The 72089-nt window shown below is 43.3% G+C and overlaps 2 protein-coding genes across 2 annotated transcripts; both read left to right on the top strand.

Moving 5' to 3' along the window:
• The first annotated feature begins 47386 nt into the window (after positions 1 to 47386).
• LOC146267631 (E3 SUMO-protein ligase ZBED1-like) lies at positions 47387 to 49384 on the top strand. The gene is made up of 3 exons (XM_084709335.1): positions 47387 to 47858; positions 48662 to 48874; positions 49023 to 49384. The coding sequence occupies exons 1-3, from the start codon at positions 47387 to 47389 to the stop codon at positions 49382 to 49384; spliced, it is 1047 nt and encodes a 348-aa protein (XP_084565461.1).
• LOC146267630 (uncharacterized) lies at positions 48097 to 51109 on the top strand. Its single transcript, XM_084710054.1, has 3 exons — positions 48097 to 48494; positions 49744 to 50148; positions 50804 to 51109. Exons 2-3 carry the CDS (start codon positions 49839 to 49841, stop codon positions 50872 to 50874), a joined length of 381 nt encoding a protein of 126 aa, XP_084566180.1. The 5' UTR covers positions 48097 to 48494; positions 49744 to 49838; the 3' UTR covers positions 50875 to 51109.
• The last annotated feature ends 20980 nt before the right edge of the window (positions 51110 to 72089 follow it).

The raw sequence follows: 72089 nt of genomic DNA, 5'->3' as shown, positions 1-72089 counted from the left end.
GTGAGGAGGGAGACCTGATATTGGATTCTGAATGGGACAGGGAGCCAGTGAAGATATTTCAGGATGGGGGTGATATGATCGTATTTGCGCACCCTCATCAGGATCCTGGCAGCACTGTTCTGGATGTATTAGAGTTTCTGGATGCTCTTGCCAGAGATCCCGATGAGGAAAGCATTACAACAGTCCAGCCTGGAGGAGACACAGGCGTGGACAAGCTTCTCTGCATCTGCCAGGGTGAGTGTAGGACAGAGTTTGGCGATGTTCTTGAGGTGGTAGAATGATGTCTTACAGAGGTGTTTGATGTGGGTGTCAAAGGTGAGCTGAGGGTCCATTTTAACACCCAGATTGGTGACAGAAGCAGAAAGGGGGATGTTTTGGCCGGAGAAGGTGATACTGGTGGTAATGGTGGAAAGGCGGAGCTGATGTGGAGTGCCAACTAAGATAGTTTCAGTTTTGGAACTATTTAACTGAAGGAAGTTGAGCTTCATCAACGCCTCCATCTCCTCCAAGCAGGTGGTCAGTGTGGATGTGAGAGCCGAACAAGTGGGGGATGTCCTGCGGTAAAGCTGTGTGTCATCAGCGGAACAATGGAATGAATTACCATGTCTGCTAATGACTTTGCCAAGGGGGAGCATGTAGATGGAGAAGAGGCTGGGGCCCAGCACAGAGCCCTGAGGGACACCGCAGGTGACGTTGTGGGTGGGTGATTTGGCGTTGCCCAGGGCAATGTCCAATGGTGTATTGCAGGCGGTGGAGGAGGATGTTGTGATCCACTGTATCAAAAGCAGTAGATCATAGCTAGTTATAGCTGTGCATCATAGCTAGTTATAGCTGTGCATCATAGCTAGTCATAGCCGTGCATCATAGCTAGTCATAGCCGTGCATCATAGCTAGTCATAGCTGTGCATCATAGCTAGTTATAGCTGTGCATCATAGCTAGTCATAGCCGTGCATCATAGCTAGTCATAGCTGTGCATCATAGCTAGTTATAGCTGTGCATCATAGCTAGTTATAGCAATTTATTGTGGAGGCAGGAATAATTATCTGAATTTAAGTGGGATTTAATCACACATGCATGTACACACAAAGACACACACACACACACTCATTCCCACATGCACAGACATGCATGCACACACACCAACCTTACATACCTATTATACCAGGACTGTTTGTACCTAAATAGTTTTCTTACTTGAATGTTGACCTTGAGGAATAACAAACAGTTATACATGTGCCGTGTCCTATGGTCTTTCAAAGCTGTGTTTAGGGTACGTGTGTATGTGTGAGAGTGTGTGTGAGAGAGAGAGAGCATGTCATCGTCATTGCCACAGAGCAGTGATCCGTTGCTCATGTTATGAGACGTATCAGAAGAGCAATCAGCCGTAGAAACCAGCCAGCAGGAAACCAAGCTTTATTAATGCCAATAGAAATCAGATAGACAGATTGTAATCTATTGTAACACTCACTGTGGGTAAACAAGACAGGCAGGGCAGGAGAGAGGAGAAGGGGAGGGGCGAGATGGGGACAGGCAGGGCAAAAGAGGGGAGAGAGGAGAAGGGGAGAGAGGAGAGTTTCCAGACACTGGCTGTTTTAATTACAGTGCGTGAACCTTGGGTTCAGTTGACAGGCTAAAGGAGCATGGCAGAGTCTGGATGGATGTCTGGATGGAGTCTGGTGTGTCTCGGTCTGGGGAAAGAGAAGGAACGGTCAATATGAGGTCATACTAAAAGTCTTTCACATCAAGGAGTTGGTTTGAGCATGGTGTGTCTAACAGTGGATGATTATTAGGTTGCACAGGTAGCAGTCTGAAAGCATCTACAAGCTGTCTTGGCTCCTGTGGTGAATCTCTTTGCTAGCTCTCATCCTCTGCTCTCTATGATAGGGAAGTTACTATTCCAGCCTTCATGGTGAGGATGGTGATGATGATGTTGTGATGTGTGTGTGACCATGTGAGTGTGTGACCATGTGTTTTTGAGCACGTGTTTGTGAGCATGTGTGTGTGTGTGTACACACTCCTGTATTCCTCTCCACTGAGCCAACCCTATCCCTGTTTACATCAGTCAGCTATGATGAAAATGATGATCAAAACACGGAGCTGTGTGACTTCATAATGATCACAGATCAATACTGCGTTCCACTCCACGGACATCTTCTGATCAATATTCCTCGGGCTTGTTACCATGGGCAACCAGCCAGGCTGAGACAGACAGTAAGGATGATCTGTAGGGGGTGGAGTCTCCAGGTCCATCCAATCTGTCAATCAAAGGTTTCTCCTTTGCCATTTCCTGTTGTCATTCAAACAGACAACTCTCCTGCCTCCTTTTCTCTCTCTCCTTTCCTTCTCACCTCTCACTATTTTCTCCTCTCCCTCCTCTCTGTTCTCATCTCCACTCCTCTCTCTCCTCTCCTCCCTCCCTCCCTCCCTCCCTCCCTCCCTCCCTCCCTCCCTCCCTCCCTCCCTCCCTCCCTCCCTCCCTCCCTCCCTCCCTCCCTCCCTCCCTCCCACTGTTTTCAGAGTGGAGATCAAAGCAACAGCGACAAACATTTAGAGGAAGAAGATAATGATGTCTTGTTTATTACCCTCCATCACATGGAATGATCCATGTTTGTGTGTGTATGTACAGTGAGTGTTTGTATGTACAGTGAGTGTGTGTATGTACAGTGAGTGTTTGTATGTACAGTGAGTGTGTGTATGTACAGTGAGTGTGTGTATGTACAGTGAGTGTTTGTATGTACAGTGAGTGTTTGTATGTACAGTGAGTGTATGTGTATAGATCTGTGTGTGTATCGATGTGTGTGTATATGTGTGTATAGATGTGTGTGTATACATTAAATGTGTGTATCCCACCCACCACTCCCTTAACTTGGTCCTCCTACTCTGCAAGAATCAGCTCATGAATAATGCAGGATTGTGTCTTATTTTTTCATTACCATGGCATCTTTCTAGATATAGACATTTTATTTATCTGTTTCTGTGTATGTTACCCTCAGACTTCCTATCTGCTCACCCCCCTCTCCTCTCCCATCCTCTCTCTCTGTATCCTTTCCCAGCTTTTCCTCTCCCTCTCTCTCCCCTTTCCTATCTCCCCTCCCCCTCTGGTCTCGGCCCCCTCTTTCCCCCTACCCTCTCCCCCTCTCCCCCTCCTCTCCTCCCCCGCTGTATTTCGTGTGGCTGCTGAGATCACAAACAGAACAAATAAGCTTTTTTTAAATCACTTTACTAACCCTAACCCTCCACATAACCTCTCTATACTCACCCTAACCCTCCACATAACCTCTCTATACTCACCCTAACCCTCCACATAACCTCTCTATACTCACCCTAACCCTCCACATAACCTCTCTATACTCACCCTAACCCTCCACATAACCTCTCTATACTAACACTAACCCTCCACATAACCTCTCTATACTCACCCTAACCCTCCACATAACCTCTCTATACTCACCCTAACCCTCCACATAACCTCTCTATACTCACCCTAACCCTCCACATAACCTCTCTATACTCACCCTAACCCTCCACATAACCTCTCTATACTAACACTAACCCTCCACATAACCTCTCTATACTCACCCTAACCCTCCACATAACCTCTCTATACTAACACTAACCCTCCACATAACCTCTCTATACTCACCCTAACCCTCCACATAACCTCTCTATACTCACCCTAACCCTCCACATAACCTCTCTATACTCACCCTAACCCTCCACATCACCTCTCTATACTAACACTAACCCTCCACATAACCTCTCTATACTAACCCTCCACATAACCTCTCTATACTCACCCTAACCCTCCACATAACCTCTCTATACTCACCCTAACCCTCCACATAACCTCTCTATACTAACCCTCCACATAACCTCTCTATACTCACCCTCCACATAACCTCTCTATACTCACCCTAACCCTCCACATAACCTCTCTATACTAACCCTCCACATAACCTCTCTATACTCACCCTAACCCTCCACACAACCTCTCTATACTCACCCTAACCCTCCACACAACCTCTCTATACTAACACTAACCCTCCACATAACCTCTCTATACTAACACTAACCCTCCACATAACCTCTCTATACTAACCCTCCACATAACCTCTCTATACTCACCTTAACCCTCCACACAACCTCTCTATACTAACCCTCCACATATCCTCTCTATACTCACCCTAACCCTCCACATAACCTCTCTATACTAACCCTCCACATATCCTCTCTATACAAACACTAACCCGCCACCTATCCTCACTATACTAACCCTCCAGCTATCCTGTCTATACTAAGCCTAACCCTCCACCTATCCTTTATATATGAGAGTAAGACATGGGAGAAAATGGAGAAAGAGATGCAGAGACAGAGAGAGTGAGGGAAAAGAGTGGGAAACTGAGCTGAAGAAAGAGAGCGAAAAATGGAACGTAGAGAAAGATAGGGAGGCGCTGAGCAGGGTTACCCTGCTAGCTGCTGGACAGAGTAAATTAGTTTGTATTTTAGACAGGAGTTATAATTCTCCTCCTCACAATAGGCAGCTGTGTGTGCCGCCCCAGTTCTGCAGCAACAAGCAATTACTGCTGAAAGGCTGGGCCAGCCTTCGGCTTAGCAGTCTATTGTTAGAAGCATGAATTCCTTCTGCAATATGCGATTTAATGCATGAGAGGTAAGGTCCTGCGTTCCAGTCTGCAGGCGGCAGGGTCGGGGAGCCCGATATGTGGTGGCAGGGTCGGGGCCCCGGTGGTAACATGCTGAGAGCAGAGCAAGGTGCTGTGTGTTTGTTCCATAGACGTGACCAGAGGGACGTGAAGGTGTCAGAGTAGAAGTTTTGCATAGTTGAGGGAGGTATGAGGGAGGGATGAGGAGGGAGGGAATAGGAGGGATGAGGAGGGAGGGAAGAAGGTGGAGGGAAGGATGAGGGTGGAGGGATGAGGAGGGAGGTATGAGGGTGGAGAGATGAGGAGGGAGGTATGAGGGTGGAGGGATGAGGAGGGAGGGATGGTTGAGGAGGGAGGGATGGTTGAGGAGGGAGGGATGTGGAGGGTGGGAAGAGGAAGGATGAGGGAGGGAGGGGTGAGAGGGTATAGGGGGGGTGAGGGTGGAGGGAGGAATGAGGAAGGAGGGAGGTATGAGGGTGGAGGGAAGGATGAGGAAGGAGGGAAGTGGAAGGAGAGATGAGGAGGGAGGGATGAGGAGGGAGAGAAGAATGAAGAGGGAGGGAGGGATGAGGAGGGAGGGGTGGGGAGGGATGAGGGTGGAGGGAGGGAAGAGGAAGGAGAGATGAGAAGGGAGGATAGAGGATGGATGAGGGAGGGATGAAGAGGGATGGATGAGGAGGGAGGGTTGAGGAGGGAGGTATGAGGGTGGAGGGATGGATGAGGAGGGAGGGTTGAGGAGAGAGGGATGAGGAGGGAGGTGTGAGGGTGGAAGGAGAGACTACTCAACTATTCAAGCATTTATGTGTGTGTGTGTGCGCCACCAACCAGTACAGGGAATAATCTGTTCTTATGTCAGTGTTATTACCAGGGCTATGTCAGTGTATCAGATTCAAGACCCTGGTACTGACCTTCCGAGCAGTGAACGGGACTGCACCCGACTACATCAAGTCTCTCCTGCAGCCTTACACCCCCACCCGCCACCTACGGTCTTCTTCAGACAACCGCCTGGAGGTCCCACCGCTCAAGACTGCCCGGTCCCAACACAAGCTCTTCTCTTGCCTGGCCCCCCAATGGTGGAACCAGCTTCCCACCTCCATCAGGGACACTGACTGTCTCCCCACCTTCAAGAAAAGGCTCAAGACGCACTTGTTCCGGGAGTACGACGGCACTTAGGAATGCTTGGCTGGACCTGATGTTAGTTTCCTCCAGGATCACAATGACTCTTATTGAGTGACTTGTTGCTCTTGTAGGTTAGTTATAACGAAGTTAACTCTTGAACTCTTGTACTCGCTGTGAAATATTTTCATGTTTTGGCTATTTGCAAAGTTTGGGACTACCTTGTTGTTATGATCAGTGACCTCTGCTCTCTCTTGGAAGTCGCTTTGGATAAAAGCGTCTGCTGAATGCATAAATGTCAATGTAATGTAAATGTATTACCAGGGCTACGTCAGTGTTATTACCGGGGCTATGTCAGTGTTATTACCAGGGCTATGTCAGTGTTATTACAAGGGCTATTATTATTTTTCCCCAAAAAATCGAGCATGAACAAAGTATGAACACTTCAGTCAGACTGAGAATAAATCCTCAGGTTAAATGAAAGAGAGACACACAGAGAGATAGAGGGACTCATTTACTAACAATGGCGCAGTTTACGCTGCATGTTTTTGCAAGTTCGATAATAGCGCCCGTTTTGTTTCCTCATTTTGCGTAGTATTTATCAAACCTGACACTCATCAAACAGCGCATATATTCCGTCCATTAGCGTAATCAGTAGAGCTGTCCCCGACTACGATTTTCTTTGGTCGACCAAGACTCTTCTAAAACGACTGAAAATCGACTAATCGAACTTAAAAAGTACAAACATTTTCGCAATCTGACTCAATGGGTGCTGGACATTGCAGATTCAGCCGCTAATGGCCTACTAATAATAAGACTCATATCACCAGTCCTGTTGTAACCGAATGCCGATGGTATTTTGCATCTCTTACAAATAAAAAATATTGTTTGTTTAACATGCAAATCATCTGAGCGCACTTATCACTGCCCGAAAACTTGCAGCATGCAAATTATTTTATATTATAAGTATTTTTTTCTCCTTCAGCCCTGTCAATCTCCTGCTTCTCTCTCTCATCTGACTGGGCGGAGCTGCCACCTCTCCTAAAGAATGTTCTTATATCCATCTGGTCAATGAATTGGATGATATACCGGCACAATAGCGTTATGAGGACACTATGACATTTAGTTTTCACTAGCATTAACTGATTATAAATAACAACATTCTATAGGGACTGATAATATTGTTTTGAAATACTAGAGAGATATATCAATGCAAAGAATAGAGAGATGTCGGTAGTTATTTCTTGTATTTCGAATTCGCTAGTTCACACTCTTGCTAACTGTGGACAGTTTCTAACAAAGTAGTAAGCTAGCTTAGTTTTAACATAGCCCACTACAATATTCGCTTTCATTTGCCTCATATCAAGTAAACCTAAAGCAGGTAACACTCGCTAACAACTACCGATAGCCACATTCTGTAACTCCTTGTACTTACAATTTCACTCTGTGCATCATTTACTTTGAACTCCTTGGCTATAATACTGGCTGTCGTTGACGTCGAGACGGTACTAGTGCCCGGGGTTTGTATCGTAAAGTATGATGACAGGCTATTGGATTATAATTTGTTAGAGTTATAAATAACTTGTCCGTGTGAGAAACAATAGTTTAATTTTTTATTTTATTTTTTAAGCCAATAATGCCAAATGATTTGGGGGGGCTGAAGAACATTTTAGGGGGGCTTCCAATAAATATACTTTGTCACCCATAAAACAATGACCCAAAAACCTCTAACAACAGGTAGCATTATGCAAAGTTTTCTTATGTAAAACAAGGACACCTCTCTACTGTTTAGAATTCACTGCAATATATGTTACTGGAATGAATCAGACATGATGCAGTATGCTTCAATATGTTGTATATCTTTCTTTTTTTTCTCACTCATTCCAGAATACAAGAACTTGTATACACACTGATACAGATACAATAGGAATGGTACTGTAATCTTCTGCATTTAGCCATAGGTTCACATCCACATCACATCTTATGTCATCTAGGGCAATACACCTAGGAAAGAATCTTCTGGCATGCCTGATCCATCCCTGGTAATGTCCAGGCATTCAGCATTCATTGCGTCCAGGAGGGACATTTGATCATGTGGATGGTGGTCATATAGTAAACCTTCCACCTCCATGGGGAGAATAATGATTCTATGGGGTTGAGGAATGGAGAGTAAGGTGGGAGGAAAAGTGACACCATTCTGGGATGGGCTGCAAACCACTTGGTGACTGCACAGGAGTGGTGACATGCCACATTGTCCCATACAAATGTTGGCTTTCCTCTCTCTGCATCCTTTTCCTCACCTAGCACAATCCTTCTGTAGAGATTATTTTATAGCATTACATTTTTTGATTAAAAATATATTTCATTACAATATTACTGTAGAAATGTTGCACATTTCTGTCTTATTCAGTTTTGTATTATGTTATTGTTTTGAACTGAAGTTTAACAGTTTTGAAAACAGTATGTAAGCATGTGCAAATTGGCCTGTAGGTACATAAAGTTTTGGCAGTTGTTGTGTCGAAGTGAGAAAAGAATGAATGTTATTTGAAAGATGTAGTCATTGAATACATTTTGTGCCAAAACAATAATAAATGGTCCACAGTTTAGCCCACATGTACTTCTGTTGTGCTCGCTGTGTGAAGAGTTATGAAAATGTGACTTAGTATTGAGAAATGTGTCCTAGCGACTGTAAAAAACTGTAAGCGGCCCTCTGTAAATTCATAGCTGGACCACCAATCACAGAGCTGCTGCATAGCATTTTCCTCCTAACAACGGAGGCAGCAATATTCTGATAGGGTGACCAAACTGAATTTTTTCATTTAACTGAATAGGCAGGATTGAACGGTTTATTTCAGAAACATTGGGCCTCATTCTCGAACGCAGTTAAGAAGAATTTAAGAAGGAATTTCTTCTGAATTGGATTTAGGAAAATATTTCTCATGCATGAAAGTTTTCTCATCTGGGATTTGTTCTGAACTTCAGAAGACTTTCCGAACTCAAAATAGCAGTCGTAAATCGGCCAGAGTTGTCTCAAATGCGATTCCTTAAAAAACCACAAGGATCATAGGAATCACATTTTAGAAAACTCTGTTTGAAGTGTTAATAAAGTTATGAGAAATCATTGGTGTTTGCGTTCAACTCTATAAACTATGGCAAGCCGTTTTATCATTTAACCAATGAATTCTTGATATCAAGAATTGCATTTTGGATATCAAGAATTCGAATTTTGGATATCAAGAATTCATTGGTTAAATGATACAACGGCTTGCCATAACAGACATCCTCGGATTTAAATAATTATAATAATTAACCTTGCATAGTGTGCACACTGTTAGATCCAGTGAAGAATAATTCCACTGCTCATCTTACTGGTATGATGTTGCACACCTGTGCATCGGTTACTTTTAGCTTGGACATAACTTGCGTTCCAGTTGCTTTCCTGTGTCGATTCTGACTGCTGCACACGTCACTGCTGTTGGGTGCCCTTATAAGGAGCTGTTGGGGCGAGTATGTATGCAAATACAGGAGCACGAGGACGCACTTTCAACTTAACCCTTGTGCTGCCTTTGGGTCACATGACCAAAAGGTTCATAACGAACCATCGTTGTGTTTACCCAATTTTAACCAATACAAAAGCAAATGAAAATTATTTTCTTTTAACCTTTGCAAGGTGGGGGGGTCTGAGACAGCCCAACGGTTAAAAGAAAATGCTTCACTTTGTTTTTGTATGCGGTAAAGTTGTTGCAAACAACGGTGGGTCACAATGACTGATGGGTCAGAATGACCCAAAGAGAACACAAGGGAAAACTTTTCAAGGGGAGCACAGCTCAGAAAACTTCTGCTACGTAGGAACACATTTTCAAGCATTCATGAATTTGGCGGATGTGTTTTTCTTACGTTGTTTTTCCGAAGCCCGTAAGAAACATTTCAGAAGAAACTTAAGAAAATGTTCGAGAATGAGGCCCATTGTCTTTAGATTGTCAAATTATGAATTGATCAAATACAATTATAACAGATTACTTTTAAAGTATATATTTTTAGAATATATTAGGCCTAGAGGGCCATGACAGTTCCCCACTGAGCAGAACAGCCACTTCCAAGAGAGAGCTTTACAAAAGTGCATAGGTCAATGATCATAACAACGAGATAGCCACAAATACATTGCGGGTAACCAAAACATGAAGCATACGAACATGAAGAACATCCACACCCTCAAAAAAAGTGCTCGGATCACTGCTGCCATTGAATAAGGTACATTTGTACACACAGGTAAACGCGCTCCTGGTTTACACCTGCTCTTAAGAGGCAGAGAATTTCCCCCGCAGAATAGAGGCACGCTCTTACTGGCAGTCTTTGTAAATACCGCGGAATATATAATTAGGCACTTAACACGTATTTTCCCACCTTTTTGGGTGGAACTCCCACTTTGCCCATGACCCTCCCACTTTCCCCCTGACCCTAAACAGTTACATCTTTAACTTTTCTAACACCCACAAACGTATATTGAAAGCGCAACTTGCCTGTTCTCGCTCATGTGTCAGGTAGTCTGCAATTTTACCCAAGTGCGCCCTGTTTGTTTATAGCCCGCATCGGTTAAGTCAGTCTTTGCGAACAATTAACGCCTGGAAACAGGCGCAAAGGCCTTGATAAATGAGGCCCAGAGAGAGAAGGAGAGAGAGACAGAGAGAGGGAGGAAGGGAGAGAGGAGAGCAGGAGACAGAGAGAGAGAGATAGATAGGAGAGAGAGAGAGAGAGAAAGGGAGTGAGAGAGGGAGAGAGAAAGAGAGTGGGAGACAGAGAAAAAAAGAGAGGGAAATTTCAAGCTGCCAGTTTTTTACACCTGAAACTGTTGATCAAAGATGTTTCTGATAGCTTAGACTAGTCTTCTCAGACAGCAGTCAACCTGTCAAGCCCTTACCTCCATCCCCTCACCTCCTCCCCCGTACCTTCACCCTCCTCCTCACCTCCAGCCCCTCACCTCAGGTTCCTCCAAATTCATCTACAGACTTGGGGCAGGACTATAAACAAATTCATGCTAATTCTATTGATCAATAGTTTATGTAAACATTACATTTACATTTATGCATTTAGCTGACGCTTATATCCAAAGCGACTTCCAAGAGAGCTTTACAAAAGAGCAGAGGTCACTGATCATAACAACGAGGTAGTCCCAAACACTGCAAGCAGCCAAAACATGAAGCATACTTTGTGAAAAACTAAATAAGTGCTGAAGGGAAGACCCATAAGAGCATGCAGTTATACAAGTTACAAATTAAAACAACATGAACCACAAAAAGTGCATGACTGCACCTGTAGAAGAACAATCAACAGTAAAATATTTCACAGCGAGTACAAGAGTTCAAGAGTTAACTTTGTTATAACTAACCTACAAGCGCAACAAGTCTCTCAATAAGAGTCATTGTGATCCTGGAGGAAACGAACATCAGGTCCAATCAAGCAAGCATTCCTAAGTGCCGTTGTACTCCCGGAAGAAGTGCGTCTTGAGCCTTTTCTTGAAGGTGGGGAGACAGTCAGTGTCCCTGATGGAGGTGGGGAGCTGGTTCCACCACTGGGGGGCCAGGCAGGAGAAGAGCTTGTGTTGGGACCGGGCAGTCTTGAGCGGTGGGACCACCAGGCTGTTGTCTGAAGAAGGCGGGTGGGGGTGTAAGGCTGCAGGAGGGACTTGATGTAGTCGGGTGCAGTCCCGTTCACTGCTCGGAAGGTCAGTACCAGGGTCTTGAATCTGATACGAGCGTTGATGGGTAGCCAGTGGAGAGAGATGAGGAGCGGGGTAACATGGGAGCGTCTGGGTAGATTGTAAACCAGACGGGCCGCTGCGTTTTGAATCCTTTGAAGAGGGTGGGTTGCACATGCTGGGAGACCAGCGAGCAGCGAGTTGCAGTAGTCCAACTTGGAGAGGACCAGTGCTTGGACCAGCAGCTGGGTGGAGTGCTCAGACAGGTATCTCCTGATCTTCCGGATGTTGTAGAGGGTGAATCTACACGACCGGGAGACTGCAGCAATGTGGGCCGTGAGGGAGAGCTCGTCATCCATGGTAACCCCAAGGTTCCTCGCAGAGGATGAAGGGATCACTGTCGCAGATCCCAGGGTGATTGACAGATCCTGGGAGATGGAGGGTTTGGCCGGGATGATGAGGAGTTCTGTTTTGGCGAGGTTCAGCTGGAGGTGGTGCTCGGTCATCCAGGCGGAGATGTCTGTGAGGCAGGCCTCAATCCTAGCTGAGATCCCCGGATCAGTCAGGGGGAACGACAGGTACAGCTGCGTGTCGTCAGCGTAGCAGTGGTAGAGAAGCCATGGGAGGTGATGATTGGTCCAAGTGAGGTGGTGTACAGAGAGAAGAGGAGGGTTCCAAGAACGGAGCCCTGTGGGACACCAGTGGAGAGCTGGCGAGGGTCTGACAGTTTGCCTCCCCCAGGAGACCTAGTAGGATCTTCCCGACATTTAGGATGAGATCCACTGGAGTGCAGTGCCAGTGATGCCCATATCAGAAAGTCTGGAGAGCAGGATTTGGTGGTTAATGGTACCAAATGCTGCAGAAAGGTCCAGCAGAATGATGACGGATGACCTGGAAGCCGCTCTGGCAGACTGGAGGGCAGTGGTGACTGAAAGGAGGGCAGTCTCTGTGGAGTGGCCAGTCTTGAAGCCCGATTGGTTGGGGTCAAGCAGGTTGTTCCAGACCATCTTTGGACTTGCGCCATCTCCTCTCAGCTGCCTGAAGGGTGGACTGTTCTTCACGAATAACATCCATAAGCCACGGGCAGGAGGGAGAAGATCGTGCAGGCCTGGTTGACAGGGGACAGAGAGAGTCAAGTGATGCAGTTAAAGTGGTTAACAGGGTGTCAGTGGCAGTGTTAGTGGGGTGGGACGAGAACTCGTCAATGGGAGGGAGGGAGGATGTTACAATAGAGGAGAACGTAGTGGAAACAGGCAGCTACATGAAACTATGTTCTATCTGTATGTGTCTCAGTGTTCTATCTTTCTGTGTCTCAGTGTTCTATTCAATTCTGCTTTATTAGCATGACAGTCACTACAACCGTATTGCCAAAGCAAGAGGCACAATCAACAAATAATAATTTGTAAGACAGTGACAATAAAATCTAAACAAAATCTAAACAAAAATAACTACATATGAACTGTGTACTAAGTGAATAGTACACAGTGAAATGGACAATACGTATAATAAAAAGAAGGCAAAATGTTAAGGCTGGTTAGCTAGGCTGTGTCCCCCTCCCCCAAGAGTACTTTCATCTTTTCATCATCAGACAGTGTGGTGAACGATGGTATGACGGTTTTAAATGTATTAAAGGAAAGCTGTCTGGTATTTCTGTTATGTTGGCAGTGCAGTGGAAAGTGCATCTCTGTCTCACCTCACCTGTCGTACAGTGACCACATACTCTGGATTCTTTTGGTAACCAGTTTTTTTTTGCCTGGCTTTTTCAATGGCTCGACTGTGGTCACTGATCCTGTACTTGGTCAGGATCTGTCTCTGTTTTATATCTTTAACAGTGTAAAGATATTAAGCCAATTCATAATCTCTGTTTAGGGCCCGATAGCAATTTAGTTTGTTTTGTGTTTTGGTTTTGTTGTTCCAATGTTCCAGATAGGCCTTTTTGGTTTGTTGAACAATTTGGTTTCTCTGATTTGTGATAGTAATGCAGTGTTGATCTGAAGTGGGACAATGTTAGGTGTCAGTTGGTTAGTAAGTTTCATGACCAGCTGACTAAAATGACTCTTTTGGGTTCATTTCTTGGATTTGCAGTGCTTAAAATTGCAGTGTATCTTGGGGACTTGATTTGAGATGCATCCAGAAATTCAGTATTTTTTTCTTGATATTTATAATTCATATCGACCTAATTCTGCTCTGCATGCATTGGTGGGTGTTTTCCTTTGTATGTTCAATATAATTCTACAGAATTCAGCATGCAGGGCCTCTATTGGATGCTTGTCCCATCTAGTGTAGTCATGCTGACTGAGTGGACCCCATACTTCACTTCCATATAGCTATTGGTGCTATTATGCTATCAAATATTTAACCCCCTACTGCATGCATTATGAAATAATGGATACAAATTATTTGGTCACACTTTTGTACTTATTATGGTGCACAGTAAGCCTTTGAACACTAAATTTATTTGATTTTGTGGGGGTGAGGTACATTTGAGTATGTTACTTTGGGGCAACAACATGCAGTAACGGTAGTAATAATACATTTTATTGAAGATCCAAATTTATGTCAATGTTTTTATCACATTTCATGAAAGTACTTATTAAAAAACACAATAAATGGAAACATCTGTATTGAAAAAACACGACAGCGGCTGTAAATTATCCTTTTAGAGGTTTGTTACCAACAAGAAACAACGCGCAACAAAGGAAAAAACTTTTACAAAATTAATTGTCATTAAAAATTTTACATTAGGATTTCACACAGTGGCTCTAAAAGAGATTGGCATTTCATTTCAATTTCATTGTATTTAAAAAAACAGATGAACAGTAATGATTTTCGTATCATTAGGTCAACAGCTTCACTGTGTGTGGAAGTCAAAAAAGCAGTTTTTCTCTGTAGTGAAACAGAGGAAAACGTCACACTTCATGGACTTGACCTTGATTATGCCCTTGCATCCAGGGAATTTGCACCTTCCTCTGCTGTCATTGTAGACAGGCCAGTGGTCAGTGTTGTCCAGCCGGACAGGCGCTGGTGGGACCTGTGCCATACGGCCTCTTTTTCGCTTTACATCTAGACTTGCCTCAACACTCAGAGATGGCCTTCCCTCTTACTGTATACATTCTCTTGATTGCAGAGGCAGCTTGCCACATCCATTGTGAAGGCAAGTAAGCTGAGTTGTTCCTTCTTTGGGACACCAGACCCAGTACAATCCCTTCTGTAGAGCAGCCAAGATTCCACCATTGTGACATGCATCATATGAAAGAACAGTTGGTGGTACCACTTCTTTGATCGTACTTTTGTGCGATACAGTGCTGTTAGGGAGTCGAGCAGGTCTAGTCCACCCATGTTTTTGTTGTAAATGGATACAACATTGGGACGCACAACTTCCACCATTTCTTTGGCCTTCTTGTCCCACCTTTGGACCATGGTGGTTGGGTTGGCAGCTGCATATGTGCTTAACAAGGTCACTAAACAATTGTCATGCCATTTCACTGCTCTCAGATACACACCATCACGTTTAGTATCTCTCTCTTCGAAGGTTCCCTTTCCTTTTTTCTTCATAATTTTATCCTCTGTAAAGGTACAACCTGGCAACCGATTGGATCTTACCGTTCCAATACTATGAATTTTCATTTTCTCAAGTTGGACTTGCAAGTCGACGCTGCAGAACCAGTTATCAAAGAACATTTTGAAGGACTGGTTACTGGGAATGATGGAAGACAGTTGCAGTACTATATTGCCACTGGCACCAATGTCTGGCTTCCATTCAACTGGAGAGATGGTGCCTTTTTACAAATCAAAGTTGTATATGATCCCTTTAAAGTCAGCGAGTACAAATACTTTGTATCCCCAGCGTTTTGGTTTTAGCGGGTTGTACTGTTTCAGCTTGCTTTTGCCTTTGAAAGGGACCATTTGCTCATCAATGCATAGCAATTGATTCTAGAATGTTCATCAAAAAAGGTCTATATGTATCAGGTTCTATCTCTGTCTCAGTGTTTTATCTCTCTGTGTCTCGTTGTTCTATCTCTGCATCTCAGTGTTCTATCTCACTGTCTTCGTTTTATATGATCAGCAAGCCTCTCCATTCTTGGAGGTTATTTCAATCTTTCCACCATTTCACTTGTACAGCTCCCTCTCAATCTGTGTGTGTGTGTGTGTGTGTGAAAGAGATAGAAAGAGGTTGTGAGGGTGTTTGTGTGAGGGTGGATTCTTGTGTGTGCGTTTGAGTGTGTGTATAAGGGTGGGTTCTTGTGTGTGTATGTGTGTGTGTGTGTGTGTAAACAATGTGCAGTGGATGTTGTCCATGGCTAATGTTCTTGTTATCCTTCTTCTCTCCCTGGGGCTGTGAGTTCCAGGCGTAAGAGGAGAGAAGCGCTCTAACAAGCAGAAGCCACGCAGCACACATCCATCATCCTAACCCTAACCCTCTCCTCTGCAGTCCTCCTTTCCTCTGCTGTCCTCCTCCTTACTCCACTCCCGTTCATCTTCCGCTCCTCCATCCTACTCCTCTCCTCCCTGCCCATCTCCTCCTCTCCTGGCTCCCCTGCTCCTCCCAGCTCCTCTGACTTAGACCTGCTGGTTTCTTGTGGAACCTAGGGAGACAGCAGGGAGTCTGATGAAACAGGAAGTGCTTCAATAGGAAATGGTCCTCTTCAGTGATTCAGAGAGAAAAAGAGAGAAAGCAAAACAGACAGAGAAAAAATAGAACAGCAGAGAAAAAGAGAAATAAAGATATTGAAGGAGAAAAGAGAGTCACTATGTATGAGGTAATAGAGGCCAGGGTCTTGGAGGCAGCCATGCGAACAGCTCATTAGGAGGATGTGGAGACACACCAGCCTTGGTAAACTCTCCAGGAGGGACGAGGAGGGAGAGAGGAAAGGGGAGGTGGATCAAGAGACAAACAAGTGCTTTGAGAGGAGGAGCAGATTATCTGGTGGAGAATGAAAGAGTGTCTACCTGCGTTCTGTCTCATAGAGAATCTGCAAGGTTTTGGAGGCGGACGGATTAACACAAGACAGAGACAGGCAGCTACAACAATAGTCGTGACTCAGAATACACCCTGGCTATAAATACCCCCAAACACATGGGGGCACAGCAGAGAGGGGGAGGGGGTGTAAATCAGTTGAAAATCAAACACTAGATTGTAGTTTCAGGATTGGCTGATAAGGGAGTTTATGTTCAGTTCCTGTGCTCTCCTGCACTTTCAATCTATTTCCTGTCTGGTGTGAAAGTGGTTCACTTCCTGTGTTTCTCTGTCTGAGAGGACCTGTCTGGTGGTTAGGGTTAGTACTTCCTGTCTGGTGCAGCAGTAGCTTCTGTACTTCCTGTCTGGTGCAGTAGTAGCTGCTGTACTTCCTGTTTGGTGCATCAGTAGCTTCTGTACTTCCTGTCTGGTGCAGCAGCACGCATGACTGTGATGTCAAACGAGTTTGCCCTGCTTCGCCAAATTGACTTCAACAATTTGATTCGAGACTTTGCCTTCAAAAAAGTAGACGAGTGGACTAAACTATCCCCACAATGATTATCTAGCCTATATGTTCTTTTCAGTAGGCGGCCTAAGCCTGATAATTAAATTGTTAAATCGAGTTGTTTGTATATGTGTTCCCTGGGCTGTGTGTGTGCACGCTAGACTGCATGTTCCAATGTGTTTGACATCGTGGCTGGCTAGGGGTGCGTGTTAAAATGTATTACAATCAGTGGCGATTTCTTTAAGACTGCAAATGAAGCTCAGCGTCCCCTTAGATGTCAAACAATTAATTGTCAAATAATTATTATTGTGTTATTTTAAATGCGTTAGAACATGTTTATCTCAAAGACGAGTTCTTTCAGAATCAGCTACATATATTAGCAGGTCGACTGACTGATTTCCTTCTCATACATTCCCGTAGTGTCACAGTGCATTTCCCTGTTGAAGCTCAGCTTCAGTGGACTTCAAGGGGCTGCTTATAACTGTTTTTTTCAGTGCTTCGAAACTGTACGGTCATTGGATGATTGCTGAGATTATGTCCCGCCTCGGACGCTCAGTGTCTCTGGGGGTGAATGGAGGAGTGGGCTGGCCTGGACGCTGAGCTTCCGCGTGATGATTGGAGGGTCTGTCGAAAGACTGCATCTCCTTTTGATTGACAGTGATTTTGTACTACAAAAAGTCACCAAAGCTATTCAGTCCCATAACTAATTTTCATCATGCATTTCATACAATTATACACCACGTTCCTTGTTTCAGTTTAACCTAATTTCCACATTTCCTCCTTGATTAATATTGTTTTGTTAGATCGTCCGTTCATTCATTCAGTAGGCTAGGCTAGTGTCGTAAGGGTGAATTAGCTAAATAAACTAAATAAAAATCTTTTTAGGATGTAGGCCGAAAATGAGCTTCCCCTCTTTGAAAGACCAGCAGGCACCACTGATTACAATGTATCACATACTGATATTTTTGTTTGTCATAATTTAATTACCAATCTCTCTCTTGGGGAGGCTTCTGCCCCGGGCCCCAGATGACCATAACCTGGCCCTGACTGTACACATCTTGCCCCAAACACACACTCCACACATACTTACCCCCCACGCACGCTACACACCATCTCTGAACATACTCCACACACACAGGTTCAATTTGAAGACGAGACAAAGTGGAGGTGATAAGAAGAGGAGACAGGAAGTGGAGGTGATTAGAAGAGGAGACAGGAAGTGGAGGTGATTAGAAGAGGAGACTGGAAGTGGGGGTGATTAGAAGAGGAGACCGGAAGTGGAGGTGATTAGAAAAGGAGATAGGAAGTGGAGTTGATGTAATTTCCTCATCAATCCAAGCCGCCTAGATCCTCCCCTCTCAAAACCAGATGCTACACAGCGCTATATTCTCACCTTCAAGTTACCATGGAAACCCTTTGCTTAAAAATAGACCTGACGGAGTACGAAGTGTGTCTCTGGGATGTAATGGGGGAGAGGTGGGGAGATAGGCGGAGATAGGGGAAAGATTGAGGTCCATCTGTCTGTCCATATCTGTGTGTGTCTGTTGTATGGGTGTGTGTGTGTCTGTCTGTGTGCAGGGAGGGAGGCAGGGAGATATGAGAGGTGGGGTGTAGAGAGGGAGAGAGAGCAACAAAGAGAGATGGAAAGGGGTAGGGAGGAGGTGAGGAGCAGGGGAGGGAGGAGATGAGGTGCAGGTGAAGAGCTGAGGAGTAGGGTTGGGTATTGTTTGCAATTTTTACGATTCTGATGCCGAACCGGTACTTTAAAAACGATTCTGATTCCTAAATCGATTCTTGAAAAACTGGAAAAATACATCAAAGAAAGGCTCTTTTAAATAGTTTTTTTTATTTTTATGATTATGTACATTTAACAATACATTAACGTCTTAAAGTACTTAAATATATAATAAGTAAACCTAAGTCCCCTACACACAACTACAATAATTTTACATTAATAAACAGTTACACTATTAACAAGTAACAACAAAATAAATGTTGCGTTGGTATGCTCATTGAACCAGCTTCAAACTTAAGTTATTTAGCAGAAAATGACCATATTTGCCTTCTCTGGCAAGATACGACACCTCTCCTGACTTATGGCATGTCCTGCTCAGGAGAAAACTCTCTCAGATGGTGTCGAAGAGGCCTGTACACACGTATGAGTTTGAAAAGGCAGACAAATAGGGGAGGCTATCCCGCTTCCTCCTTAGCACATTTGTTGCATTTTGTGAAATATTGCCACACTTTCCTCGGCTTCGCTTTAGACATTTTAAATGCACTAAAAGCTAGCTAGCCAACGATAGACTAGCAGAGCAATTGTAATATGTTTACTAGCAATCAGTGTTGAGTAATGTTGCTTTTTAAATTAACTAATTAGTTAATAGTTACATTCCTTATAAAGTAACTATTTACAGTACTTAGTTACTTGCTGTAGGTTGAGGTTTAGACTAGGTTTGAATCTAGGAGCAAAACGAAGCTAAGCTATAGCTAGGTATATGGTAGCAAAATGTTCACTTATGTACTGAACCACACTATTTTACTTACTGTAAGAAAATCTTAAACCTAAATCACTGAATGAAACAGCAACACATCACACAAGCTAGAGTTCAATACATTATTTAATGCGACAACACGTAGGCCTGTACATGCAAGTCTTAAATAACTATTTAGCTGGTCGGTTCCATGACGCTGTGTAAATTGTGCTTGTGAGACTGCTCACCAAAAGAACGAATGGGAACCCATCTGTCTAGCAAATTAAGACGTTTTCGTAGGTATCTAGCGAAAAATAGCCTCAACTTTCCTACACTTTTAGCTACATGCCAAGGGCTCACGACCAAAAGACAAAATTAAGTAACGCGTTAATTGTTGAACAAGGAACTAGTAACGTATTCATTCAATTAAATAAGTAACACGTTAAATTACTTGTTACCTAACAAAAGTTCACATAACACGATCACATGCAGTGAATGTTTACCGTATTTTTCTGAAATAAAACCCTGTTTATGACAAGATTTCAAATTTTTCTTGTGGTAATGCGGTTTATATTTCGAATCGGCTTATAGAACGTTTTTATAACAAAACAACAGCAGAAACATTTTTCGTGAATGCTATTTAACCCGTTATGGAGTAGCATCCCACATCTGTGATAGTTCGAATGTGGGTCTCACAGCGTAATGAAGGGCCGTGAGGGACATTATTCAGAATATGCTCTCACACACACAACTGAAATGCTCTCACACACACTACTGAAAAGCTTTACGCTCACACACACTACTGAAAAGCTCTCACACACACTACTGAAAAGCTCTCATACACAAAAATGAAAAGCTATCAAACACATATATGAAAGGCTCTCATACACACATGAAAATTTCAGTTGCAACGGAAGGCATTTCAGTTGCAACGGAAGGCGTTTCAGTTGCAACGGAAGGCTTTGCAATTTTCGTATGGTCCTCCAAGTAGCCTCAATCTGCTAACGCAAACTGTCATGAATATATTTTTCAAGCTTGTTGTTTGGCCAACTAATGTCAACATGATACGCACGCTTTTTATTTTGAGTCATCGGGTCTGTAACTCCCAGAGCCCCACATCACATCCGAAATTCGTGGCCACGAAATGCTATTTTGGGGATAATGACGGAGCCTAACTATATTGCTGGCAGTTCTGCTATACCTGTGTGGGGCACATAGGCTACCCAGAGCAAGCTAAAGGTGCAGTCATGGACAGAGATTATTTGATTCTTTTGTATTTTAGGCTGGTGAATGACCGTGGTAAAGTTGGTTTGAAGTTCAATATTCAACAGATATTCGGATGCCCAGTATTGTGTTAATTTAACCGGCGTTAGCACCGCTATGACCGTCCGCTTAGCCAATGCTTTCAGTTGCCTAAACAACGCGTATGTTTAGGGACCATCCAAGGGCGTAGGTTTGGTCTCACACTTGGTGGGGACATCCACCCATCAACCCCCCCCCCCCCCCCGGAGTGCAAATCGAGATAAAAGCTAGTATAACTGTAAAATCTAAAAATACACTCTCCAAAAAAAGAGACTGTGATGATGAGACTGTAATGCTGAACAACAAAATGTTTTATTTACATAAACCTCACCTTAAGCCCTGATGCTGTTTTCCTCAGCCTCAACATCTGGAAGGTTTTCATGCTGTATTTCCTGCATACAAAATATTTCATTCATTTTGTAGCCTATCCTATGGCTAGCAAGTTTAACCCTCCTACCATATTGTATACAGTGTTATTTGGACATTAAAAATCTAATAAGGATTTGTTATATTTTAATAAACAACAGTGTTAACTTATTCACATTGCTTCCTTTTTTTTCCAGCACCTGTCTAGCAATGCAGTGACGGTCCATCAACTGTGAATTTGTCCTAGGCTAGACTCCTAACCTTGGTTGAAAGATCAGCTACAGAAGCTAGGTTTAGCTTTAACAATATCTTGGGTAACATATAATATCACCAGTTAATACTTTTTCCACAGTAGAATCTAAAATTGAGCCTGGTCACTACCATTGCTAGAGTGGCTAGTTATTTAGCCTGACTTGCACTCTGCTTTTTGAAAAAGCTTTGTATGTCCCCTTTCTTCTTCTTGGGTGGAGTCATATCTAATCTACAAATAGCAAAAAAGGGCAAACATGTACATGCTGAAGGGCAAAGGGAATATTAAAATATGTTACTCTGGCCTTTTATGTATGTCTTGTTGGTAAGTACCGTTGCCGCCGACACACCCGCTAGCTTGTCTGCGACTGCCAGTGCATGCAAGCAAAGAAGCATGTGCATCTTCGTGTGCGTGTCGCGTGTGAGATAACCCCGCCCCTTCGGATTTTCAACCAATCAAATTATGGCGTTTCTTGTACTGTCGCGTCCTGGCCGTCGGAATCGATCCAAATAACAATTCGCTAAAATATTGGTGGGGACATTTTTGTCATTTTCAAATGTTGGTGGGGACTAGTACCTAGCGTCCCCCCCTAAATCTACGCCCATGGGACCATCAACAAATGATACGTTTCAAAAGTCTTCTCAACAACATGAACTAGGAGCGTCAAAATAATGTTAAACTGTTGCAGATGTATGCATTCGTGCTGCAAAACCTTTATTTTGTTCATTTTCATCTCAAGTTATTAAAAACAAATTCTTTATTCAAAATAAACCTTAAAACTTAAATAGCTTTTTGGTCATGTGACCTATAATCCTCAAATTCATTTCAGAGTGTTCACTGACTATGCATATATAGCCTAATATATATATTTAAAAATATATATTCCCCAAGGAGCATGCCCCGGACCCCGAGTGGGTTCGGATCCTTGTCACCTTTTAGGCACCCCCTCGCTGGAGCGCGCGCGAACCACTCGGAATCTAAGAGTGAAGGATTTCGTCTTGATATCCCAACCAAACGAAAGGGAGTCTCACAATATACCTTCTTTGTTATAGAAATCAAGAAAAGGGATATACAGAACAGACAATAGAAGGGAGTGCATACCGTGTTCCTCCATCAAGTAAAAATATTAATAAAGTGTCTCGATACAACTCTATTCAATTCTGCCCATAGTCTGTCAATCCTTTGGTTGTGTACTGAAACACCTTTAATAACACTACGACTGTTCAGTCCTCTTCTTGCCAACATAAAATGGCAATATGTATATTTTCCATAACCTGATCACATCTGACGCAAGGACAAACCAAAGTTCTCTACTCCTCCCAAAAATAATGACAAGACACTTGAGGCTCTGTTGTTAGATAAGCACCGTAAGTATATAATGGTCCAGCTGAAGCCATCAACACAGCCATGAAAGACCATCCGCCATCTAATCAGCTTGTGGTTGCCGTCTAAATGCCTGTTGGATCATAGCCTCATGATAATATCTGGACACAGCAAGAAATGCAGATACACAGTTTGTGTATGATCACAAAGCTCTCTATAAAGCCCCTCCTGACTGAAATTGTGGGACTCCTCACTTTGCAATGACTCAATGCATTGCGGATCACCAGTAAAAAAAAATACAATATCTTCTTCATTGCCTTGAACCTCAAATAAATGTTTGGACGTGAAAAACTAAGAGGATCATGTGAACATGCATTGTGGTTTACCTCAAATCCAGTAAAAGCAAATGCACTTCCTGGTGTGGACTTCCTGTTTCCTTCAGTTGAAAGGAAGGCCTTCCTTTTTAATTGTACTGCTCGTATTCACCACTGAACCGTTATATTCCACAATATTATGCAAGAGCATTTCATGTATCGTGTATGTATTCGTGTATATGACCACATTTCACTATTATGTGTGAGAGCTTTTCAGAGTGTGTGTGTGAGAGCTTTTCAGTACTGTGTGTGAAAGCTTTTCAGTAGTGTGTGTGAGAGCTTTTCAGTACTGTGTGTGAAAGGTTTTCAGTAGTGTGTGTGAGAGCATTTCAGTACTGTGTGTGAAAGCTTTTCAGTAGTGTGTCTGAGAGCTTTTCAGTAGTGTGTGTGAGAGCATTTCAGTACTGTGTGTGAAAGCATTTCAGTAGTGTGTGTGAGAGCTTTTCAGGTGTGTGTGTGAGCGTATAGCTTTTCAGTAGTGTGTGTGAGAGCATTTCAGTAGTGTGTTTGTGTGTGTGAGAGCATTTCAGTAGTGTGTGTGAGAGCTTTTCAGTAGTGTGTGTGAGCGTATAGCTTTTCAGTAGTGTGTGTGAGAGCATTTCAGTAGTGTGTTTGTGTGTGTGAGAGCTTTTCAGTATTGTGTGTGAGAGCTTTTCAGTAGTGTGTGTGAGAGCTTTTCAGTAGTGTGTGTGAGCGTATAGCTTTTCAGTAGTGTGTGTGAGAGCTTTTCAGTAGTGTGTGTGAGAGCATTTCAGTAGTGTGTGTGAGAGCATTTCAGTAGTGTGTGATCGTATAGCTTTTCAGTAGTGTGTGTGAGAGCTTTTCAGTAGTGTGTGTGAGCGTATAGCTTTTCAGTAGTGTGTGTGAGAGCTTTTCAGTAGTGTGTGTGAGAGCATTTCAGTAGTGTGTGTGAGAGCATTTCAGTAGTGTGTGATCGTATAGCTTTTCAGTAGTGTGTGTGAGAGCATTTCAGTAGTGTGTTTTTTGCAGGTTGGGATGTCTGCTACACTCCTCAATAGACCAATTATTTGTTTGTAAACATTCGGGATAGGCGCGCAATGTGGCTGCAGAAAACCGGGAAAATATAGCATAGTAATAATACAAATAGTTAGATTACAAAAGACCAAAAAGGTCGAGGAGAACAGCCTTTAAAAGAGGAAGCGATTACCCATTGATCTGTCACATCAGAATTTTGATTTGGGTCACGAAAGTCTTGAAATTTGAGTGAGAATGTCACCCGGTACAGACCGCATAGTCAAGCAGCATGCATGTCTCCACATCATCTTCACGTCAACGAGCAGGGCAGCTTTCAAGAGATATGGTAATTCTGCTTTTAGCCAGCTGGTCCGATTATTTTTCTGATTTGTTTAAACTGGCAATCTGAGTGAGACTGCATCCCAGTTACACTGTTTTGGCGTTAGCCTCAGTCAGACTCGCTCACTGGCAGTGTGCACAATGTTGTATTTCACTCCATACTACACCAGAAACGTCAGGGAAGACTGCCTAATGTAGATACGAGCCTGATTCTCGGATTTCTTTAACCAAGCCTATTTCATTCTTCATTTGCCTGAGAAATCGACCTCCGTTAGCCAGGCTAGTTTTGCCCGATCACTTGGTCAAGCTATTTAAGGGTATCGGGGTCAAGTGACTTTTGTGCATAGACAAGTGAACGTATATGTATTTGTCCAAAGGCCAAGAGCCTCAAAAAGTTAATATCAAGCCCTGCAATCCAGTGGCCAGAGATATATGATGATCTGATCGACACTCCAAGTGTAATAGACCTGGGAGAAGTTTGTATTTTGCAACCGACATGTGCAGTTGAGCCTGCTTGACAGTTGTGTGACATACGGTGATAATTGGTGTATTGTATTTTATATTGTTGGAAAGCCTGATTAGTCACCTTAACAACAAGGTACAACTTGTAAGGATCGTGCATTCGTAACCGTGTGGCTGGCAGCCTAAAATAATTGCTGACTTGCGACAAATCCTGTTTAAGGAATGGAATGCCATCCTACAGCAGTGTGTGACCAGGCTGGTGACCAGCATGAGGAGGTGCCAAGCTGTTGTGGCTGTGTATGGATCTTCCACACGCTACTGAGGTCCCTGACAGTGTAAAATGAATAAAGTGTAAAAATGGCCAATATGTGTTGTTTTTTCCTTATTACTGTGGGAGAGTGCAATCATCCAATCCACCAAGCAACTCAAAACGAGAGTGAACACCAACAGAAGAATATTCCAGGGGATTTTGGCACATTTTTTGGGACCGCTACCCACACGGTTAGCTGTGTTGCTCATTCCACGAATGCACGATCCTTACAAGTTGTACCTCGTTGTAAAAGTGACTAATCAGGCTATCCAATGATATAAAATACATTGAATATATTGAAGGGGAGGAATAATCAACCAAAATAACGTTTCCAAACTTTTTTTGAGGGGTTCAGTATAGATAACATACATTACGCACTTTAGTTTTCGTGTGTTACAAAACGGCATGCTGTACTGCCTAACCTCGTGCATCGCTTGGTATCATTGTCAAATTTACAAACACAAAGCTCCGGTTATATGGTAATATGTTTTTACGTTCATTTGGTGAGCCCAGAGGGAAAATATGGCATTTTAAAAGTAGCCTACATTTATGGTAGCTTGCTAACAAAGAAAGTAATATTTTTACGTCCGTTTCAAAGCAACATAGGGAAAATATTTCACATTCGGTACCCAACCCTAGTGAGGAGCAGGGGAGGGAGGAGGTGAGGAGCAGGGGAGGGAGGAGGTGAGGAGCAGGGGAGGATTAGGAGCATGGGGGAGAAAAGCAGGGGAGGGAGGAGGTGAGGAGCAGGGGAGGATTAGGAGCATGGGGGAGAAAAGCAGGGGAGGAGGAGGTGAGGAGCAGGGAAGGGAGGAGGGGAGCAGAGGAGGAGGTGAGGAGTGGGGGGGGAGGTGAGGAGCAGGGAAGGGAGGAGGGGAGCAGAGGAGGAGGTGAGGAGTGGGGGGGGGAGGTGAGGAGCAGGGAAGGGAGGAGGGGAGCAGAGGAGGAGGTGAGGAGTAGGGGGGGAGGTGAGGAGCAGGGACGGGAGTAGGGGAGGAGGTGAGGAATGGAGGGGAAAGGTGAAGAGCAGGGGGGAGGGGAATGAGGAGGGCAGGGGAGAGGATTGGGGGAGGTCTTGGGCTGGGTCATACAACTGTAACATTTAGTTTCCATTATAATGGATAGTTAAATGAAACATGATGTCAAAGTCTATTAGATGATGAGTTTAAATGAAAAATGAATCATGAGCTATGATGTAATACTATGAGGCCGTCTTTAGCAAAACTACTATAGCGAACATACAAATGCACTCATCAGTTGTGTTGTAGTACTGTCATACTGATTTCATGCACATATATCTTGAATTAGTACATGACAAATACTTTTTATTAGTAATTAATTCATTTAGAAGAGAGTGAAAGAGACAGGAGGAGAGAGAGAAAGTGAGAGGTGGTGGTAGAGAGAGAGAGAAAGTGAGAGGTGGGGAGAGAGAGAGATAGAGAGAGAGAGAGAAGAGGGAAAGAGATGATTTTCATTGTGTCCAGAAGTCACTTTAAAAGGATGGCAGAGCTTTAACCTTTAACCCTTTGACCTCTGATACCTCAGCACGTCTGCAGCATACATTGTTACATTAATCACTAAAACAGACCATCCTCCATTTGAGCGTTGAGAAGATATTTTTTTATTTCGTTCGCACAGATCTAAGTCCAGGTCCATCCAGTCGCGGCTAAATACTTAACCATCGAGTTTTGAAATTACATTGGTAATGTAGGGGGGTAAATATTGTCCAAACAACCTAAACTAATTCCCCTATGGTTTAAAGGAAGATGGGAAACTGAACAGTGTATTAGCATGAACCAAATAATACCAATACCAATAGATTCTCAGGGAGATAATTGACTCGATAATATCTGACTCCAATTTTGACAATGTGCACAAATGCGTTACCTGTAACCTTGAGCGCTAAACAGTTAATGACATGAAACTCTGACGTAGGTAAAAATCGTCTGCTTGATCAGCGCACCGACCCTAAAGTATGCGTGTTCACTAAACAGTCGTTTATCTCTACTATAATATGGATTTTAACCATAGTAGACCTAGTAGGATATGTAATCGATCACTCAGAGGCTCCGGTAAATTCCTTCGGAGCGTGGAGATCCACTGTAAGTGACTCAGAGGCCTTAAGTTAAAACCTACTCCAAAAGTCTGTTTATAATCAGTTAGCCGCATCAACCAGACTAGATCAAAGTTTTCACCACCGTAGCTAGGTAGATACGTTTCAAGGAGAACAAGTAACTTTAAAATGCACACATTAATAGTTTATTATCTAAATAGCAAGATAATCAATACAATGATAATGAAATATCATCAAGTACAAAACATACCTTCAGAGCAATGGTTAACAAAGGTATTCACAATGAGGACTTGGCGCCTAACGCACCGGAGCTGTATCGTAAACAGAACTCGAAGTGATTGGTAAAAACTTCTTCCTATATACACCCAAACCTGACTAAAATGGGGACACCGGTCATGTGAGAGAAAAGTTGTCGAACGCATACAAATTCATATTGGATCATAAATCAAGACTGCAGTAGACCAAGTGGTTTCCTTGCAAGACAAGGGAATATGTTAAACATATGTTGGTCTGCTGCAGGCACAAACTCTGTAAACCCTGTACATGTACATGTTACAGTGTTAAAATTATTACTAGAATGTAACACACAAAATAAGATACAAGAGCATATCAAATATGACATTTAAAGCTGTTAAGAACCTTATTTTCAAGAACACAACTTTTAATGATAATTTCAGAGTCTTCCTCTGTCCACCTTCCTCTTCAACTGTTGAGACCACCTCTCCAGAGGTGTGTCATCAAGGTGTGATTGTCATTTTAGCATTCATGCAAATCAACAACTGTCCCAGACGAGTGTCTGGGTGACCAGTGACAAAGGGGCTGCCAAAACAGCCCTACAGTAAAAACTAGTTTCAATTCATTTTGTCGTTTGTTGTTGCTATTTCTGTTAAATTGCTACTTTGCATTCAGCAATTTTCCTCTGTCTTTCAAGGTTGGTTAGGGTTGGGATTCTCTTTTCTTTGGGGCATCTTTCCTTCTGTTACGATATAGTTAAGTTATAGATGGTTGATTTATTCATGCAAGTTTTATTTTACAAACATTGTAGCCTTATTCTCATACAATAGGCTGTTAGAAACGGAATGATAAAGGTTCATACATTTGTCTATATGATGCACCGTTCCACTTCCCTAATTTGATCATGCAATCATGTCCAAACTGTCTAAATGACAGTTTCCTGACGTTGCCATGTATCAATACTTTTTGACCAGGGACAATGACATATTATAACTTATCACTGGCAACAGCATTAAAGATGCAATTGAAGTTCTGCGAACCCCCCTGCGTTTACTGCACTTGCACAATGTCAAATGTGATTGGTTCAGCTTTGGTCAATTTTACAAGTTAATATACGGCTGTAGATGTCGAGTTCAGAAGCGTATTTAGGCCGCAAAACACAGGCGTTACGACATTGAGCTAGACCCATAGCCATGCCACCAGCCACATGGAAAAAAACCCTGTTTCAAGCTACATGTTTCAGCAACTGGTCGAGTTCCAAAGGGAAAAAACTGTAAGAATTGCATAGATTGTTTAACAAGATTTTAGTGGTGGCTGGTGTTGCCAGGCCCAGCCCAAGAAGTGCTCAAAACCAGACAAAAATTCCTGAAAAACATGTCAATTGTCATGACGTGTTAATTGCGTGCGGTGCCCGTCCAGGAGGCTGTTGCCTGCTGCGCCTGCTAACCCTAACTCATCCTGCAGTCACCTGCCCATGCATGCAGAGCTCTAGAGTGACACTGCTGCTCTGTCACAGAGAACGCTGTGTCGTTAGGCAGATAAAGAAAGAGGCTAGACCAGAAGGGATATATACTGAATGCATTTGAATTTGACAAGACGTGGGAAAATGAAACCAGAGGTCAACCAGAGGAAGACTTCCAGATATATTGAAATTGAACCATTTGGAGTCAATGGCATTATATTATGCCATTGACATATAATAATTTTCAGAGAGAAATTAGGAGGGAGTTCCTTGTCCCAATTTATCATACAAATGTTTTCTATTTTCCCCCTTCAGTTTGGAAGTCCTTATGCCCTGTGGAAACCAGCTGGTTGCTCCAGCACTGTGTGAAGGCCAGCAGGTGGATGCCAAAAATTCAGTTTTTACGATGGCATGATTATACCTTGTTTCCCTACTCCAACACATCATCATCAAGCTCTTTAGAAACCTGATAACGACCACATTTATTTGAATAAAGCGTATTGGAAGAGGGAAACCCTCCCACCCCCCAAAAAGGCCCCCAGTGGACCGGTGTAGGAGAACATCCGTCTAGATCCTCTAATCCAGCATCATTGGTGTTATACAGTACACCTAATTCGTTTGTTTGTCTAAGTAGTCAGTGTTCTACAAGTAGTCAGGTTCATTATATTGAGATTTTAACCTTTGTGGGGATTTTTCTTTTTTTTGGGGGGGGGGGGGGGGATTTGCTAAACGATACATTTTTTGAAAGGTTATTGTATAAGGAGTCAGAAAACCTTCCACTACACTGACTTTGGTTAGAGGAACTGAAAGTATTGAACAGGTGAAAGAGACAGTTTAGCTGGGGCTACACATGGACCAGTCACTTACATGGAATTTGCATGTTAATCATATTGTTACTAAACAATCAAGGAACATTGCCCTTGTGAGAAGGCAAGCATGTGCCATGTCTTATGAAGTCTGTAAGGTTGTCGTATGTGCACTTGTCTTATCAACTTATAGTTTCACCAACAATTTGTTTACTTATAATCTAATGTCATAATAAATCCTAAATAAACATTTATTTGTGAGGAATGTTTATTTTAATGATTGAAACGATGTATCACAGACTGCTGTCGTATGAATCTGGAAACAAAGGCTAATATTGTCATGATGCTAACGCCTCAGCCGCAGCCTACTGTTTCCGAAAGTAGATGTACGAGGTTAATAATATCAGCGTATATCATATTATACATTAAATTTCACAATTGAGTTTTGAGGTAAAGCTAGTTAGCCTAGCCATCTCCTAGAAGTTAACAAGCTGCTAATCTAATGTTTTATAGCAGAGGTCTTCAACCCTGGTCCTCAGGTACATATTTGTCCCTTACATATTTGTACCTTAATGTTTAAATGTAAAATGGCAGGAATTAGTGGGTGCTCATCACAGCAGAACATTAATGTCTCTCAATATACAAAACACAAGTTAATCTACACTATAATCTAAGTCAAAAACTCAATAATTGTCAAACTAAATTAACTAAAGTTTCGGGATATGTGCAAAATAAATCTGAATGTTTTTTTTGGTGGTGTCCCTGAATATTTTTTTATCATGTTAATGAGGAGTATAAAATAATTTATATTCACAAACAGTATTGAAGAATTTGATTTTCAAACCCTTTAACCTATTTATATTATGAAACTGACCAATGGTTGACGCGTGTGTTGAAAGGATCTACAGGCTAAAGAGAGGTCGACTCGGCGGAAGCATAAATATTGCAGCACGGACCAGTCACTGTCGCTGATAGTGTAACGCTGCGTGTCCACTGCAGCGACGCGAATCGCTTGCCATCGCTTGCATTCCCACAGTTCACCACGCTCGGGGGCGTTTCAAACAGATTAATGTAGAATGTAGTTCTCTAAAGTCACTGTTGTAGTTGTCATGGCCAAGTGTGCAGACTTGGGTTTATGTAGTTGCAACATCGATCAAAATACAACTTGTTTACAAAATATAAAACTGTTTAATACTGTAGACATACACGTTGACATATGTAAAAAAACGTTTTACTATATATTCCTCAATCTCTGCTAATCTGCCGATACCATAGGGAGTTTCAGCCCGGCTAGCTAACTAGTTAGGACAGAACGAAGATACGTAATGTGACTAAACTGAATTTGAAAGTACAAGCACCCACAACTTCGGCAAACCTTGCGCCATGCATCGTTTTTTTGTATGAACATCTCTGTACAAATACAGCCATGTATCTACAGGACTGGGTAAGCAGCGACACAAACAATTAGTTTCTCCTCCACCTTGAAACCTAGAAAGCTAGAAATGTTTGCCATGGTTGCTACGTTTTGAGAAACAAGAAAACACTCCGATTGGCCATCGCTAGCGAAAATCGCTCCTCATTTGCATTAAGTTGAGAAAATCTCAACTCTGTTGCGTCGCCTCGCTACCCACAATGCACCACTCAAGCGATTCGCCTGGCTCCATAGAAAATTTATGGAAAACATGTTGTCGCTCGCATTGCTGCAGTGTGAACGCACTGTAAGTGGGGATTGAGAACAAATTTGTTCGTAAGAACATTTGGTGAATGAGGTTTGAGTGTTTGGGAAGATTACTGTATATTTCCACTTTTTATTTGTATTTCCATCGTAAATTTGGTCTTAAATTTCATTGGGAAGTGGTATTAAAAGGTCCTAAAAAGTCTTAAATTTAACTTGTTTACACATGTAGACACCCTGTGAAGCCCCCACCCCTCACTCCAGAGACAGTTGGTGACAAAGAGGTGCAGACATTAAGTTGAGGGCAATTCCAGCGTCATGGATGTGACATTTGTACTCAAAGACAAGAAAAATGTATCAGTAAAACAAAGCTTCTTATGATATTTAAATTAGTCATGCATATTCTGAAAGTACTCAAAGGGTAGAATAGAGGAGGAAAACAATTTTCTGCAAAAAATATTTTTCAGACACAGAATTATTACAAAAACACTAACTCTGTGAACCCTTAAGTCTAATGTATGAAGTTTGATATTGACATGGTCATGGAGTCTTAGGTGAACATAAAAATAGCAATTTTTTAAACGCGTAGTCTTTTATGCAAAATGTTGAGGAAAAACCTGCGTTATGGATGTGACATTATTCTGTTATGGATGTGACATGTCTGAAATACACACAGAATCTGTTTGGGAAATCAAGAATCAAACTTTCGCAGCGCTTTTCTCAACATCTAAAATAACTAGTGAATTAGTTTTAACATTAAGAAAACCATCTGAAATGTCACTGAAGATTTTCAAGATGGCCGCCAAAATAGCATTAATAATGACATCATATCCTTTTTAGATGGAGTTGTAGTCAAATTACTATTAGAAAAGTTCAGAATGGTCACAGATGATCTTTAGCTGAGAATACTCTCACACAGTCTTACAAATGATTTTGAGTAATGAACACAAAAAAAGTATTTTTGAAAATATTTGTATTTTTTATGACATTTGAACATTATGGATGTGACGCATCTGGACCAGTCCTCTGCAAATTACATAAAACACCTACTTGAACAGTGATTTTCAACATTAAACTATTAATTTTGCACTGAAATTTAAAACATTGAGTTAGCTAAAAAAAAGTATTTTGAGATATAGAGATACTAAGATCCAGAGGAAGAATTAAGACCGATGCTCTTTTAAAATTAATACAGTATTTAATCAAGTCAATACAAATGCATATTAATTCACATAAAATATGCCAACAGTTTACAATAAATAAATAACAATTATATTATTAGGTACAGAAGGTCAGCTGCTGATTGTATTTTGTCAACAGAATTAGGGCCTAATCAATCTGACAGCAAAGTTTTGACAAAAATATTTTCTGTTCTGAGGACAACCAAAGGATAAAAATGGAGAGAAAAAAAATCAGTATATGTCTCAAATATATACTGTCTGTACACTGTCTGTGGCTAATGGTTCATTTTGTTGACAGATCTGCATTAATCAATCTGCCAGCACAGGTTTGGCAAAGTGGTATCTGAGAACATCATTAAGTTGATCAAAACCCACCCAAGATATATCCTCTTTAGGAGTTAAGCAATACACAAGTCCATGCATGTCATTCCTTCTAAAGCATTGGACCTCCACTCCCTCATCATCAACATTAGTTGCTAGCCCTACAAACTGCCTTGAAGACTTTTTGGTCCTAAAGGTAACAAGCATGCAGTCTCCTGTCTTAATCTTTGTGTTGTTCGGCTGTGGAGGTTGTAAACTATCGTCTGAGGGACCCATGTGGTTAGACTGTACAAATGTGTGTGTAGTTGCCTCTGATGAGGATGTATACAGCTGATGTCTGATGTGACCCCAAGAGGTAAGGTGCCAGTATGGTACTCCGACTCCGTTACGGATGGGCGGGCCGCCCGATAGGACGGATTAATTAGCATTTCTGTTGCCTTTATGGTTCTCCGAAGGCTGGGGGTGCTGAAAACAATTCACCGCCAGAACAGTAGGTGGAGAAGCGTTTTTTTGTCGAAAACACGTTGCTTTGTTGCGTCTTTGTAAGTTAGAAATCGTCGTTGTTTAACTCCCACCTCTCATCACATGTGTGACACTCTTAGCTGTCACTAGTCAGACGATGAGTGCAGCAGGTGCAGTCACATAATATTATATTAAAGACAAACTCAAGGCCCGCCTCGTCATTTTATGTGGCCCGCGGAAGATTAATGGGCTATTGAAATAAGTCTACGCTGCTTTACAGCGTGCATTGACCATAAACGACATCTCTCACCATGCATTTCAATTGTGTTACGGCAAAGTGACGACATCCCGCCTCTAGAAAGCAGTGTATGCACATCAGTGTTAAACGCAAAGTTTAACTGGGTGAAGGCGAGCATGGTTTGAATGACAGCACTCCAATGCAGCCGGTTCTGCGAACGTCCCCCATGTGCATTTTCAGCCAAGGTCCTCGGGCATTCAACCCAAGTTGATATCGCTCTCGAACTTGGTTAGAGTACTCAGCCAAGCTAGCATGTTTCTGCTTCCCTTATCGACAATTTAGAGCCAGCAATGATGAAGACATCACCTTCATTAGACAAGGTTTTACCTAGGCTATTGGAAAACGGCAATGTTTATTTTACATAAACCTCAAAAAGCTATTCTGCGTTCAGATGAAGGGCAAAACAAGTTTTGCTCTTGCGCTATGCGCGCTTGCATTTTGTCACCAAACACTGAGAAAAATTTGCAAATGTATCCTTCAAGAAAAACAGCAGATTGTCCAAGAATTAAAAGGCGGACTTAAATTGCAGCATAATATGCCCTATGTTCACAAAAGCTACAACAAAAACACCATGTTTTTACATCGTTACTGACGTTACATCGTAGTTACAACTGGCCCTTTGACGGCAACCATGCTGATGTGGCCCTCGGTGAAAATGGGTTTGACACCCCTGCGATATAGACAAGGCTCTGGTTTTGTGAATTCATTTCTCCACCAAGTGTATAATCCAATGTGAAAAATGATAAACAAAAAGACTGATATAACTGGAAACAAAAAGATCCATACAAACTGTATGTACAGTCAAAACTACAATGTACTACTCTAGGTCACTAAACTGTGGCAGTCAGTGCACAAACAACAAACTCACGTTTCGGAATTCGCTAGAGTAGAGCATAAACTAGCTCACAATAAAATTTCTCTCCAAGAAGTTCTCATCACAGACGTCTTTCAAAAAGACGACCTTAGAGAAAACGGCTTTCTGTCGAAGTCGGAAATGATGTCGTTTGGAAATGATGTCGTAGCGGACCAATCACGGCCAAGGGGTATCCGTCGCGTACAGCACGGCACGACGGATCGACAGGAATTTAAACGGTGCACGGGAAAGGTCTCCGTCGGCCCCGCAGACGACGGAGAGGGCGTTTCAGGGTGTTCCAACTATGCGTAGGCCCTTCCCATGTGTCCGTAATCGTATAGTACGGAGTAGCATATAACGGCCTGTAGGCTCAACATGGTGTACATTCCGGGTACCTAAATCAGAGGGTAAAGAGGTTAAGATTTGCATTTGGTGAAGACTCACATCATAATAAATGGATATCTCTTCACTACCTCAACATACATAAGTTCATTAGTGAACACAACATGCTCTGAAATTCTTACCTACAAGAGATGCCACACTTGCCCACAGACTCTCCAGCTGGTGTTGCTGAGTGAACACATGGATGTCCCTTTCCACCACCAGTTTTACGTTGATGTTAGGGCACCATTCAGCAGCTGTCTTGGCGAAAGACTGTGCATTGTTGACTATAACATTGCGACTTAAAACTGCTGAACTGACACAACTTTTAACTGTTCCACCCACTCCATTGTGCCATTCTACCTGGATTAAACAACATGTAATTAAAAACGGAATCTGAACACCCCTAAATGTTAGAACACCATGTTTAATCTTTTAATACTGAACAGTCCGTTATGATGCAAAAATGTTTGCATACATGTTCAAACCTTCAGGCTTGGAAACATGTCCCTAAAGGTTGTAGACATGAAAGACCAAATGAATCAGTTTTTAAACTGTGATGCTGCTCCATCACTGAAGATGTGCAGATCCTTCATGTTTGGATGTTTTCCCATCAGGTCCGCCACCACATTGGACAGGAATGTAGCCACAGCCTTCTTTCCATGTGTCCAGTGTATCACTGACAATGGCATAGGATTGCACCTCTCCTCTGCTCCATCCAACAGCAGTGAAAACTGTAACTTGGCTGCTGGTCCAATGGGCTGCCTGAATCTCATCTTGATATGCAGTGGTGTAATTTTCTGCAAAATCAATCTGTAACACTGCAACAGCTTCACTTGTGTCTTTCCTCTTCTCTTGGAAAGTTGCACTTTGTTTTCTTTTTATAAAGCAGTGCTTCAGGAATGTAGTGGCTGATACCAGCAGTGATGCAAGCACATCCCCCAACACTCCACTCTTCAATAACTTCACCTGAAACCCTCCTTCAGATTCCCATGAATACCACCTTGTTTGGATGTTTTTAAACTATTTTTAAACGGTTTGGTTTGTTATCAACGTCAGAGATGTCGCTATTCCACTGCATACTTCTATAAAAAAAATTAAAAATTACAGAATTATTCATAAGTCTGCAGTGGAATAGCGACATCTCTGACGTTGATAACAAACCAAACTGTTTAAAAATCGGTTGAAAATTGGGCAAGTTATGGTCATTTAAAAAGTACATGTAGCATCAACACAATGTTATGGGTGAGCGAGTTGCCTGTGGCAAGATGGCCGCCATGTGCGGACGTTCTAGATGCCGCTGTAAGACACCTAGTGTATATATATATCTATGGTTATAACAGCCAATATGCCGAAAAACACGATTGTCAGCTTTACCGTTTCATTTGAGAACATTTACATTGTGTTGTGAACAGTGTATTGTGAAAATTAACATTGTGTAGCGTCCGTAACGTCACGTCCATAAAACATAATTAAAGTTTTTTAAAGTAACAAAGGGGCAAGATTTGGTAATTAAACTAACCATTGGTATAAATAAGCTTTGCACTGAAACTTTGGATGTTGTAGCATCGGCACTGTTTGAATGGCATAAACTTATTCTACAAAACGTTACGGACGTGACTTGGAATTACTCTCAAACATAGTTATGCCTTAAGAGTAGCCTACAAAATAGAGACTAAATGTGTAAATGGATGTTGAAACTCAGTTCTCTGAGTTGGTGCATGTCAGTTTAGGCAAAGGTTGTCTTTTAAACCTATAGGTTTAAAAATAATTCAGATTTGATTGGAACTCTCTTTTATACATTTATAGTTGGATTTGACATTTAACAGACATTTAATTAATTAAGCAAGTTGTTAAACTCAAACAATCATAACACAGTACATATGGTATGTATGGTATGCAGTCAGATTTGGTGAAATTGTTAGCTTGGATGTTATCTTGACATATAAATGGGGTCTTGATGATGCGCACGCAGCTTCAAGGCAGAAAGACGCGTTCCATTTCACTTTTACTGTACCCTACACTTTATGTTCCCGCTATCTCCCCCTTTCTGAATAAAGTTCAACTGATTTGATTTGTAACCCTAACTCTAACCCTACTCTGCCATTTCTGTTCATTAAATCTCAACAGTTGGTGTGTACCAGAGAGGAAAGAGAGGCTGACTTGTAACCTTACGCTCATGAGTTCAAATCCCCATTCAGCCTGTTGGTGTTGGCCAAACATGAAGTCATTTTGCTTCTACATTGTACATGTTTATAATATTTTGCCATTTTGCGGAGGAACCCGCATTGCTGCTTGCAGCTATATCATTTATTGATATTTTTTAATATTAAGTGTATACTTATTATTTATAAAGATTGCATAGATAAAAAAATCATACATTTGTTGCTGCTCATTTACACTTCAACAGGCGCTTTAAGAGCCTGGCTAGAAATCTAGCTAGCTAACCTGCACCTTCAGTGTAAACAATCAAACTAAGCAAAGTAACGTCCAACAGAACACAAACAAACACAAGTTCAACAGTAGACCAATTTTCACCCTAAGTCACACGACTGTCAAGCAGGCTCAACTGCGCATGTCGGTGGCAAAAGACAAACTTCTCCCGGGTATAATACACTTGGAGTGTCGATCAGGTCATCATATATCGACAAACGTTTTGAGGCACTTGTCCTTTGAACAAATTCATTTACATTTTACCTGTCCATGCACAAAAAGTCACTTGACCTCGATACCTTTAAATAGCCTGACCAAGTGATAGGGCAAAACTAGCATGGCTAAAGGAGGTCGCTTTCTCAGGCAAATGCCGAATGAAACAGGCTCGGTTAAAGAAATCTGAGATGCTGGCTATCTTTACCAGGCTCGTATCTACAAAAGGGAGTCCTCCCTGACGTTTTTGGTGTAGAATGGAATGAAATACAACATTGTGACAGTGAGCGACCCAGGTCTGACTCGGAGCCGAACGTCAAAACAGTATAACGCCGTGGGACGCAGTCTCAAATTATGAACTTTTTAACATGACGCGACCAAGACAAGAGACTGGCTGCCGCCTAAGACAATGCAGTCTACCGGGCAATATTCTCAGTCAAATGTCAAGACTTTCATGACCCAAATGAAAATTCTGACGTGACTGATCAACTGGATATCACTTTCTCTCTTAAAGGCTATCCTCCTTGACCTTTTTAAATCAACTATTTGTATTGTCCGTGTGGTCCTTAAGCCATTATAAACTATATCCTTTCCCGGTTTTCTGCAACCACATAGCGCGCGCATCCCAAATGTTTACAAACAAAACAAGGGAACTCAGTGGTAGGTGTACGTCACAACATCAGCACACGTGAGCAACGATGCATAGAAACAACGTGCTAGTAAGACTATTGTGCCATGGTGTACTAGCAGCATCATACATTTAAGCAGGTCAAGACTTGCATGTACAGTAAGTAATGTCACATTAAATAATGTATTTACACTCAAGGTTGTGTTGTAAGTCGCTGACTTCAGTGTTGCCAATTTAGAGACTCGTTAGATCTGGCGGCTTTAATTGTCAGATGCGACCAGCGACAAATCTAGCGACTTTTTCCAGTGTTATTGGAGGCTTGTGACGTAAAAGGACGGATCGTTTTGCATTAGGGGAGACCGGGGTTGGTTGGCACACAGCATTTTTGGGTTGTTTTGAAGGCCATAGAAACAAAATTGTAGCGTCAAAATGTTTGCTTTCTCGTTCTGCACTCATCTATGTTAAGACATCTGAAAATCTCAAAACTTTTTTGTTGTAGGTTTCACAATAGTGCGAACAATTTTAAGGAAGTTTTAAAGGGGGAGGACCACAACAGACAACATGCTTGCAGCAGTGCGACAAGTGAAACTGCAGAATAAAACTATATTCAGTACTGCTAAAGATTTTAATAGTCCCTTTCCTTTCGAACACTGACATGATACTGCAGTAAAATGACCCCAGACCAAATTGAAGGTAATGAGCACCTCAATTGAGTACAAAATAAACACGCAGCTGTTCTCAGCTGAAATGGAAAGGGAAGTGGTCTAATTTTTAAAAAATCCGCAGATATTTATTAAAGCCTGTCTCCGGCAGAAGTAAGAAAACTGGCGTACCAGCTTGCCACTGCCCATGATATTGAAGTCCTCTTAAAATGGTCAGAACTTAAGCAAGCTAGCGCTGACTGTTCCACTGCCTTTTTGAAGAGGCAACCATGCCTATCTATCCTCAAGCCAGAGGACACTAGCCTTGCTCGTGCCACAAGTTAAATTTAGTCATTTAGCAGACGCTCTTATCCAGAGCGACTTACAGTAAGTACATTCCCCCCGAGGCAAGTAGGGTGAAGTGCCTTGCCCAAGGACACAACGTCATTTGGCTCGGCCAGAAATCGAACTGGCGACCTTCAGATTGCCAGCCCGATTCCCTCACTGTCCAGCCACCTGACCCCAACAAGTTTCAACAAGTATAATATAGGTCATTTTTGAACAACCATGACCTTGTCATGCAAAGGCACAATGAATCCATCCGGCTGGATGAAGGTGGAACACTTCCTTGAGTTTAAAACATTTTGTTGCATCTGCAAAGTGTTAACTGAGAGGCCATGCCTCCTTCTCCTCGACAATCATGTGTCACATATCTCCATTGATGACCTTGATTATGTTATGGAGAACAGCATAATGATGCGGTCCTTTCCCCCGCACTGCTCACATCGGCTGCAGCCACTTGATCGCACCATGTATGGCCCTCTTAAGAAGCACGTGAATACAGCATGTGATGGGTGGATGCTGGAAAACCCAGGGAACAACATGTCCATCTATGACGTGCCTTTTTGCCACAGCGTATCCAACAGCTGCAACCCAGGCAAACATTCAAGCAGGGTTCAGAGCAACAGGGGTGTTTCCTTTTAATAGGAACATTTTTTCAGACGAGGATTTCTCCCAACCCTATGTCACCGACCGGCAAAATCCAACTCCTGAGCTCCACCTCAGCCTGACCAATGCTGCCCCACAGCTCCACCCCAGCCTGGACAATGGTGTGCCTGGAACCAGCAGCATTTGGAAGGTTTCCCCTGAGGAATTGCAGCCTTTTCCAAAAACTGGGCCTAGGAAAGTGGGAGGTGCTGTCAGGGGGAAAAGAAAATCTGCAAGTCTGACAGACACACCAGAGAAAAATTATCTGGAGGAGGAGAAAGAAAATGTAAAACAGTGTTAAAAAGTACAAAGAAAACATCTGATAACAGCAAGACAGCACCACCAAAAGCGTTCAAACACAAAATCTCTGCTGCTAAAAGAGAAGGTGTGAGTCCTCATCGGAGTCAGAGGAGGAACACTGTCTTATGTGTTGAGCCCTTCTCCAACAGCCGGCAAAGGGAATTCTGGATACTATGTATTCAGTGTAAAAAATAGCCATATGAGTTGGGCACTCCCCGGCTCCACTCCCAGTCCCACTGTCAGACCTGTGACTCCAGTGATTCAGATTGATCAGCATGGGTTCTCAATAGGGTTGCCAACTTCCTCAACCCCAAATGCAGGACACTTTCAAATTGTTTCTATTGGTTGCTTCATTTTGTGTAACTATAGCATTTTAACATTGTGCCAACTAACCCCATGATGGGGCTGGTTGGCACAAATGAAGCTTAGCACAAGTTCAGTCAAGCAAGACCAACCCCTGCACTCAGCCATACTCGATAATGTTTCACTACTTACTCCCCCCGCTAAGAATGCTCAACTTTCCTTCTTCCTATGTCGGGCTGTCATCTGGGTTTCAGGTCGATTCGCGCTCCCATCAATCAACGCTGTCATATCTTCCTCGTTAATGTCAGCCTATCACAATGATCCCGTTCCTATAAATACGATACTCTCCCAGTGTAGTTTGTCCATGCTATCAAGTGCATGATTCTGTTGTGTTCCTCCACCTCCCCGTCCCCACCCGGTTCCTGTCTCTGTTCTTCGACTGCTTGGCTAGGTCGTCGGCTGCCACCACCCCCACCAGTGTCTGGATTCCGTGGGGGAATCTTCTTTGGATGTTGGGCAGGCGCCCTTTGATCATTAATTCCCCATGGGGTCTAAGCACCAAACACTGTAGTACATTTATTATCCTATAATAAACATCACTTTACTTGTCCCAGGTCTTTGTGTACATTTACACATTTAATTATAGCTTAGACTAACATAAATGATGCCAGAGAAATATGGCAGACAGTGAAAAGTGTGCCAACCAACCCCAGTCTTTCCTACTGTCCTCAACAATCAGCGGATGCTGCCATTAGCTCCTCCGCGTCCCAAAGCACTCACAGGCGGTCAGTCTCACGATAGCCTTGTGCAGCAGTCGCAACTTCAGTCAGAGCAGAGAGCAGCAGACCCACATACCCTGCATCCAGACTGCAAATGAATCACGCATGCGCTAAGCCACCATTGTTCCTGCCCTGGCTTACAGAGCAAAAATAAATACTATACATAAATATATATATATGTAAACATTTCTTCACTGTCACACAAATAAATAATTGATGTAGCCTAATGTGGGTATACGTAGACAAAGCAAGTTAAGTTATTCAGAGATTTGATGGCCTTCGTCAATGCTAAAACACCCAACAGAATAAAATTAATTTGTAGTTCTAAACATATTTAGGGTGTTAAGTTTTTGTCTCTCCAAAAATACTATTCCTCTCTCCCACACCGCAGCCGTGACAATAATGCAAATTAGGAGATGATGTCAGTTAGCGACTTTTCGGACAGTCAATAGCTACTCTATAGCTACGCCAAGGTTTTTGGAAAAGTTGGTAGCCCTGCTACATTTTATGTCAATCTGTTTGTGAAAACAGCTAACATGCCCAGGCTGCACTCTATCTAGCTAGCACTAGTTAGATGAAGGGAAATTGTGTCTCGTTTTCGCTCATTCAATACGTTCATCCTCGTATAACATTTCCATAAAGTTGAAACGTAGGGTTATATCAACGAATGTGTGGACTTAAATATACTTAATAAAGTTTTTCATTTCCGGCGTATTAAAACAATCCCCTAAGCGAAGTTTGGTTAGCAACAGCAGCGGTGACTGACTTTAGTGACAGGTGGGGGTAGTTGTAAGGCTCATTAGTTGTAGGCTATCTATCTTCCCTCCTGTCAGTAAAAGTGAAGATGTAACCTTTTATTCTGTATAAAATGATACTGTGCTTAGCTATGTGTGTAGAGGCCACCCCCAAATGAAACTGTAGGCAAGGTCCAGGCTTCGTTCATTTTGAATAAATCTTTAGTGTGACTTAAAATGTGTTCATTTTTTTGTGGCTGCGCATCGGGACAAACATTTTTTGTTCATCTCCCGACTGTGTCTTCAGGTATGAGTCTTTGGATAATTTTTTATCTGGAAGAAATCTTAGTGCATCTCAACCAGCTAAGATATATTTGAGTAGGTGTTAGTTGTAGCGGGGTTTGCTCGTTTAAAGATTACTTAATGCTTAATGTATAATAAAGTCTCGGGGCACCACCCTAATATTGGTTTAGGACATGTGGGAATCCTATGTTTAATATGTAATAGTCTCATCAAGTGTAGAGCCAATCGTAACATTAATGAACACACACGTCAAAATATCTTTACAATGAATTTATTCAAGGTGAACAGATCTTATGAAGAAGTTAGATAATGGGTTTGATATGAGAGATTGGTTTCAATGAACAGAATGAAATGGTCTAATTTAAAGAAAGACAGAAATTGTACAGTCAATGATTACATCCTTACAAATCATAAACAGAGCTCACACCAATGCCATGTCGGGGAGGAAAGAGCGTTAGCCATAGTTACGTTTGATCAGTGATGTTGAGGGCGGTTTGCGCCAAAGGTCCATTTGAAGAATCTTAAGTCAAAGCACAGTTACGCTGCCGGGTCATGTGACTGAGTCTGTGGGGTCTCTGTCAAGTTGCAATTAGAATTGCGTTTCTGGTTCTTCTGTTGAAACGTCCAGATAATGTCGCAAGTTGAATCTCAGGAGAAGCTTGGGGACATCCCTTGGAATGCCAATCCTGATGGCGTTCATGCCATGGTTGGTTTTGCTGGAGTCAGAGATTGATGGTCATCTTAGTTTTATACAGTTTAGAGTTTGAGGGAGGACCTGCCTGGGGTCAGACGTTGATTGGGGAAGCTGGGTTGTCAACTCCCCCCTCCTTCACGCCTACCAAAGGTGTGATCTGGTCTCTGGCAGATTCATAAGATTGTTCAAATATTGTTCTGGATCTTGGTACAGTTACAAAATATAGTTAAATGATTGTTTTATTATGTAAGCTTTGTGTAGATACCAAGAATGACTTGGTTATCTTTTAGGAAGGAGTAGTTACTCGAATCAAGATTTCAGTGAACACAACATTAAACAAAGTAACAAACATAACACAAATATCCCTGTCATAATTCTCCACCTTCTACTCTTGTGCTAAAAGTGAAGTCTCAAGAACGTTCCTCAAAAGTTCTGATAAAGGTATGTTCTTTGTTCAAATCGCTGCTAAAATAGAGCTGCAGACGCAAGGCAGTCGGTGCATGTCGCGGCGGTAACCCTCAGACGGTGAGGGAAGTCGTCAAGCTGAAGAAGGAGGCATATTGGCCGGTAGGACTCCAGAGGCAGCTGATGTGTACCAGCAGGCCAAGCGGAATGCGGCTTTGGCGGTCGCAGAGGAAAAAACCCGGGCGTGGGAGGAGTTCGGCGAGGCCATGGAGAATGACTTCCGAACGGCTTCGAAAAGGTTCTGGACCACCATCCGGCGACTCAGGAGGGGGAAGCAGTGCACTGTCAACGCTGTATATGGTTGGGATGGTGCGCTGCTGACTTCAATGGGGGACGTTCTGGATCGATGGAAGGAATACTTTGAAGGATTCTTTAATCCCACCAACACGCTTTCCGACGTGGAGGCAGAGTCTGGGGACATCGGGGGGGCCCTTCTATCTCTGGGGCTGAGGTCGCTAAGGTGGTTGAAAAGCTCCGCGGTGGCAGGGCCCCTGGGGTGGATGAGGTCCGCCCGGATTTCCTTAAGGAAAGACAGTTCGAAGACTGTCTTGGTTGACCCAACTCTGCAACATCGCGTGGACTTCGGGGACAGTGCCTCTGGACTGGCAGACCAGGGTGGTGGTTCCCCTCTTTGAAAAGGGGACTGGAGGGTGTGCTCCGATTTTAGGGGATCACACTCTTCAGCCTCCCTGGGAAAGTCTATTCAGGGGTTCTGGAGAGGAGGGTCCGTCGGATGGTCGAACCTCGGATTCAGGAGGAGCAATGTGGTTTATGCCCTGGCTGTGGAACTGTGGACCAGCTCTACATCCTCGGCAGGGTACTGGAGGGTGCATGGGAGTTCGCCCAACCAGTCTACACATGTTTTATGGTTTTGGAAAAGGCGTTAGACCGTGTCCCTCGGGGGCCCATGTGGGGGGTGCTCTGGGCGTACGGGGTACCGGATTCCCTGACCAGGGCTGTCCAGGCCCTGTATGACTGGTGCCAAAGTTTGGTCCGCATTGCTGGCAGTAAGTCGAACCTGTTCCCGGTGAGGCCTGACAGTGACGAGTCAGTCTACAGAGAGGAGGTTGACACCCTGACATCATGGTGTCAGGACAATAACCTCTCTCTCAACGTCAGCAAGACCAAGGAGATGATTGTGGACTATAGGAGGCTGCAGAAGGAGGAGCATGCACCCCTACTCATCAATGGATTTGAAGTGGAGAAGGTCAGCTGCTTCAAGTTCCTCGGGGTGAACATCAGCAACGACCTCACCTGGTCTGTTCACACGGACAAGGTGGTCAAAACGGCCCATAAAAGCCACTTCTTCCTGAGAAGACTGAAGAAGTTTGGTATGGACTCATCCTCACTGACTTTTACAGATGCACAATAGAGCGCATTCTGACTGGTTGCATTACGTGGTATGGGAGCTGCACAGACAGGGATTGCGCGGCCCTACGTGTGGTCCGTTGAGTTTATCATCGGCAGGAAGCTCCCAGCCCTACAGGACACCTACCACACACGTTGCCTCAGGAAATCTGGCAGGATTCTAAGAGACTGTTACCACCCATCCTTCAGTCTCTTTACCCCGTTGCTTTCTGGCAGGCGTTACCGCAGCATTCGGTCGCACACACACAGACTGGACAACAATTTCTACCCAAGGGCCATCAGGCTTCTGAATGGACATTGATATGGACATTGATTCACTTCACATTAGTCACTTTAAACACTGTGACTTTCAGCTACAGGTTGCATTATCAGCAACATTGCACTAGTTCATTGCATTGTACTCCACCTAGGTTAGAATAGGTTATAGGGTTGTAATAGGTTTTATGTGTATTTAGGGTTAGTATAGTGTAATATTTATTGTTATCTGTATATTTAGGCTGTATTTAGGCTGTAATGTTGTTACCATTCGTAGTGTTGATCAGCAGAGAAATAGTTCGCCAAAGACGTTGAACTTAATAGACGTTGAACATTCTTTAGGCTTCAAATCAGCTGATGTCGGTAAGCAACGGAGTACACTGGGGTTGAAAAGTTACTGGACTAATTGCGGAGTGCTACGAAAGACGTGAATCAGAAGCAAAAAGGCCACTTTCCTTGACAGTGGTCTGTTATTCATAGCAACGGTCTGTTATCAGAAGATATCAGACCGCAGAACGTTGGGAAGCCCCATTCAAGTGAATGGAGCTTTCTACAACGTTAAGAACAGCCGTGTAATAACGTGGGTTAGCAGCCATCATAATGTATTTGGTTTGACAAAGCAGGTGCCAAGATGGTGTCCAGATGCAATTTAATCCCTCAAAATATGCAAAGGCTCATGGGTGATCAACAGATGTCATCCTTCATATATTGACCCTACTAATACAGGATCCAATGTCAAATTTCAGTCAATGAGGGTCGAGCAGGAAGAGGAGGAAAGGGGATGGAAGGGGAAGAGGAGAAGAGAGATGAATAGCAGGAGAATGAGGAAACTTCATTTGAATTAAGGTAATTAGAGAGGCTGATTGATTGGCTGGCTGGTAACAGGCAGGACTGAGAGCAGAGAGCAGTGGTGTGTGAAGGAGATGAGGTCGATATTTACACCTCTACTTTAATAACATCAGAGGCATCTCTTCCCCTCTCTCTATCTTAGTCTCTCCCTCTCTCTGTCTCCATCTCTCTCGGTCTCTCCCTCTTCGTCTCTATCTTCATCTCTCTCTGTCTCTCCATCTCTCTCTGTCTTTCCATCTCTCTATCTCTCCATCTCTCGGTCTCTTCCTCTATCTCCATCTCCCCCTCTCTCTCTTCAAGGTTAATACAACTTTACGTATATTCAGTTTACCAGGCTAGTTTTAGCCGTAGTTATATTTCCTGTGCACTGGCTGAGAAGCACAGCCTACATACACATACACACACACACACCTGTCTGCTGGTCCTCTGTCTGCATCAGTAATGCTATTCCCTTCCTCTGTTGTCTGCCAGCTGAGTTGTTCTAAGTTTGTGTGTGCATGAGTATTGTGACTGTGTGTTTATGTGAGTGTTCAGTGTATGTGCGTGAGTGTGTTCAGTGTATGTGTGGGTCTGTGTTCAGTTTGTGTGTGTGAGTGTTCCGTGTGTGAAACAGGTGCTCCTCCTAGAACAGGTACATCATTTTCATGTGACGCTCAAATTAAAAGCCAACTCCTCCCAAAGGGGTGGAGGTTTTATGACAGCTTCATCACGACAGGAGGAAGCACAGAGCAGGCCGGAGGGAAGCCATCACTAACCCAACACACATTACTACCTTCACTGCACACCCAACACACATTCCTACCTAACGTAACTGCACATCCATCAGAGCATGTCTCCACCAGTGGTAATTTCTTTAAGACTGCAAAGGAAGCTCGGCTTCCCCTAAATTGTCAAAAAAATGTGAATGTGTTAGAAGAATTCTCGAAGACGAGTTTGTTCAGAATCAGCTACATATAATAGGAGGTGGACTGACTCAATTTCCTTGACTCATACATTCCCCTTAGCGTCACAGTGCATTTGCCTGTTGAAGCCTGGCATCCATGGGGCTGGTTTCACAAAATGTTTTCAGTGCTTTGAAACTATACGGTCATTGGATAAATGCTGAGATAGAAATGGGCGATATAAACAATATGTGATATAAACGATACAAAATTGGCGTACGATAGAGATTGTAATTATATTGCACTATCTCGATAATGCATGTTGATGATGCAAACAACCCGCGAAATTTAAAGGATGCAACGCGTCTTCGTATTCATCATCTTGAGCAAACATGGATGTAAGCGAAACGGAGGACCTGGATAAAAAGTCCATTATTTGGACTTAGTTCGGATTTAAGACGTCCAACAAACAGCAGCAAACTATACCTTGTAAAGTGTGTGGGGCAACAGTTCTGGCTAAGAAAGGAAACACAACCAATCTTTTCTACCACCTCGAAGAACGCAGGGCAGCATCAGATCCAACAACAACAGATCCAGACCTCCATCCAGAAGGCATTTTCGAAAGGTACTCCTTACATTAGAAAGAGCCCGCGATGGACTGAAATTACAAGGGCCATACATTTTTACTTGTGTAAGGACATGGTCCCGTTTCAAACTGTAGAGAAGCGCGGCTTTAAAGCCATGATCAAGGCTATCGATCAACGTTACGAAGTGCCAAGCCGCAAGTATTTCACAGAAACGGAGATGCCAATATTATATGCCGAGTTCCGCGAAAAGGTTCAAAAAGAGCTGTGTGACTTGAAATACTTTGCCACTACAACGGACCTGTGGTCCAGCCGTACCATGGAGCCCTTCATCAGCCTGACCATTCACTATATAGCGGACAATTGGAATCTTGGCAGCCGGTGTTTGCAGACGTCGTACTTTCCTGCTGAACATACGGCCGAGGAGATAGCACATGGACTCAAGGAATCGCTTGAGTCCTGGGGTTTAAAAGAAGAAAGCCAAGTATGCATCACTACTGATAACGGAACAAACGTGGTCAAGGCAGCGTCTCTGAATGATTGGACCAGGCTTCAATGCTTCGGGCACAGGCTGCACCTCGCCATCGGTAGGTTAAAACATTTTGTGCATACTATAATGTTACATTTGCGTTTAGAGATGTAGAATTAGCCTCTGTTCAGTTGTAAAGCCAATGCTATTTAAATGTTGTTGCATTTGTGTTAACCTGTTAATTAGTAGCGTCACACATGTGATCGTTCGAAAGCGGGCCCCACAGAGTACCGTCACACGTGTGATTCTGAACATTCCAACCGACTATTTTCCAATAGACAAAAACTATACGACAAACGCTATATTATGGCTTTAAAATGTACAATTAGGAGGCTAACAAGTAGCACTAGCAGGGAGTAGCATAGCTACGAGTATTATGCTAGGTTGCTAGGTAACGGAAGCTAACTAAAGCTAGCTAGCTTCCGTTTTGCACAAATAATTCACTCTGGTGGATGGGTCGGAAATATTTAAAACTCACTCTTTAACATTAAGGGATGTTCATATGAAGATTATAGATGAAATGAACTAATATTATCTTACAAATTTGTCAACAGAAAAAAGCCCCCCAAATTGACCATGCTGTTGCCTTATGCAAGAAGATTGTGAGTGCCTGGAAAAGAAGAAAAGAGTTGAAGAAAGCCCAGACAGAGCACCATCTTCCCTTTCATCGCCTTATCACAGAAACACCAACAAGGTGGGGGTCACGCCAGTTGATTATCCTGCGGGTGCTTGAACAAGAGAAGGCCCTATCACAGGTACTGAAAGCAAACAGGAAAACCAGACACCTGGTACCCACTTGGCAAGATACAGATGTCTTGGAATCTATAAGCAAGACCATCGGCCCTCTGCTGGAATTCACAGACGCGCTGTCTGGAGAAGAGTATGTCAGTGTGTCGTACATCAAACCCGTTCTCCATCTTTTCAACAACACTGTTCTTGCTGCATCTGATGATGACACAGAGCTGACCACAGACATGAAAAAAGTCATCCTGGGGTACTTAAACAAGAAATACTCAGACCCAGAAACGGTTGACCTGCTGGATATGGCCTCCTTGGTCGACCCATGGTTCAAAGGTAAATATATAGCTGATGACCACCAAGAGTTCATCAAGACCAGAGCGGTAGCAGAAATTCTGTCACTGTTGGAGGTGCAAGGTCACAGAGCCACACTCAAGCACAGAAGCTGCAGCTGATGGTGCTGACGCTGCTGGTGGTGCTGAAGCTGCTGAAGTAGCTGTTGAGAGGCAATCCAAGAGGGTGAAACGGAGCCTGGGAAGCTTTTTCAAAAAGGCCTCCGATGGCACAGCTGCTCTCGCTGACAGAGAGGCCATCGAAGTGGAGCTCAAAAGTTACCTGCAGACAATGCAGGTTGATGGAGAGACTGACCCACTGGACTGGAGGCAGGTGTACCAAGCTAATTTTCCAAGGGTGGCAAGACTGGCCCAGAAATATCTCTGTATCCCGGCCACAAGTGCTCCTTCAGAAAGGGCATTTAGCATTGGTGGCAACATTGTTACATGCCACCGGTCTCTGTTGAAGCCAGAGACTGTGGACAAGCTTGTGTTCCTGGCAAATAATCTTTAGGGCCTATAAAATGACAAATGGTGTAAACACAATCTCAGTGAATGCCCGATTTTAAGATTTTTTGTTGTGTTGCTTTTTAATTGAGAAGACACCAGTTTTTCCTATGCTGTGCATCTTGTGTGTCCTTTAAGAAAATAACTAAAACTACATTTGGTGCCTTCTGCACCGTTTTGCTCTTTTTACTGTCTATGGCATGGCACTACTGTAAAGAAACTTTTATTCTTGAAACATTTTCTTTAGTTGACATATGTGCCTTATACTGGAAGTATTTTCTTTATTCCAAAAAAATATTATTTAATTTTGTACTTTTGTTTTAATTTGAAGTACTAATTCATAGTATCCATTCCTTTATTAACAAGACACCTGTCGGACGAAAATCAGCTTCCCCTCTTTGAAAGACCAGAGAGACTGACAGCAGGCTGACCAGGAGAGGCTGGCAGAGGGTGACCAGGAGATGCTGGCAGAGGGTGACCAGGAGATGCTGGCAGAGGGTGACCAGGAGATGCTGGCAGAGGGTGACCAGGAGAGGCTGGCAGAGGGTGACCAGGAGATGCTGGCAGAGGGTGACCAGGAGATGCTGGCAGAGGGTGACCAGGAGAGGCTGGCAGAGGGTGACCAGGAGATGCTGGCAGAGGGTGACCAGGAGAGGCTGGCAGAGGGTGACCAGGAGATGCTGGCAGAGGGTGACCAGGAGAGGCTGGCAGAGGCTGACCAAGAGAGGCTGGCAGAGGCTGACCAAGAGAGGCTGGCGAAGATAAGTCTAGGTCTGTTAGGAGTGTGTGTGTGTGTATGTTTGGAGAGTGTGTGTGTGTATGTGTGTTAGGAAAGTGTGTGTGTATTGGGAGAGTGTGTGTGTATCGGGAGAGTGTGTGTGTTGGGAGAGTCAAATCCAAATGTATTTGTACAGCCCTTTTTACAAGCAATGTCACAGAGGGCTTAACATACGCCCATAGAACTGCCCCTCAACCAACCTAAACCCTCAAGAAAGACAAGGATAAACTCCCAGAAAAACTTACTAGAGGAGAAAAAATTGAAGAAACCTTGGGAGAAGCATTTAAGTGAGGCATCCCCTCCTCCAGAGACATTTAGTGAAATAGAGGTACAGAACACAGGCTAAACATATTCATACAGCAGGGAAGTGTCAATGGGTGTTGAAACACCACAATCCAACTGGGGTCAGTTGGTAAATGTCAGTATAAGCAGAGGTAGCCACAGGGCTAGGTACTATGATTGGCGCAGCATCACAGGCCGGGGGGTGAGGAAAGGGACCGGGAACTCACTGTCGTCCATCATGGAGACTGGGAGTGTGTGTGTATTAGGAGAACCTCTTTACAGGCTTCCCTTCCTGCCCAAGTCCCCCACACCCGAGTTACAGGAAGTCCTCTCCTCTGAAACAGGAAGTTCTCTCCTCTGAAACAGGAAGTCTTCAGCTCAACTATCCAGAACATCAGAAGTTCCACAATGGGCAGGCCTTGCATGTGCAACCTTGATTGGCAAACTAACACCTGTTCATCTGCATCCACATACTGGCAAATCATCCAATCAGGACTCCCTGCTGGTCTAATTAGACCAAAAGCAGGTAATCTTCACAGCAGGCACAACAAATCTGTTAAGTCTGGGTGTGTAGTCTGCTGATACTCTGCCTCACTGCTGAGTCAGCGCACAGAGAGGGAGGGGAGGGAGAGCGGAGCAGGGGAGAGCAGGGAAGGGGAGTATGTGAGGCCGGTCTAGGGTGAAATTCCTGAAAAACTTGCTTCTCCAATGCACTCATCACTTGTGCTACCCCATAAAACACTCATACACATGCACTCATCAGTTATTCTTAAGCACTGTTATACTGATATCATGCAGATCATGCAATACATCTAGAATTAACACATTAAAATTAGTCATTTTCATTAGTAATTTATTCATTTAAAAGAGAGGTGGGGGAGAGAGAGAGAAGGGATAAAGAGAGAGAGAAGAAGGGAGGGGAGGGGAGAAAGCAAGAAGAGATGGGAGAGAGAGAGAAGACGGAAGAGAGAAAAGGGAGGGGAGGGAGACAGAAGGTGGGAGAGGAGGCGATTTTCAGTGTGCCTGGAAGTTTGTTTCGCACAGATTGAATTCTAGGAGTTTCAAGTCATTTACTGTCAGGTGCATAGGACGATCCATTCATGGCTTTTGCTAAATATGAAATCATTAATCCAATATTGAAATTACATTGCTAAAAGCTAGTTTCATGCTATTTTGTCATTGCTATTTAAGTTAAATGGCTGCTTTGTGGACAGCGATTTCCACATCTTTCAAGGTTGCGATTCTCTTTTCTTTCATCAAGTGTCGCAGAAACTCGTACTGCCTACTTGTGGGGTGGGGGGAGAGCGAGAGAGAAGTGAGGAGAGAGAGAGAGAGAGAAGGTAGGAGAGAGAAAAAGACAAGGGGGAGAGAAGATACCTCAGCTTGTTTGCTGCTTTAGATTTGAAAAGAAAAAACAAGAGGGGCAACTTTGCCTCTGTAACGATATAGGGAGGAAATATTGGCTAGGTTGGAAAGATATTCACAGATTCAAACTCGAAGCAATAATTAATTACAAGAACGTTGTTAAAACACAAACTACACCTTTTTCTAACCGTAGTGATATAGACAACAAGTTTCAACCTCGTTTTCATGAAAACAAGAATTCCTCCGAGTTGAACAAATTAAAATGCTTTCTACGTGCAGCTATACTTCCTGCTGGCTATACTGAAACCCATAGGCTATATCACAAACCAACAGAAAATTTGAGGTGACCTGACCATGACATGAAAACTTCACTTTAGGAGGTTATTTAACATTAATATGACTTAACATTAATATGTCCACCATCATCCCTGTGCCCAAAAAGCCCAGGCCAACTGGACATAATGACTACAGACCCGTCGCCCTGACCTCTGTGGTAAGGAAGTCTTTTGAGCGCCTGGTGCTGGCACACCTTAAAGCCATCACAGACCCTGTACTGGACCCCCTGCAGTTTGCCTACAGAGCCAACAGGTCTGTGGACGATGCAGTTAATATGGCCCTCCACTTCACCCTACAGCACCTGGACTCCCCAGCATCCTACGCCAGGATCCTGTTTGTGGACTTCAGCTCTGCCTTTAATACCATCATCCCCGCTCTGCTTCAGGACAAGCTCTCCCAGCTGAACGTGCCTGATTCCACCTGCAGGTGGATCACAGACTTCCTGTCTGACAGGAAGCAGTGCGTTAAGCTGGGAACACAAGTCTCTGATTCCCGGTCCATCAGCACTGGATCTCCCCAGGGCTGCGTCCTTTCTCCTCTACTCTTCTCCCTGTACACCAACAGCTGCACTTCCAGTCATCCGTCCATGAAACTCCTGAAGTTTGCGGACGACACCACCCTCATTGGGCTCATCTCTGGTGGAGACGAGTCTGATTATAGGTGGGAAGCTGACAACCTGGTGACCTGGTGTAGCCAGAACAACCTAGAACTCAATGCTCTCAAGACAGTGGAGATGGTTGTGGACTTCAGGAAGAACACAGCCCCACTCACCCCCATCACCCTGAGTGACTCCCCAGTCAACACTGTGGAGTCCTTCCGCTTCCTGGGCACTATCCTCTCCCAGGACCTCAAGTGGGAACTGAACATCAGCTCCCTCACCAAAAAAGCACAACAGAGGATGTACTTCCTGTGGCAGCTGAAGAAATTCAACCTGCCAAAGACAATGATGGTGCACTTCTACACAGCCATCATTGAGTCCATCCTCACCTCCTCCATCACCACCTGGTACGCTGCTGCCACTGCCAAGGACAAGAGCAGGCTGCAGCGTATCATCCGCGCTGCTGAGAAGGTGATTGGCTGCAATCTGCCTTCCCTCGAGGACCTGCACACCTCGAGGACCGTGGACGGGCGAAGAAGATTGTGGCTGACTCCTCCCACCCTGGACATTCCCTGTTTCAGTCCCTCCCCTCTGGCAGAAGGCTGCGGTCCGTCAGGACCAAAACCTCACGCCATACAAGAAGAAACATACGTTTCTTCCCTTCCGCTGTTGGCCTCCTCAACAAGGCCAAAACTCACACTGACTAAAAAAAAACTTTTTGCACTACACTCAACTCCTGTAATATTTGTATTTTATAGTGTATTTTATATTGTAAATTGGCAACTTATATTCTACTTTATTGTATATTCTATTTTATTTTAATTGTATTCCACTTAGTACTGCTAGTTTATGTATCCTTAGTATAGTTAGACCACATATTTAAATTTAAGATTCCTATATGTTTACTGTATGCACCTTCCTGCCAAAGCAAATTCCTTGTCTGTGCAAACTTTCATGGCGAATAAATCCCATTCTGATTCTGATTTCCCCTAGCCTGCCTTTGGTCCCCCAGTGGCTACAATTTTCGACAGGTATAAACCAAGCCCTGGGTGTTCTTCTCTGCCTTTGAGAAAATGAAGGCTCAATTGCTCTGTTTGAAGGTTATCTCCCCTCTCTCTTCTTTGCCCACTCATGAGAAACTGAGCTACAATCGTGCAAAGGCAAGTGCAATATCATGGCTAGCAAACAAACGAAGCAGAATAGTTGCTCTGTGTTTGGACGTACAAATCCCAAAAAAATATTTTTTAGTTCCTTCATCAGCCTCTGCACAACCAGTATCTTAATTTTATTTTAGCTGGAAATGGGCTGACACAACTTCCCAAGTTTTGTATGTCTGTGCCAAACATTTCAGCCACTGTTTCCTCAACTTGAGCCAATACAAAGCTGGCCTTGCTGAAATTAAATTCTGGATCATTACTACCTCTCCTTGGTCAAGCTACAAACCTTGGACAAGTAAGTTAACTAACGCTATAGTAACAGACGTGGTATTGCAAGTTCCGTCAGGTATACGGGCATCCGTCCGCTCCCACGGGGAGTCGAACTCACCACCTCTGACTTCCCAAGCGCCACCACTACCAACTACGCCAACGAAAAGCTAGCATTTCGCTAATGCGGGTGGCCTGTTACATACTTGAGGAGTGAGTTTCACCATACACAGGCTACATTCACCCCTCAAACTCACTCCGGCCGGCTAGCTGATGCTAACCTAGCGATCCGGGTCACGGCACTGGTGAGTTTCGGCACTTTTCAATTAGAATTTGCCATGTTACAGAGCCAGACAAGACTTATAGGACATTTCGCACATTCTCACGTTTGCTGAAAACTTTCTCGGCTGGCCCACACATTCTCACGTCAAGTAAATCTTTATACATCAAAAAGTGTGCGTGAAAACCAGCGTACGCAAGCTTTTTGTGCATACGCAACGTTTATATATGAGGCCCCAGGTGTCTTTATCTGGTTTTGAATACGCTGATTAAGACCTTACCCCGAATTTGGAAATCAGATGAAGATATTCATATGATGAGTTTAATAATGGCATTATTGCCATTATCGCGTGTTATGATCGGCGTGTGCGTGTAACCGCACTCACTGTCTCTTCAGTGGTTCTCATCAGAGCAACGTAATATGTTGTTTGTTGAAGTCAAATTCAACCCAAGCGCTCTTTGATGAAGTAGTTGATAGCGATGAGTAGCGATCCCATACCCAACTTGCCGACCAAATGTATTTGTGGGCCGGGCTAAGTTGGGCTGGCAGCCAGGCTAGGGGTCCGCGAACCATAGCGAGGGGGTCTATGAAAAAATTTGCCATAAATTATACAATTTTAAAATAGTCCTGTCATTGAAAAAATTAACAAATAGCCTGTATAATTATCTACAGAAGGAGACCAATAAAACAAGTACACGAAGGGTATGCCAAATGGGTGTTACGATTATGGGGGGGGGGGGGGTCCTTGCTAAATGGTCTCCCCTGTAAGTGGTCCCTGGTCCCAAAAAGTTTGATAACCCTTGCTGTAATTTGTTATTGATTCAAGAAGTTAAATTCTGTGAATATCTTCAGCTAGGTGGAAAGGTTTACATTTCTGCATTTAGCAGACGCTTTTATCCAAAGCGACTTCCAACACAGAGCTTTACAAAAGTGCATTGGTCACTGATCATAACAACGAGATAGCCCCAAACATTGCGGGTAGCCAAACTTGAAGCATACATTGTGAAGCCAAATAAGTCCTAAAGAGAAGAACAATAAGAGCATGTAGTTAGAGAAGTTACAATTAAACAGCAAGAACCTTTAAAGTGCTTGAGTGTACCTGTGGAAAAAGGAAGCAACAATAATATATTTCACAGCGAGTACAATAATTTGAAGACAGTTACAACAAACCAACAAGTCTCTCAATAAGAGTCATTGTGATCCTGGGGTTAGCCAAGCATTCCTAAGTGCCGTTGTACTCCCGGAACAAGTGTGTCTTGAGCCTTTTTTTTGAAGGTGGGGAGACAGTCAGTGTCTCTGAAAGGGGATCAGATGGCTGAGTGGTTAGGGAGTCGGACTATTAATCAGAAGGTCGTTGGTTTGATTCCCGGACTTGCCAAATTACATTGTGTCCTTGGGCAAGGCACTTCACCCTACTTGCCTCGGGGGGAATGTCCCTGTACTTACTGTAAATTGCTCTGGATAAGAGCGTCTACTAAATGTCAGATTCTAACAGATGCTGTGGCTTGCAAGTCTCCCGTCTGACAAATACAGGACAACAGGCCTATAAATACCGACCTTCACAATTTCATTTCTGTTTAACATGTCATAGGCCTACTTTATTTCCATACTGACTCGAGTTTTATCTTGATCAGAATTTAATCGATGGCAAACTCATGTCCAAACTATAATCTGTCTAAATGACAGTTTCATGTTGCTGTGGATCAGTACTTTTGGACTAGGGACAACAACTTATTGTCACTCTTATTATCAATATCATGTGATGGCATTATAATCAGACAGTGGGACGTTTGGGTACACTTTTATATCCTGCAGTGTGCAGTCTACACGCATTGCATCCTCCTGATACATTCGTTTTATCATGTCTTGTTTAGATGGCTTTCTCAGTCCAGTTTGGTTAATATTTTAAATGCTTTGGGGAACATATGGTTACCACAAATAAAGAAATAATCTAAAGGGCTAGACAACAAATGTTCTGAAGAAATACTCACTGAATATCAAAATGGTAATGAATGACAGATTGGACCAACGTAAGTATACTGTACGACTTCTACAATCGCCATCTAGCGATCATTATTAGTAACAGCGTCTTTGTCTGAAGATTCTCAGTGGCCTTTTGAGCGCCTGACCCCGCTACCAGATTAACTTAAATGCAGTGCTGATTATTTTTACCCGCCCGGAAGTCATTAAATTGGAAGCGGAAGATAATTGTCCCGCTCTTTTGCATAGAATCTTGCAATGGAAGACGGTTCGGCCGAAAGCATAGAAGAGGCCATGGAAGTTCTACGAACCTTCATGGGTTCCCCTCCACTTGCAAACACTCTCTCAAATGCAATAGGTACAGCTCCTGTCCCGGCTCTAAAGTGCCGAGGTCAGGCACTTTATCAGGCCGCAAAACAGCGTTACTGGATGACATGACACTCATGGCCATGCCACCAACCACAAGCGAAAATCCCAGGTTTCAAGCCAGGCGCTTTAGCAACTGGTCTTCAAAAGGGAAAAAAAGGTAAGAATTTCATACAACCGATTCATTGTTTAAAGAGATTTTAGTGGCAGCTGCTGCCTCGAAAAATTCGGGAGAAACCCAACCTATAGCGTGCTGTTTCTAGACTAGCTAGCAATGTAGCAATAACCTGACTAGCAACCTATAGCGTGCTGTTTCTAGACTAGCTAGCAATGTAGCAATAATCTGGCAACCTAATGGAAAGTTACTATATATATGGCGATCTGAAGTTATTCTAATGTTCCATAGCTTTAAGTAACACACAACATATCATACAATAAGTCATAGCCTATTGATTGAATTGGAACTCAAATTATGAATATTAAAAAGGGGCTAGGTAAACGAGGGAAATGCATGTAATTTCAGCGGGCGTCCAAATGGGGATGGACAACGTTTACACAACACCCTCTGAATTAAAAAGGGAAAACTAGATACAGATAATAACACTTTATTAATCACTAGCTAGGCTTATTCTGTCAATGCGTTTTTGGTTGTTTCATCTTTAGGTCTAGTCGTTTGCCATTTGAATGTTTCCTCTTTTGTGATGCTGATAATTTTAAGGTAGCGGTAGGCCTCATGTCTACTGAAACCTGGAGGACAGTTAGCCGCCTCCGTCCTCTGGCTGCATTGACTTGATTTCAATTACAAAACCTAGCGGCTGGTGGGCTGACCCCATAGGGCCAAACCCCCCATCCATAGACCTGCATGGCACACTAATACTGCTTCAGGAGGATGTCCTCCCACCAATGAAGTCTTTTGATTTGCAGTAGACATTCATTGCCAAACAATATATTTTAAAATGTTTTGGTGACATGTTTGCGTGTTAGACTAATTTTATCTTTATTTGAGAACTGCAGTTCAATTATATATATAATTCACTAATATTTAAATTAATTCATAATTTCACAGATTAAGATGTTCTGCCCCTAAGGAGCCGCCTCCTCCCCCCTGTCACATGGTTGTATCACAAGCTACCTAGTACAACTCTGATTGTAGGAGCCATTTCTGTGTATTTATACGTTACTTTAATGCTTGCAATTGTTTCTGTTTTCCGAGGAATGTGTGCCCTTACAGGTCAAAAGTCCATTAAATGGGAGAGTGACCTGTTGGAGGTTCGGCTGACTGGGAGCACACAGCTTTTGACCCTGCTGATTATCTTGCAGGCTTAATGGTCGAGGATAGGCCTCGCTGCTGCTTTGTGCGCTAGGACTTTATTTTTTTTCAAACCACAAGTTGTATGATCCAGTTATAGTAATAGTAATAAATCAAACCACTTGGAACTGTACTTGGACCTCTTTGGATCTCCTTTATTACACACAAGCATGAATGAACCCCCAGTCAACGCCAACAACATGACTAACAAAGGGACACTTGCAGGACAAGTGGTCATTATATTTATGTTTCATGCACATTGCACACTGGGATACTTTTTATGTGTGATTGAAAATACTATATCTTCATTTTTGTTTCAGAGCCAGACCACCGTTTCACAGGACCTTTAACAAGGATGTTATACTGCTGCCATGTCCCAGAGAAAGTGCTGTCATTAGGCATATGAAAAAACAGAGGCTACACCAAAAGGCTTAGATACTGTGTCGAAACTGCTAGTGGCAGCTCGGATCTACGACAGATTCGAGAGACCGCAGATAGAGTGCGGCTAGTCTGGTTTGTTATATGTTTGGAAACTGCAAGTGCAGCTCGGATCTAAGACGGATTCGAGAGACCGCATATAGAGTGCGGCTTGTCTGGGTTGTTATATGTTTTAGATCTATTACTTTTATCACTTGTATTATTGTTTTTGTTGATTTTATGTAAAGCACCTTGAGCTGCAATTCTTGTATGAAATGTGTTATATAAAGTCTTAAATATAAGTCTTACTTACTTCCTAAATGCCTTTGAATTTGATAAAACTTGGGATAACGCAACAGCGATTCAGAAAGTTTGTGACGCATTCAAAATCAGAGGACAACTTTCAAATGATCTGAGGCAAGTTACATTTTGTGGTTACCAAGAAATTAACCATTTGGAGTGAATGGCAAGTGTTCAAAACCTTTTTCATTTTTCCCCTTCAGTTTGGAAATGCTTTTGCCATGTGGAAACAAGCTGGTTGCTCCAGCACTATGTGAAGGCAAGCAGTTGGATGCCGAGCTCATTCATAAGGTTTTTAAGAAGTCATCCCTATACCTGAGGCCATACCAAACACTTGAGGTAAGATGGATGTATTGAAGAACAGAGGCATATTAAGTAGGCCTAGGATCATCTGCTTTCAACCCTGGTCCTCAGTGATCCTCTGCCCTGGATGTTTTAGATGTTTCCCTACTCCAACACATCATCATCAAGCTCTTTGGAAGCCTGATAACGACCTCATTCATTTGAGGGAAACCACCCAAAAATGGGCCCAGAGGGCTGGTGTTGTAGAACCTTAGTCTAGAATATAGATTCTCTAATCTAGCTTCATTGTCCAGTGTGTTCCACAGTACACATTATTCGTTTGTTTGTCTCAGTAGTCTTTTAACTGTAATCTTAAAATCTTTCATTGTGTAGTGATGTAATGTTTATCATGCCAACCAGAGTAACAGTTGCTGTTTTTGACCCCAAGTCTGTGAGTAGGGACAGTTCTGAGGATAGCTTCATTGAAGAAGTGATGGACTCTTGTGTGCCACCATCATCTGGCCAACATGAGGCACAGTCCCATACCCTGCCACCATCATCTGGCCAACATGAGGCACAGTCCCATACCCTGCCACCATCATCTGGCCAACATGAGGCACAGTCAGCACAACCGTCCACAAGTAGTGAGACCGGACCCCGCCAAAGTGATTATGGGACATGTATTCATCTGATAAAAGAGTAATCTGAGGAAGAAGATGATGATTTTTACAGCGCCGTCAGAGCCAGCATCGAAGACCAGACATGAGTGTGTTATGCTCCAAACCTTTCTTTCTTAATGGATTGGACGACATTTACTAAATAATTCTCTGAAATCACAATTGATAAGTGTGTTTATTTGTATGAATCAAATATGACCTTATTCAGTGTGTTCTGAAAATACTTTTTAGGACATTCCTTAAAAAATTGCTTAACCAATAACAATTAAAATTATTCAACAAAACTCCTTTACAGAGTTCCGGTTGGGGATCGGAATGTAGTGGCCGCATTAGCTTTGCTCTCCCACTACTTTTTCAAAAAATAATAGCTTTAACTACCCCAAACATCTTCAAATACGAACCAACGAACAACTAACGTGGTATATATGTAAAACTGGCAAAATGTCCTCGAAACCAGTCAAACAATCCAAGAAAGACGACGCCAAAAAGGTAGAACCTCATCGCACGTGTGGTGGCTCCTGTGTTGCTAACATAGCTGAACTGCTAGAGGAGCACAGAGTGGCCATCTCATCAGAGTTCAAAATGGCCTTTTCATCTCTGGAAGAGAAACTGACTCAAACCCAAGCCAAAGTAGATGATCACGACCAGCGCATCTTCTCGGTGGAGTCAAACGCTAACCTGCTGGAAGAGCGTATGTGTTTGCTCGAGGAGAAGTACACCACGCTAGCTGATAGCAGCGCTAAGCTAGCAGCTAAAACAGCGGACTTGGAGGGTCGGAGCCGGAGGAATAATATCAGGATAATCGGGCTGCCAGAGTCGATCGAGGGGCCCCGGCCAACAACTTTCTTTTCAGACATGCTTGTGGAACTGCTCGGCAGCCAAATACTACCAACTCCCCCCGAACTTGACCGGGCGCACCGAGCCCTCATCGCCAAACCCCCCCCGGGGGGGAAGCCGCGGGTTGTTATTGTCCGCTTCCACCGCTACCAAGTGCGGGAACTGGTCGTCCGAGAGGCCCGCAAACAGAGAGGAAAACTGCAGTACAGGGGGAAACCGGTACTGATTTTCGAGGATTATACACCAGAAGTCCTGGAGCAGCGAACCAGATATCGCGAAGTCATGGCTGAGCTGTACAACTTGGGTCTGAAGCCATCTTTACTCTTCCCGGCAAGGCTAACGATCGTGCTGAAAGACGGGGCCAGGAGAGGCTTCTCCTCCCCCGAAGAAGCTCGGGTGTTTGCCGCAGCCCACCACCAGCAGCCTGCGGCCCGATCGGGAGTGCCGTGAACCGAAGTATGCGAACTAAAGGGACAAACAACTCACCTGGTAACAACTTAGTTCTTTAACGACTTTTTAAATAATAGCCTTTACACAGCGGAATGAATCTTCTTGACTTTACTCATGCTGCGGGCTGTTTGTCAACAAACAGGTGAGCCGATCCCAGCTGTTATGTTCAGTTTGCTTACGTCCTCTCGGCAATACTGTTGGGCTGCGTTACTATTGGGGATAATGTTCTGCTCTTAGGAGCTATGACTGTGCTGTCACTCTTGTTATTAGTTATGACTGAGCTGTTACTCTACCGCTCCTGCCTCGTAAGTTTGCTTTACTGAGAAGGAATGTTTCACTATGTTCAGCTGTGAGGCTGAATATAGCCTACTGTAAATTATCACTCACCTTCTCAAAGCCTGTTGCTGTTAAAGAGGATGGAGAATAATTAATCACACATATAGCTAATTATACTATGGACCAAGTTCTTTGGAATATTTCTTTGTTCTTTTATTCGTTTGACCTTAATAATGGGGTTACTGTTACACATTTTGGGAACAGAAGCTAAGCATTCGAGTGAAGGTTAGTAAAGGTCGAATAGTGTGCGCCAATGCAATTGGCGAAGAGGTATGATAACCAAAAGGTTAGGGAAGCTGTGGGGTTTGGGGAGGTGGGGATGGACATGGCTGGGGTAAGTAAACCAACTTCCTTTTTTGTGTATTTTGTTAGTTTAGTTTTATGTCCCATCGGTCTCATTGTGTCTTTCAATGTTGCATTTATTTACCTTTTCTTTTTCTCATTTGCTCTGGAACAATCCACAGACTGCAGTGCTGGTATGTCACACTTCATATCGATCTTTGTGCTATGGCCGACGTAGCCCAGTCACAAAAGGGTGGTGGACAGGTGGTAAGAATACTCTCATTAAATGTTGGTGGACTTAATGCCACAGTGAAGCGCGCTAGGATATTCTCACACATTCAAAACCATAAAGCTGACATAATGTTTCTCCAAGAGACACACTTACTTAACATTGATCATCAGAAATTGTCTAGACCTTGGATAGGACACATTTTTCATTCTAAATTTAACCTGAAAACGAGAGGTGTGGCCATACTTGTTAGGAAAAATGTGCATTTCACTCCAGACAAAATTATTGCAGACCCAAACGGTCGCTATGTGATTGTCCCCGGTACACTGTACCAGAAACCGGTTCTCCTCGTATCTGTCTATGCTCCTAATTGGGATGACTATAACTTCATGAAAAACTTATTGTCTTCTCTTCCTAACTTAAATTCCCATGTGCTAATTACGGGAGGTGATATGAACTGTGTCATTAACCCTCTACTGGATAGGTCTAGCTCCAGAACTTCAACACCATCTAAAATGTCTCAGACCCTTTCTGCCTTTATGGAACAATACGGCTATGTTGACCCCTACAGACTTCTACATCCCACTACTAAGCAGTACTCTTTTTTCTCACACGTACATCGTACTTTCTCACGCATAGATTACTTCCTCATTGACAAAACACTAATTCCCTCGGTAATATCCACACAATACTCACCTATAGTTGTATCTGACCACTCAGCTGTAACCCTGGACCTTCGTTTTGACCATAGGCCTAAGGATTATAGGACATGGCGTCTAGATCCCCTGTTGCTGGCTGATGGGAATTTCTGTAAACAAATCTCCGAAGCCATTGACCTCTTTTTGGAAACCAATAACACAGAAGGCATCTGCCCTATGCTATTATGGGAAACCCTAAAGGCATTTATTAGGGGTAAAATTATTTCATATACGTCCTATATTAATAAAAATCGTAGAGCGCGCCAAAAAGAACTGGAAGGATCCATTGCCACTTTAGACCATCGCTACTCAATTGATCAATCACCTGACCTTTACAAGGAAAGGTTGAAACTTAGGACTGAACTTGATCTTTTGACAACAAGAGAGGCTGAACAACTTTTGCTCCGCTCCAGAGGCATTCAGTATGAATTTGGAGATAAGGCGAGTCGGCTATTAGCCCACCAGCTGAAAACAAAAACTGCTTCCAACCAGATTACTCAGATCCGTACTAATACCGGCGCGCTTACATCGGACCCCGTAGAAATTAATAAAGTTTTTAAAACATTCTATTCTCAGCTTTACACGTCGGAGTCCTCCAATAATGAAGCTCATATGTCTGAATTTTTCACAGCACTAGACGTACCCGCGATTTCAGAGGATAACAGACAGATGCTGGACAGCCCTTTGCAACTTAACGAGATTACCGAAGCAATAAAACTGATGAATAATAATAAATCACCCGGACCGGATGGTTTTCCAGTGGAATTTTTCAAAAAATTTATAGAAAAATTGGCTCCATTACTACTAGGGATGTTTACACAGTCGCTCCAACAGGGCTGCTTGCCACCCACCCTTACCCAGGCCTCAATTTCTCTTATATTAAAAAAGGACAAAGATCCCTTAAACTGTGCGTCTTTCCGTCCGATATCGTTACTGTCTGTTGATGTTAAGATACTTGCGAAGGCCATCTCACGTCGGTTGGAGACTGTTATGACCTCCATCGTGTCAGAAGACCAGACGGGGTTCATTAGACAACGACACTCATTCACCAACATTAGAAGGCTTCTCGGCATCATCCACACCCCACCCTCCCCTTCTGACCCAGAAGTGATCGTGTCCCTTGATGCCGAGAAGGCCTTCGACAGGGTGGAGTGGTCCTACTTGTTCACTGCGTTGCGGCGTTTTGGCTTTGGAGGCAATTTTACATCTTGGATTCGATTGCTTTACACCTCTCCTCAAGCATCCGTATGCACAAATACTACTCGTTCTAAGTCTTTTCCCCTTTCACGTGGAACGCGCCAGGGGTGCCCGCTTTCCCCTCTTCTCTTCGCCATCGCCATAGAGCCACTCTCGATAGCACTTAAAATGGAAAGGGGTTTTCTGGGCATCCAGCGATGGGGAACAGAACACAAAGTCTCCCTTTACGCGGATGACCTGCTCTTGTACGTCAGGAACCCGTGGTCTAGTATTCCTCGGATCATATCAATCCTTAACTCCTTCAGCACTTTTTCGGGATACAAATTAAATGTTCAAAAAAGTGAATGTTTTCCAATTAATCAGCCAGCCTTGGACATCCCAGCATCGTCTATCCCGTTCCAGTTTTCCAGCTCAGAGTTTAAATACTTAGGTGTCGTCATTACACGATCTATGAGGTCCCTACGTGAACGAAACTTTGCAGCTCTCACGTCAAAAATTAAGTTGGACCTCCAAAGGTGGAGCCACTTACCCCTCTCACTAGCAGGGAGAGTACAAATAGTTAAGATGAACGTTTTACCTCGCTATCTATACCTCTTCCAATGCCTTCCCATCTTTTTACCTAGATCGTTTTTCAAATCTATTGACTCTGTTGTCTCTCAATTCATATGGGCGGGTAAACATCCTAGAATCTGCAAAGCTGCCATGCAGCGAAGTAGACCTTCAGGTGGACTTGGCTTACCAAACTTCCAATCTTATTACTGGGCGGCAAACGCGCACAAACTCTTACTCTGGTTTACATCCCCACAGAGCAGCTGGTGCCAATTGGAATCTGATTCATGTATATCTTCATCACCGCAGGCTCTGGCATGCGGCACCCTGCCCTTACCTTACGCACAGTACACGTCTAACCCCCTTGTCGTTGCCTCACTGAAAATCTGGGCTCAAATAAGGGGACATTTTAAGTGGTCTTCCCTTCCTCAATCAACACCCATCTGCAAAAACCATCTCTTTGCACCAGCCAGAATTGATCCGCGCTTTACGTTCCTGGGCAGAGGGGGTCTGCGTTCATTAAAAGATTTGTATGTGGGAGGGTCATTTGCAAGTTTCAATCAGCTACAAGCCATGTTTGGATTAACCAGCTCGGATTTCTTTAGATATTTCCAACTACGGGATTTTGCAAGAACTCATTCGCCTGCATTCCCACTTATCCCAACTGTAACTGGTATGGACCACGTTCTCTTAGCTAACACCACCCCTAAAGGTCATGTCTCCTATCTATATGACCTACTGTTGCCAGCCAATGAATTAACAATTGAAAAAATCAAATCGAACTGGGAAGACGAACTACAAGTGACCCTTTCTGATCAGTTTTGGAGTAAAGCCCTTACAAATATAAAACTTTCCTCTTCATGTATGCGGCTTAGCCTCATTCAATTTAAAGTGCTCCACAGAATTCATTATAGCAAGTCCAAGCTCTCTAAAATCTACCCAGATACGGTTGAAGACAAATGTAATAGATGCTCGCTCTCACCGTGTGACCTTACACATATGTTTTGGACATGCCCTAAGTTATTTACTTTCTGGGATTCATTCTTTAAGGTTATCTCTGAAATAGCGCAGATCCATATCCCACCATCTCCTCATGTAGCTATTTTTGGAAGACTTCCGGAGGGAAATGTTGCAACGAATACTCAATCCAATGTAATTGCTTTCTCCTCTCTGATCGCTCGAAGGAGTATTTTGCTCTTATGGAAATCCCGCCTCCCCCCATCATCTAAATCTTGGCTTCGTGACATCATGTCCTTTTTAAAATTGGAAAAAATTAAATTTGCTTTGAGAGGCTGCTCGGATAAATTCCATTGTCACTGGCAACCGTTGATTAGCTATTTTGACCGTCTGCCTGCGAGTGAAATTGCACAGTAGAACCCAAAACATACTTTTTTACACTACTTTGCATTACATTATTATCTGTGCGCTGCTGCCTGTCCACCACCCTGCCCTCTCCTGTAGGAGTAACATATTTTGAACGCTGTGGTGTAAAACATGGTTTAAAAAAAAAAAAAAAAAAAAAAATAATCCAGCTGTGAAATACTGCAACAACTCTATTATTTACTTAATGCAATATTGAGATACTGTAATACTATACTCAATCTATGTATCTTTTTTGTTTAAGGTTTTGTTTTATATCATTTATTTACTTGCTTAATTATCTTGTCCTTGTCTGTTTGCTCTTGTCTGTCTGTCTGTCTTTGTTTTTTTTTATTTTTTATTTTTTTCCATTTTATTTTATTTTATTTATTTTTTTTATGCTGAGGAAGCTGGGAAAGAGGGTGGGTATTGGAGGGGTTAAGAAATCATAATTTGGAAAAAACTGAAAATGCCTCTAACGGTAACTGTTTATGAATGTATACCATACTGCCTCATTTTCTTTAATAAAATGTTTAAACAAAAAAAAAACTCCTTTACAGACGGCCGCAAGAAGATATCCCGGACAGCAACATCTTAAAGGTGCTGTCAGAAAAGATCAACAGCAGGAGCATTTGCAAGTTCAACATAAATCGCTCCAGTGATCTTGATGGTGCCATCTGAGGCTTCAAAAGATTGACATACAACCCCAATAACACCATGTCAATTACGTTTTCTGATGATAAGGGGACAATTGAAGAGGCTGTTGATCTTGGGGGGCCAAGAAGAGAGTTTCTTCGGCTGCTAATGGAGGTACTCTCTCAACCAGGGATGTTTGAAGGTTGTGAAGGCCATCTTAACTTGGCTCTGGATTCCACTGGTTTGTATACCTCATGTTGTCTAAAAATTGTCTAAATGTTTAGGCTACTGATGGTCTGGCCATAATTGCTCAGTGACAAACTTGTTTCCTTCTTTCCCCAGCTACACGGGAGGACAGGTATTTCATTGCTGGTACAGCCATTGCTGTCAGCAATGAAAGTGAAAAGCTTGCACAGGTTTATTGAGGAAAAATATTCTTTCTTAAAATTAAAATTTTATGTGTCACCTGTATATTGACTCTTTTTCCCAATTTGAAGAAACACATCATGAGTAAATAACAAGGATGACAAAAGTGTCAGCATTGTACCTCGCCCTGAACACGCCCATTTTTAACCATAAATAGTCAATGCAAAGCACCTCCTGAATGCTAATCTAGTATCTCATCATGACCCTGGCATACAATTGTTCTTTACGGTGAATCATAGCGCATGACAACTTCTCAGACACTGTTAGCCTATTGGTGGAGCCCGAAAACTCAAAAAATGTGGTGGCCGGTAGATCACCAATTTAAAAAACTGTACGAGTGGCGTCAACTGTGCCAGTGATACTGTGAGTCGAGATACAATTTGAAAACACAAGTGTTTTGTTATGAACAGTAATCTATTAAAGTCTGGACTGATAACGAGGACGTAGAGTGTAGCGATTGCACGGGAGCTTAACCACTGTATTTCCAGTTTTTGACATATGAGGATATTTGCACAGTATTCAAAAAATATATTTAGTTATACACTGTGTTCTGCAGTTATATAAAGGTAGGATATGTGATGTTATCCTGTATTCCATGCAGTCGGGGAATCTCCCCCTCCTGAACTCCCGTAGTGGACAATCTGATTGTGAGGAAGCGCTGAATTTTTATTTAAAATTTGAGTTGGATTGTACAAGGTGTTTATGGAACAAGAATCACTCAGTACAAGCGCAAATAACACTGCTGCATGTAATCTTCATGATAATCATGAAATTGAATGAAAAAAACGTGTGTGAGGAAATCAAAATATATAAATATTACGAGTAATGTTCTTCCCACATTCAATTTCTGCAGTCTGACTACAGTACGGTCATCTGCGTCGCGAATTCCAACTGTTTTCAAAATTTGCGTAGGCCTACGGGAGGGTCAGAGTTTGCGTGGAGGACCGCACATTCTCCCTTCAAGTTTGTTTTTTATAAATCACAACCTTTACGTGGAAAGTGGTGTACGCACATTTTCAGCCCCGTTTTGAGCGTACGCAAGCTTTATAAATGAGACCCCAGATGAGAACAAAGTTATTGCCTTCTGGAGGGACTTCCTACAAGATGTGGAAGGTGGGCATAATACTTTTTCAGTGACACTGGATGTGGTGGACAGGGCATGAGGACTGTGGAACTTTAGCCACTACAGACTGTATTGCTTAAATTTCATATCTCTGTTATCATGCCATAGTGTGTTCATATTTGAGTATTAATTATTGTTCAGTTTTATTTTGTGTAGTTACATATGCCTTTTCTACTATTTTATGCCAAGTTAGTTATTGGAGTAGTGATCGTTGATTTTGTGGTGCTGTTTTTGGATGATTACAGAGGAAGCGGGGACAACAACGCTATAGGACTTGCTAGCATTTGCAACAAGGTCAGGCTCTTTGGAATTCCTGCACAGTGGAGGAAAGTATCCACTAGCCAACACGTGTGTTAACTGCTTGCGCTTGCGTATCTATAGGCACTATGAAGCTTTCAAGGTAGCCATGGACTTTGCCATTCGCGACACACAGGGTTTCGGCATGGCCTAAATCCAGTACAGTATTTCCCTGGAATATGTGTTTGAAAGGCTGAATACATTATTGAACTAGCATAGTGTAGCTTTGCTAAAATCAAGGTAAAATAATTGTTAGCAAATGCCTTAATACTGATTGTAAAACTGTTGTTCAGTTTACTTACATTTAAATGTATTCATTTACTTTACTTTCACTTTACATTACTGTATTTTACTTGTATTTTTATCTTTCCATGTTTATCTCCTGGTAAGTTAAGGATTTAAAGTGATACTGTAAACTTTTGTTCAGTTAACTTGTTAATGTTTGCAGTCAAAATGTTAATGTTTGTATTTTTATCTTTCTATGTTTATCTTCTGGCAAGTTAAGGATTTACAGCACTTTAATCAATACTGTTAAACTGTTGTTCACAAAATGTTAATGTTTGTATTTTAATTTTTCTATGTTTATCTCCTGGCAAGTTAAGGATTTACAGCACAGGATCCTGGCGTAGGATGCTGGGGAGTCCAGGTGCTGTAGGGTGAAGTGGAGGGCAATATTAACTGCATCGTCCACAGACCTGTTGGCTCTGTAGGCAAACTGCAGGGGGTCCAGTAGAGGGTCTGTGATAGATTAAAGGTGTGCCAGCACCAGGCTCTCCCACCTTCTGTCTCTCTCCCTGTCAGAAATATAAATCTATTAAACAATGCACAGTCAGTCGGTGAACAAGTATAAGAAAGTTTATTGCTTGCGGCAGGCCCACAAGGAGACAAAAACATCACACGCCATTGTGCTACAAGTTTGTCCGCTAGCATGTTGTGCTAGCTAGCTATTTAAGCAGAACCGCTCTTTACAGTCATTGGTTAAGACAAAGGCATGCAAATGTTCCATTGCTCTTCTTCATTGGCTCCTTGCATAGACCTGGCGCAGGCGTGTGTGCGTGCGTGTTAGAGTGCGTGCGTGTTTACGACATCAACCCTGATTGAAACACAACAGGATCTCTTGATGTCGTAAAAGCTCCTTCACATAAGTGTCAACAAATGGTCTCCAGACCTTGCACCCCATCTTAGTCCTTGTCAAACAGCATCTCCTTAAAATAAACAAACCCCCAACATCTTGTAGTCTGAACAAATGCTCACCCTTCCCCCAGGGTGATAAGACAGCCTAGAGTCTAGTTTGGGGGGCTCTGTTATCTGCTGACAAACTACTAAGCATCTGTATTATTCAGTATAAAACATCACATTTTTAATTTCTCCGACACTCCCCTCCCTTCTTCTCTCTCTCTCCCCTCCCTTCTCGCTCTCTCCACTCACTTCTCTCTCTCTCCCCCACCTCTCTCTCTTCTAAATTAATAAATTACTTATGAAAATTACAAATTTCAATGTGTTAATTCTAGATGTATTGGCATGATATCAGTATAACAGTGCTTAAGAATAACTCATGAGTGCATGTGTTTGAGTTTTTCATTGGGTAGCACAAGTGATGAGTGCATGTGGAGGAGCAAGTTTTTCAGGAATTTCGCCCTAGACGGCCTCAGGGGAGAGCAGAGCAGGGGAGAGCAAAGAGGAGAGTACAGGAGAGCAGAGAGGAAAGCAGAGAGAAGAGCAGAAGAGAGAAGAGGAGAGCAAAGGAGAGCAGAGCAGGGGAGATCAGGGGAAAGGAGAGAATAAGAGATAGATAACCCTGTTGGGCTCGGTGTCATGTTTGGACAGGTGTCAATTATAACACACATTTACATCTATCTCTCTTTCACGCTCTCTCTTGTTTTTCACACTCCTACTTTCAGACAGACACACCCAAATAAACACAGAAACTATCTCTCTCCCCCCTTTCTCTATCTCTCTCTCCCCCCACCTCGCTCTTTCTATCTCTACTTCTCTCCCCTCTCTCTCTTTCTCTCTTCCTATCTGTCTCTTGCTTTGTGTCTCTCTGTCCTCTCTATTACTCTCTTCCTATCTCTCTGTCTATCTCTACCCTCTTTAATTGTCTTCCAGTGTCCTTGATCGTGCTATTTCAGTTTAAACTATGTCTCAGCACATATTGGTAAGACAACTCTGTCCCCCCCACCCCTCCTGCCCGGCCCCCCTACCCCCCGTCCCAGCACCTCTGCTCAGGAAGCTGTGTGGGGCTGTTGGCGTTAGTGATGCTGTATTGACGTTTGTGGGGGTGGAGAGACCCCACACAGGAACCTGATCCACTCTGCATCTCCACCATCCTCAACCACCAACACATGAAATATTCAACAACCTCAACTCTTACTCCACTTTCTCCTTCCTTTCGTCTCTCTGTTCATCCTTCTTCACCCTTCCCCCCTCTGCTCTCCTCTCCTCCTACCGCCCCCTCTCTGCTCTCCTCTCCTCCTACCGCCCCCCCTCTGCTCTCCTCTCCTCCTACCGCCCCTTCTCTGCTCTCCTCTCCTCCTACCGCCCCCCCTCTGCTCTCCTCTCCTCCTACCGCCCCCCCTCTGCTCTCCTCTCCTCCTACCGCCCCCCCTCTGCTCTCCTCTCCTCCTACCGCCCCCCCTCTCCTCTCCTCCTACCGCCCCCCCTCTGCTCTCCTCTCCTCCTACCGCCCCCCCTCTGCTCTCCTCTCCTCCTACCGCCCCCCCTCTGCTCTCCTCCTACCGCCCCCCCTCTGCTCTCCTCTCCTCCTACCGCCCCCCCTCTGCTCTCCTCTCCTCCTACCGCCCCCCCTCTCCTCTCCTCCTACCGCCCCCCCTCTGCTCTCCTCTCCTCCTACCGCCCCCCCTCTGCTCTCCTCTCCTCCTACCGCCCCCTCTCTGCTCTCCTCTCCTCCTACCGCCCCCCCTCTGCTCTCCTCTCCTCCTACCGCCCCCTCTAGAAACACTGACTGAGGTTTATACTGCTCCTCGCGATCTGTATTCACACTCATGGTGCCGATTTTTTGTGCCTTCTGAAATGTGTTCTTATGGAATTCGGAAGTTTAACGTAAGAAATTAAACATATATGATGTAATTTCTTTGTCATCATCCAAAATAATGCTAAGTGTATGGGTATTTTTCCAAGTAGGCCAATGACTGGGCGATATGTGCCATGCATTGAGTGGACAACGCGCTGTTTACTGAGTGGGCCGGTCTGACAGTATAACTCCCAGTCCGTCCATGCCCACATACACACACCACACACTCAAACACCCACTAACTGAACCCCAAAACATCACACACACTCACACACACACACTCAAACACCCACTAACTGAACCCCAAAACATCACACACACTCAAACACGCACACACAGATTCAGCTGATCCAACCCATACACTTGACCAGGCCAGGGGCACCAAACCTAGGTGTGTGTGTGTTAAAGGTGTGCGTGTGTTCAGGGTGTGTGTGCTAAGGTGTGAGTGTATGTGAGTGTATACTACTCTCTCTCTGATGTGGTCTACTAGCTGACGACACAGACTTGTTTGCCCACCTCACCACACATCTTCTCTCATTTCTCTCATTTACCTAGAACGTTGTTTAATTGATGTTTGATTATAACTCCCCTTCAGGTATAGTTAAATCAGTCAATCTTAGTTTCAAAATAATTGTATCATACTAACAAAACCAGTTATGAACGTTGTATTGTTAAATTCTGAAGTTAAGCATTCCATGGACATTTGAGATAACGGAACTCAAAGCTAAAAGCCACTTCACACCTCTGGGCAGGTCCCAGAACGACGCCCAGGTGGAAGTAACTGACCAATGAGAGAGGTCACGTTCACATGGATAAACCCCTGTTCTTTGAAGTATAAAACCCCCAGACGTACAATAACCCCCGC

Source organism: Hypomesus nipponensis, chromosome 11 (assembly GCF_054491055.1).
Source record: "Hypomesus nipponensis isolate SF chromosome 11, ASM5449105v1, whole genome shotgun sequence".
In the NCBI taxonomy this organism is placed as follows: Eukaryota; Metazoa; Chordata; class Actinopteri; order Osmeriformes; family Osmeridae; genus Hypomesus; species Hypomesus nipponensis.
This window is presented reverse-complemented; position numbering and strand designations above follow the sequence as displayed.

Bases quoted from the DNA above. Each gene is read 5' to 3' on its own strand.
- LOC146267631 (XM_084709335.1), top strand. From the start codon at position 47,387: ATGGTCCCGTTTCAAACTGTAGAGAAGCGCGGCTTTAAAGCCATGATC. The intron at 47,859-48,661 runs GTAGGTTAAAAC...TGGAATTCACAG, and splicing joins CAGGCTGCACCTCGCCATCG to ACGCGCTGTCTGGAGAAGAG. The intron at 48,875-49,022 runs GTAAATATATAG...GTGGTGCTGAAG, and splicing joins GGTCGACCCATGGTTCAAAG to CTGCTGAAGTAGCTGTTGAG.
- LOC146267630 (XM_084710054.1), top strand. From the start codon at position 49,839: ATGCTGGCAGAGGGTGACCAGGAGATGCTGGCAGAGGGTGACCAGGAG. The intron at 50,149-50,803 runs GTCTGTTAGGAG...CCTCTGAAACAG, and splicing joins GCTGGCGAAGATAAGTCTAG to GAAGTCTTCAGCTCAACTAT.